The following is a 72,089-nucleotide window of genomic DNA, read 5'->3' as shown; positions in this document are numbered from 1 at the left end:
CAAGCAACTGCACTACCTGTCATTAAGATGACATTAATACAGCCTGTGTTGACAAATAGATAGACACTTAGATCGATGGAATAGAATAATGTGTCTACTAATACACTCAGAAGCACTGCCCATGATATCTGGCAAAGGCACAAAAGTTATTCAGTGGAGGAAGGATGGTCTTTTAATTAATGGTGTTGGAAAAATTGGACATTGATATGCAAAATAATGAACATTGACTTGAGTGTCACATACTATGCAAAGATAAACTCAAAATGGGTCATAAATCTAAATATGAAATGTAAAGCTTAATACTTTTAGAAGAAATCATAGGTGAAAATCTCTGACACCTATGATTAGGCAAAGAATTTTTAGACATGACACCAAAGGCATGAACCATAAAAGAGATATATGATCAATTGCACATCACAAAAATTTTAAAATTTTGCCGTAAGAAATATCCTGACAATAGAATGAAAAATCAAGCTTACAGAGTGGGAGAAAATATTTACACAACACATATCTGACAAAGGACTTATACCTAGAATATATGGATAACTCTCAAAACTTAATAGTTAAAAACAAAACAAAACTATCCAACTCAAAAATGGGTAAAAGACATAAACAGATATTTTACCCAAGAAATTTTAGCAGCTGGCAAACTAAGTACATGAAAAGATGTTTAATATTATTGACCATGAGAGAAATACAAATTAAAATCACAATAAGATATCAATGCACACTGATCAGAATACCTAAAATTAAAAAGCAGTGACAACATCAAATGCATATGAGGTTGCAGAGAAACTGGATAATTTATACATTGCTGGTGGGAATGTATAATGGTGTGCACACTGTGTTTGAAATCCATTTGATAGTTACTTTTAAAACTAAGCATGCAACTACCATATGACCCAGAAATCATACTCTTGGGCATTTATCACAGAAAAATTAAAACTTCCATTTACATGAAACCCATGCATGAATGTTTATAGCAGCTTTGTTCATAATAGCCCAAACATGAAAACAATCTGTATGTCCTTTAATGGGTGAATGTTTAAACTAATTATGGTACATACATACAATGAAATACTACTTAGCAATAAAAAGAAATGAGTTGTTGATACACACAACCTGAATGAATCTCAAGGGAATTATGATGAGTGAAAAAGCCAATTCCAAATGTTTACATACTGTATTATTCCATTAATATAACATTCTTCAAATGAAAAACTTATAGAGATAGAAGACAGATTTTTCATTGTCAGACTTTGGAAAGGGGAAAAGAAAGGAGGTGGCTGTGGTTATAAAAGAGAAGTAAGTGAGATCCTTGAGGTGTTGGAGCTGTTCTGTATCTTGACTGTGATTATGGTCACACAAATCTACACATTTGACAAAACTACATAGAACTAAATACACACACACACACACACACACACACACACACACAAGTGAATGTAAAAGTAGTGACATCTGAATAAGTTTGGTGGATTTTACCAATGCCAGTCTCCTGATTTTGATGATTTATTCAACATGTTACCATTGAGTGAAACTGAAGTTTACATAGAAACTCTGCTCTATATTTGCAACTTCCTGTGAATCTATAATTATTTTAAAACAAATAGTTAAGAAAGAAATAAGGGTCTTTAAAAAATCATAACTACAATACCATTATCATATCTAATACTTCCTTACTCTCATCAAATATCCAGTCAGTGTTCAAATTTCTATTTCTCCCCAAAATGTTTCCCTCTCTTTCTCACCACACACACACACACACACACACACACAATTCAGTTTATATTTTGAGTCATGATCAAAATTATGTAGATACAATGCAGTTGGTTTTATGTCTCTTTAATCCATTGGTTCTCTATTCATATTTTTGCCATTATACTTTATTTGCTGAAAAATATGCATCATGTATGTATTAGAATTTCCCATGGTGTGAATTTTGTTGATTGCATCCCTGTGGTGTTGTTTAATATGTTCCTCTGTCCTCTGTAGTTCCTATAAATTGGTAGTTGGGTCCAGAGGCTTAATAAGACTTAGATTATTTTTTTGGGTAGAAGGGTGGCAAGAATACACTATAGATTGTGTTGTTATCAGGAGGCATTGCTGTCTGGTTGGTTGTCTTTCTTTCTGTGATATTAGTACACATCAGCCAATGCCTAAGTCCATTAATACACTAGAAAATAAACAGAATTTGATATCAAGATTTGCAATTAACAACTGTGCATTATGAAACTATGTTTGCATATATAAACTCAATATTCATGACAGAATACATCCATTGCATGCCCAGTTAACTTCCAGATAATTACATGATTACCATAATTGTGTGCCTAATTACAATTACCTAATTATCTATAATAGGCTGTTTTAATGTGAAAAATTGTGAATGGAAAATTAGAGATCAATTCCTAAAAAGCTAAAACAATTTGTAATCATAATTAGCAATTAATAAACACACAGAAGTGCTCAGAATCTTGCCATGTTTTCCTAAGACTCTTTTTCATTGGTGAGATATTTTACATCTAATATGTGGGTAAAAATGGAAACAAAATTTAGGGCTATGTTTATTAAACTATTACACCGATGGTCAGTGACTAATCATTGAATTGAAAAACACTTTTTCTGTTTGTTCCTCAGGATGACACATTGGAGAAAGATGTTGTATAAAATTTCATTTAGAGACATGCTTGTTCTTATTTGTGCTATTATTTTTCTCCTATTATTCATAAATAAAAAGAAATTTGAGTTGTATTAAAATAATTTGAAATTGGTTGGTGGATATGAAATTACCAATATCTTGACTGACAAAAGACAACACTTTTGAACTGGACTTTTGGTTAATGTCCTGTAGCATGGTAGAAGAACAAAATAGTTTCCTTATTTGTATCCACTTAAGCTCAAAGGAATGAGAACAATGCAGTGACAATTCATAGGAAAAATAATTTAGTGATTCAATTTTTACATATTTCAAGCTACGTAGGATATCAGGAGAAAATCTTCATAGTCTGATGAATTCTCCAGCTTTGTCCTATGCTAGACTCCTATTCACCCTTTCCATTTTAGCAAATTTGAGCTCTTTGTTTTACCGTGAAGCACTCATACCCTCTCCTACCTTCACTGCCTTTTCACTTGGAAATCCCTAGGGTTGCAGTGCCCCACATTTTACCTCTTCTAGAAGAACAACCATTCTGTCTTCAAAATCCAAATCGTCAAAAAAATCTTTCTTTCCACCCCTTCCCCATCCCAGTTAATCACTTTTTTTTCTATTCTTGTACATACCTGAATTATCATATGAATCATAGTGTACTGTATTCGTTTTTTACTGGACTTTCTTCCCTTAAAGAGATCCTTGAGGGCAGTAACTCTTTCAATCATGTGTGTATCCAGTTTATAATATAGTGCCTGGCACATGAAGAAACTTAGTGGGATCTTGTTTAGTTGCTCTGAAGCTGAACTTACTAGGCATGGTAACAAAGTAGATCGTATTGAAGATATTAATGGGTAGAAGTAATATGAAATTTAAGAAAATAATTTTATATATGGCTTTGAAATTCAACATGATAACAAAACAGAGACAGGTAAATGATCATAAAGTATTTCATTATAATCTTTTTTTAAATAAACTTATTTTATTTATTTATTTTTGGCTGCATTGGGTCTTCATTGCTGTGCGCGGGCTTTCTCTAGTTGTGGCAAGCAGGGGCTACTCTTCGTTGCGTTGCACGGGCTTCTTATTGCAGCAGCTCCTCTTGTTGCCTACAGAGCACAGGCTGTAGGCACGTGAGCTTCAGTAGTTGTGGCTCGTGGGCTCTAGAGCACAGGCTCAGTAGTTGTGGCGTACGGGCTTAGTTGCTCTGCGGGATGTGGGGTCTTCCCAGACCAAGGCTCAAACCCGTGTCCCCTACATTGGCAGGTGGATTCTTAACCACTGTGCCACCAGGGAAGCCCCTTCATTATAATCTTGAACAGAGGAAACTTTTGTAAAAAGTTTTACTCTCTAGGAAATGTAGTGTTTCCTTTTATAACTTAATAATAAACACATGCCTGCTTTTCACACATTGCTCCCTTTTACTTATTCAACATTAAGTAGAATTTGAGGATTCTAACAACCTTTTAAAACAAACACAGCACTGACATTAAATTGACAGTTCTGTTAGATCTGTTATATCTGATTGTTGCTGGGGATCCAATTTTGACTAATCTAAATAAAATAGTTCAAATTAATTTCAAATTGGTGCTGTTATGTATTAGAGATGGACACAAATATGGCACTATACTTAGATAAATGCTATCTTAAACCATGAATTTTAAATGTATAATTTTCTTCTTATATAAACCCAAAGTAAATTATCCATTCTCCTTTGGGAAAGAAATATTAAGGAAGATCCTTAACTTTAAAACATATATAATAAACATTCCTTTTTAAATATAAACTAGAAAAACAGCTGTTAGAGATCAGCGGGAATAGTCAAAGAGGTAATCTCAAGGCTAATCACCTTCCTATCTCAGACAACTCCCATCTCATTCAGTCTTTTCATGATTATAAAATGAATGCTAAATATCTTCAATGAGTTTGCATGCAACTGTGTGGATAATTGTACAACTTGGGCCTAATTAACAGTTCATCATACTTCATGAGAGTTATGACATTGCAAATGTAGCTCTAAATCAATTAGCAGTGTTTCTTTTTTTCCAGGTTAGTCACTGAAATATTACTTCTCTTCTCAACTACTATCATTTTTCTTTTCTGATTTTCAAATTGCTTTGTAAACCCCTACTTTTCTTTTTTCCAGAAAAATGTGTGTTTAAAGGATCAATGATAATTACTAATGGAAACAGTCTTAGAAAAATTTCACAATTTAGATTAAATGTAATGAGCTTGAATTTAGTATTTTCATGTAGCAAAAAGAAATAGTTGATACTAATGATAGAAGGAAAAGAAGTATATAATAAATAGAATGGTATATTTAGATATTAATCACTAATAATTCTAGTTTCTGTTTATATAGCTGTATGAAAAGAACCACAACTCATTCCAATGATTGTGTTTAGTGAAATTTAGTACCTTATGACTTTCACAGAGCCCAGGGAATGAATGAAACTGAATAGTCTTATACACCAGGCTTTAGAAGCTCACACTGAAGTCTGTTCAACACTGTAGTCAATAAAGCGATCAACTTTACTATTTAATATGATATTTTATTTTATTATTTGATCTGATACCAGAATTAGAAAAAAATATTTTTTAATAGCTTAACTTTTTTGAAAAAATCTTCAGCCAAGAGATAGCACCAACATATTTTAATGATGAAGTCATTCTTAGATCAAAAAAAAAGAAAAAGCCCAATTGCTTTCTATTTACAAGAGTAACATGTTGTGAAACCTCAAGTGACTGATTTGTGACTATCATCACATGTAAATAGAATAAAATTCTATTTGGAAGAGAATAGCAGCATGGTACTAATTTATTTATAGTGGTTATTGAAAGTGCATCTGAGGAGGGGGTATTTAATTGAGACTTGAATGATGGGAAGGAAGCAGCAAAGCAAAAATATGGGGTAAAGTTTTTCCAAGAAGACTTGGTACTAAGTGTCTTGATATGAGATTCAGCTTGGAGTATTTAAGGAGAAGAAAAAGGCCAGTGAGGCTGAATACAATGACTGGTGGCAAGAATGGAAGGAGGTGAAGCAGGGGAACTATTCAGGGGCCTCATAGGTTATGATAAACTGATTAATATTCTGGATATTGTGGGGAGCCACTGGAGTTTAAGGGTCTGATACAATTTCATTTACCCTTAAGAATGTTTATTGCGCTTGTTGTGTGGAATAGGTTATGACTAGAATAAAGGCAGAGAGACAAGATACATTTGTTTTAGTAATCCAGAGAAGAAATGGTGGTTTGAATTAGGTAGTAGTGATGCTGGTCTGTTCCTTCTCTCTCAGTTTTGGAGAAATATGTTGTTTAAAAAATGTGTAATAGAAAGATACTCCCTTTTATCCCCTTCCTTATTCACAGAAATCCTTTATTAGAAGAACAAATTCTTATAATTCCTACTATTCAGCGATTCATGCTTTTATTTTCATTATCAGATGGAAAATGGCACTTTCTGAATTGTAGCAATTGTAATAAAAAATGGGTGAATTGATAGAGGCTTCTTTTTTTTTTTTTTTTTTTGAAATGAATGGACAGAGTACAAAGTCGGAGCAAAAAAAAAGCACACCAAAACAATGGAAGCAGACTAAGGGGCTAGTGTGAGTAGACTGAGATAATTAAAAGAGACTAAAGATCAACATTTTGAACTGCAGCTTATTTGAATAATGAAACAATTATAATAGGTGAATAGCATTGAGGAGACCTCTAGTAACGGCTGAATGAAGCAATATCAATTAAACATAAAAGTAAAATTAAAAGAAAAACCGCAGAAATAGTTCAAAGGGAAACATAATTCATAAAACAGAGATGGGAGAGTAAATTATTAAGAATGACATTGACAAGTACTATATTATGCACCTTTGTCGTGTTATAAAATATTCGCCTTGTTAACCCAATTTAATGAAATAACAGAAATTATTTTGATATCAACTCACCTTCTTGATTACAACAGGAAAAATATCTTTCTATTAAAATGTTTTTAATGAGAAAAAATAAGAGCAATTAGGCAAGAATTGGGGTTACTAAAATCCTAATTAATGGAATAGTGATGTCTTAATAATCATTGTGGTAGTAATAAAGTTACTTTAGCTCAAAAGGAAAAATGACTCATTATTTTAACTTTCTGGCATTCAACTTTACAGTTTATTTTAAGTGAACGACTAACTGAACTAACATGCAATTGTTTCGCAAATGCAAACTAATTCAAAATCTATTACAAAGATGTAAGAAGAAACAACGTGACCTACTATTTATATTTACCAGGTTAAAAGTATAAACACAAAATGTACATTATTATTTTTAAACTCTGGTTCTTAATTTCTTTGCCTATTTCCTTTAAATGCCCACCAATTTAACTGATTTTACACAATTTACAACATATGTCAGACACTCTATGGGCAGCCATTTGTGTATTCATGAATAGTGAAATATAGAAATACTGTATAAAATAAAAAGAGAGGGTAAGAATCTCTCTTAATGCTACCTACCCATGAAAATGAAGTAAGAATTGAAACAGTTAACTGGTTACTCTGTCAAAATAATTGAGAATGTTGGTTACTATACAATTAAATATCAGTTGTTCACTTGCTCATGGATAACAACTATAAAAACTAGGATAAAGATATTCATGAACAATTAGAATTAAACAAAATCATTAATGGGAAGCCTTTTTTCAGGTATTTTTATTTGGCGTTCAAGATGCTTTGCAATATACACTCAGACCCCGCTATCCATTTTTGAAAGCAACAATAGAAAAAATCTCTCTGTTTCATACAGCTTCTTAATCTGTTAATTGCTCCTGTAAATGGTCACCTCTTTGTTCTCAATATACCACTTTTACTATTGTTTTTGATGTTGGAAGATTATATGTTATACATGTCCACCATTTGTCAAAAAGTAATTATATTAGGCGATGCCATCAATTATTGCCTGATATGCCCAAATCTCCATCTTATGGAAATCTCACCATTTCAAGTCCCTGTTGCCTAGGAAGTAATTTCACATCACGTGACTCTGTTCTCTCAGCAGCAGCTAACTCTATCCAAGAATGTGTCATCTATGGGTTATCCAGCAAGCAATGACATATCTTGGCTCAAAGAGTTGCTCCCATATAGATATAATATTTATAAATGAACAAATACTCTCTCAGGATTAGAAGTACAAAAAATGTTGGCATTCTGGAGTGGGGCTGAAAGAAACAAACATACATAATTTCAGTAGTAATGATTTACCATTTACCATGCACTAAATCTACGATGAAAAGAATTTAGCAACATGAATAATCTCATTTAATCCTCACATCTCCACAAGGTAGTTATTACCATCCTCATTTTTAAAATGAAAAAAAAAAAAACTCTGAGTTTTTAAATAATTTGCCTAAAATTAAACTCCTAATGAGTGATGGAGCTTAGAGTTAGCTCTAAGCAATTTTGATCCTGAACCTTTATTTGCAACAACATTCCTATTTTAGAGGTCTTCTAAAAAGACTTAAGACCAGATGATCTTTCTTGAATTCTTGGATATACATGAGATTCTGTAAATATTTTTGCTCTACCAGCGCTTCACAATAAGCTTCTCTTTATCTAAACCAGTGTATGTCTCTTTCTTGCAATTTAATAAGAATCTCTCTAGAAAAGTGGCTGTGTGGATGTATATTAAATTGAATTAAAAGCAGTTTTCCTAGTTTTAGAATTCAAGCATCCAGGTCATAAAATCCTCAAGCTCTTGTTAGTTACCTTTTCTTTTACCTTCTGAGTGGACTAACCTTAGGATGGACAAAATAGTGTATTTTTCATGTGCACATAAGAATAGAGAGCTCAAAATTTCAATACTGTAAAAATTTGATTCAGTTGAGTAAGAAAGAAAATAAACAACAAAGCAACAAAATATACACAGATAACCAGATATTTGAAAAAGTAGAAGAAATCAGCCATATGATAAACAGAAAACGTAAGAAAAAAATAAATCTTTTTAGCCATTTGTGACATAAATAAATGGGGAAAATTATTTTTGATTTTGGGTTTTTCTGACAATATTAAATGGTCATGTTTAATCTGAAAATTTTATCCCTGAAAGCTGTTTCAGATCCAAATACAATTTCAGAGGAACACCTAATGTTTAATAGAAATAAGCAGTCATTAGACTATTTCTATCTTTTAATTAAACCAGGTCCATATGTTAGGCAGTTACTAGTTTGCAACAATTATTATTATTTCAATTCATTGTACTGCAAAAAAATTCAAGTTGGTAGATTTATAAGAACTGCTAATGTGATTGTAAACACTAGCCTAAAATAGATGTTGCAGGAGTATGTGAAAGAAAAGAAAACGTCCAAATTTCTAAAGTTATGAATGTTAATTAAGCATCAGAATGACCCTAATTTACCACCTGGCTAAACCAATCATTGCCAAGTCTGCCAAAATCTGACCACAAGTGCCTATATCACTACTCCATTTCCCAAGCTGATTGATTTTTCTATATATTTTCAAAAAAAATTATCATGTGGGTTTGAGAAGTATAAGCTGGGGTATAAAGGAAAAAAAAAATCAGTAAACACATTTACAACAGCACTTACGGGTAGAGAGATCCCTTCACTGCCGTTAATCATGATAAAACATGAGCATGAATTTTAACAAGCCAAAGCAGCTATGTGAAGTGCGTTAGCAGTAGCAAAAATGAAAGAAAAAGAACCTGTCACATAACTTAAGGGGAGATATCTCCAGAAAATCAGCATTGCATCTTGATAAAGTATTCAATATAGTGCCACATAATTAAAATTTCCATGTGAAAAATAACATGCACATGTTGTAATACATATCTATAGAGTTTTTATATACAAGCTTTTATATTTGAATAGAATTATATTGACCAAGTTTGCAGGCTATAGTCAGCATTTAAATACTCTTATTTTGATTATATATAAATAACAAGTAGAAATAATGTCAGGTGAAAATGAATGTTAACAAACAGAGCATAGTATCTTGGTATCATGATGACACTGGGTCACATGTTGGACTTAAGAAAATTAGCAGATCTAGAATAAATCTAATGGATTTTTTGGTTTTATCTTTTTTTTTTTTAGGAATAACTTTTCTTGAGGTAAAGTGTTCAGTTCCCTCTCTAGACAAAGTAAAATGCAGAAACAAGGTAATTATTTTAAAATTGAAACAAACAAAAATAGCTAGCTTTTTCTAAATAATCTGCTCATTGCAGGCATGTGTAGTTGTTTTTATTATGTGATTTGCTGAGAGGAGTGTATGAGGATTATGAAAAGAGTTACTTCAATTAGATTTGTGATTACCTCAATCAATCATTACTAAAGAAGATTTTTATCTGCTGGTTGTTTCAAAAGAGAACCAGAAATTTCGAACTAACACATTTTTTATTTAATATGACTTGCTTTCTATTTAGACACATATTTAACTATAAAATAAAAAGCACACATGCAATATCATAAGCCCAAATTTTAAATGTTTTGCATTATACTGTGCAACCTTTAATGAAAAGTAAAACTCTCTCTATATATTAATATGGACACACACTTATACAGCTTAGTAAGGTGGTTTTATTGCTCCTTACATAGATGTGTCAATTTGCACATTTTCTTTTAAATAAATTCTTTAGAGTAAGACACAAAATTTATTTGACTGGCTAAAGCATATCACTTAAGTTTATGGACTTCAAGTATTCTAATGTATTGATGTTTTTCTATACCATATTACAGTTATTTCATTTATAATGAGATAATTACAACATATTTTACTTTATTATATTTTCCAAATTAATCAAGTCAGAAATATACAATGTGAAATAGACAAATACTACTGTTGCTCCTACTCTGCTGCTTTTTATAATGATTCCTTATTGGTAATTCCAGACCATTTTAACTTGTAATTTCTATACTCAGTGTCACAAAAGTTTAATGTAATCTTCAAAGGTCATTTTAATATATAATATTTTTGTGTGTGTGATTCCAGCACAACTTTCAAATTATACAAAAATATGTCACAAAGGACTAAAGGCTTCACATTTTCATTTTGAGAAATAAAAATGTATCAAATTAATGGCATTAAAAAATGTAAATAAAAAAATCTAGTAGCACCAGTTGCCAGAATACCTTATTTTCATTCCTGTTTAAGAGTGGTGCCACATGCAATATGATCCCTGCTTCTCTTATGTGTGAATAAAATTGCTACCATATAAGCTAACATTTCTTTTCACAGTAATTCACACCCACAGCCTGGATATCATGTACACTCCTAGGCACATGAGTGTTTTTGTCCTTAACCATTAATCTGCCAAGCAGCCTGACTCTAAATGTTGTACATTGCAATTACTTATTTCTTTAAACATCAATGGTCATTTATGTAGTGCACCTTATTTTTATAAATATTAAAATATTGATGAATAACTATTTATATTTATATATATATACATAAGTGCATATATAAACTGAATAAAAGAATTACATGCACATTTGAAAATAAGTTTAGATTTACAGAAAAGTTACTCTTATTAACATCTTTCATCTCCTTTGTTTATTTGTCAAAACTAAATCCATACTTTATTCAAATTTTATGAGTTTTTCCACTAATGTAATTTTTCTGTTCTAGATCTAGAATCCCATCCAGGGATCTTCCCAGACCAGGGCCCGAACCCGTGTCTCCTGCATTGGCAGGCAGATTCTCAACCACTGCACCACCAGGGAAGCCCGACCTTGACAACTTTTAAGAATACTGATCAGGCTTGTAGAATGGTCCTCAATTGAAATTTAGCTGATGTCCTTTGAATGACTAGACTTAGTTTAAGGTTATTTAGGAGGAGGACCACTAAGATAAAAGTGTCATTCTCATCACATCATGTCAGGATTACTTGCTATCAACATGACATATGAAGGAGATCAGACATATGCCACACCCAAATATGCCATTCTGGCATATTATTTTGAGCTGAAGGCAATTGAGAATAAGCAGGTACAAGATGAACTCTCTGCCCTCCCTCTATCTACCTGAGGACAAGATCATATATTCCCTTGTGAGGGGTCCCTTCTCCTACTTCTGGAACCAGGAAGGGAATAATAACCTCATCACCGGAGATAAGATGACATTGAGAAAGAGTCTACACAAACTTTGTTAATAGCCTTCATCTACAATTAGTTTCCCATATATTTTCCTTCCTGCAATTTTTCACCCCTACAAGTTCAAAGTTCCTATTCTTTATCTTGTTACAACTCTTTAAATTTATCCTCTTTATTCAAATATAAAACCCTCCACACTTCATCATTTATTCGGGGATTCTTATCTTCTTTCTAAGAAGCCTCCACCTCACCTGTGCCATATAAAACTTCCAACAGCAAATAAATTCACATACCTTTTCTCCTGTTAATCTTTATTTTGTCAGTATAATTTACAGGGGCCCAGAGAACTTACAATACAGGAAGGGTTTTTCCTCCCTTATCCATATCACTGTTGATGTTAACCTTGGTAGGCTGAGGTATTGCTATGCTGTTTCTTCACTATAAAGTTATTCTTTTCCCACTTTTTTACACTGTACTCTTTTGATTTATTTATGTAAGTATAGATTATTAATTTTTTTTATACTTTGCATTAGTCTCCGATACTACTTTATTTTGTTTCTCAAATTGTTCCAGCTTTTTCATAATGCTATATTAATGGAATTATACAACGTGTAACCTTTTGGGTCTGGTTTATTTCACTTGGGAAAAAGCAATGCTATTGCTGGAATCAGTAGTTCATTCCTTTATATTTATTTATATTTATATTCCTTTTAAAGTTCAATCTGAGATTCCTTCTGAAAATTTCCAGCAAAGCCAATTTAAAAGTACCTATATGGTCAGTTACACTTAAGTAAAAATCAGGTCAAGTTTATTGAAACTGGACTTATTTTGCATAAAAATTGGTCTTAATTTGACTATACTTGGTAGAGATAAGAGTGGTTTTGAAGAGAAAAAATATGTTTCAATAACATACCATTGTGAATATGAAGTTCTAATGCTGTTAATTGTCTTTGAGTTTTGTATTTACTGTCTAAGATTCACTTCCTAGATGGGTCCTTGTTACTATGTTGCATTATTGTAAAGTTCAATTGAATTATTAAAAGAACATTCTAAACTTGTAAGTTTATCACAGTAACCTATTTTGGGATGAAAATCAGATGCCTCATGACATACAACCAGGAGATTATGCATACTGGAAAAAGCATCATTTAAAGGACTCTTCCAACCTGGATGCAAGGACCCTTTTCAGGTATTCTTGCTCATGAGCAGCAAAACTGAAGGGAATTCACTCTTGGATTAATATTTTCCACTTTAGAAGGATCCCTGAAATGGACTTGTACAAAGAGAGGACTGCTGACCTCAAACTCTCCTTAAAACCATGCTCAGACAGGGGAGAAATGACACCCACACAAGGATGGGAAGAAGACAACATCAGAAGTAGAGAGCTATCCGAAGATGTTGAACTTGATGACCTGTTGGACTATATGATTATTTATAGTGTTGTCTTGATTTATTGGACTTTTGCATATGAATCAAATGGTTTTTCCTGTCATGGGTACAGCCTTATGCAGAATTTAAAAATCAATCCAATTGTTAAGTTTGTGGTCACTTACCTACACCCATACTTCTGGGTTTCTCCTGTCCAAGACTCTGATCAGATGGCCCTTAGGAAATTTATTCTAGAAGAAAAAATCTATATTTCAGTTTGGGACACTATTGATATTACGAGATGGGATCCTCTCACTCAGCCAATCAATCATACTTGCTCTGACAATGACCATAAAAATGAATTTTCTTTAAAAGTTACTCAAACTCAGTCAGAGCAATGAGCTAAATTTCACTCAAAAGTTATAACCTCCCACTTATTAGGAGGGCCCTTCCCTCAGTTATGGGATGGACTTATATGAGTAATACAAGGTTATGCTCTTTTAAGTTTAAAGGCTTCCTTCTTTATGTTGGGAAAAATTAAATCATTCTAAGAATAATCTGCGTAATACACTAGGAAATAAGTCTGAGTGCCTTTAAACATTGTCAATATAGCATTACCCTTAAAGATAGTGATTGGTATGGAACAAACTGGGTCAGATGACCAGATATATACTGAACTGCACCTAATGAAAATTCTTGGCTTAAATTCTTACGTATAACTTTATTAATGCTACTAGCTATTACATATATTCTGCCTATTTTCCAAGATTGTTGTTTCTTGTATTACTCAATGTGTAACTGAGCCTCTGACAAAAATAATGACTAAATAACTTAAAACAGTGGACCAAATATATAGTTCTATATGAGAGTTTTTTAAAATTGAAGTATAGTTAATTTACAATGTTGTGCTATTTACAGGTGTACAACAAAGTGATTCATTTATGTATGTAGTATATATTATATGTATAAATTCTTTTTCAGTTTCTTTTCCTATAAAGGTTATTATAAAATATTGAGTATAGTTCCCTGTGTTATATGGTAGGTCTTGATGTTTGTCAATTTTATATATAGTAGAGTGTATATGTTAACCCTACCTTCCTAGTTTATCCTTTCCCCCCACTTTTCCCCTTTGGTAAGCATAAGTTTATTTTCTATGTCTGTGAGACTATTTCTATTTTGTATCATTTTTTTATTTTTATTTGTATCATTTTTTTTTAGATTCAACATATAAGTGATATCGTATGATACTTGTCTTTCTCTGACTTACTTCACTTAGTATAATTATCCTCTAGGTCCATCCATGTTCCTGCAAATGGCATTATTTCATTCTTTTCTATGGCCAAGTAGTATTCCATTGTATACGTGTGAAACATCTTTATCCATTCATCTCTCAATGGACATTTAGGTTGCTTCCATTTCTTGGCTATTATAAATAGTGTTGCATTGAACATTGAGGTGCATATATCTTTTCAAATTATGGTTTTCTCTGGATATATGCCCAGGAATGGAATTGCTGGATCATATGGTAGTTTTAGTTTTAGTTTTTAAAGGAACCTCCATACTGTTCTCCATAGTGGCTGTACCAATTCACATTCCCACCAACAGTGTAGGAGGGTTCCCTTTTCTCCACACCCTCTTCAGCATTTACTATCAGACTTCTTAATGATAGCCATTCTGACTAGTATGAAGTGATACCTCACTGTAGTTTTGATTTGTATTTCTCTAATGATTAGTGATGCTGAGCATGTTTTCATGTGCCTTTTGTAATTTGTATGTCTTCTTTGGAGAAATAGCTATTTAGATCTTCTGCTCATTTTTTTGTTGAGTTGTTTGTTTTTTTTTTTTTTTTTTGAGCTGTATGAGCTGTTTGTGTATTTTGGAGATTAATCCGTTGTCAGTTGCATTGTTTGCAAATATTTTCTCTCATTCTGTAGCTTGCTTTTCATTTTGTTTATGGTTTCCTTTGCTGTGCAAAAGCTATTAAGTTTAATGAGGTCCTGTTTGTTTATTTTTGTTTTTACTTCCATTATTCTAGGAGGCGTATCCAAAAAAATATTGCTTGTGATTTATGTCAAAGTGTGTGCCTATGTTTTTCTCTATGATTTTCATAGTATCCGGGCTTACATTTAGGTCTTTAATACATATTGAGTTTATTTTTGTGTATAGTGTTAGAGAATGTTCTAATTTCATTCTTCTACATGTGATTGTCCAGTTTTTCCAGCACCACTTATTGAAGAGACCGTCTTAGAGGAAATTATTTCAGCTTTTCACCACTGAGTATAATGTTAGCTGTGAGCTTATCACATATAGTCTTTATTATGTTGAGATATGTTCCCTTAATACCCACTTTGTTGAGTTTTTGTCATAAATGGTTGTTGAATTTTGTCACAGCTTTTTTGGCATCTATTGAGAGGATCATATGATTTTTATTCTTTAATTTGTTAATGTGGTGCTCCTGGGCATATATCAGGAGAAAATGATAATTTGAAAAGATACATGCACCCCAATGTTCAGTGCAGCACTATTTACAGTAGCCAAGACATGAAAGCAACCTAAATGCCCACTGACAGATGAATGGATAAAGAAGACATGGTATATATACAATGGAATACTACTCAGCCTTAAAAAAGAATGAAATAATGCCATGTGCAGCAACATGGATGGACCTAGAGATTATCATATTAAGTGAAGTAAGTCAGACAGAGAAAGACAAATATCATATGGTATCACTTATATGTGGAATCTAAAAAATGATACAAATGAACTTATTTACAAAACAGAAACAGGCTCACAGATTTAGAAAACAAACTTATGGTTATCAAAGGGTTAAGGTGGGGGAGAGATAAATTAGGAGGTTGGGATTAACATATACACATAACTATATATAAAATAGATAATCAACAAGGATCTACTGAATAGTACATATAACTACTCAATACTTTGTAATAATCTATATGGGAAAAGAATCTGAAAAAAGAATAGATATATGTATATGTATAACTAAATCACTTTGCTGTACACTTGAAACTAACACAACATTGTAAATTAACTATATTTCAATATAAAATGAAAGTTTAAAAATTTTTCTAAATTAAAAAAAATTAAATTAAAATTAAAAAAATAAAGAGGATCCAAAAATATTTGACTTACTGGGGTTCTTTTTTTACCATACTACTATAGAATTTTTTTTAATTGTGAAATTATATCAACTATTATTGAGCACTAGCTATGTAAAAGATAGTGGCAGTGAGTAGGATGTAAAAGTTGTTTAGTTATGGTTCATGCTTTCAAATAACTGAACAAAGTTTAATGGAATAAGGCATAATCACATGAATATATATTTTTTAAATGATTGCAATAACTAAACATTATCAAAAGAGAAACAAAGCTGTCTTTAAACAACTGACATGTTAATGCTGTAAACATTGGGTGCTATGAATTCGGAAGGCTGAGTAATTGCTGTGACCTAGAGGAAATGATATTATGAAACTTTATGGAAAGGAAGGATCTGAGCTTATCTTTAGTGGTAGGACTTAACCAGGAGGAACAAAGTGAAGATGGATGAAGGAACAGAAAAAAATGGAAGTGTAAAATCACAAGATCTATTAGATACCATGAGGACTGGTTTGTTGAACAAAGGATTTTTACAATAACATGGATATTTTTTATTATAAATCTCACCAAATAGTTGTTTACTTGCTATATGTTAAACTGTTCACATTCAGAAGAATTGGTGGTATATTTTAATGGTTTTTAAACTTTTATTTAGCATTTGATTCTTTTTCCTCTAAACAAATGTAACTTGGAACTTTGATATGGCACAATAATGCAATAGCAGCATTCTTTAAATAGATTGGTGGGAAATATGTTGTTACTTAATGAATCCTTGCAGTACCAACATGTAGACTTGGGGTTCCATTGAGCAAAATATGAAAACAACTCTTTTATAGAAATAGTTGGAGAGGCTGTTTATGATTTCTTTTACTACAGAAAACTTTGGGGTTATATAGCTTTACACAGTAGGAGATATGTATGAACAGTAAGTTAAGGCTTGGTAGTGGAGAATAGTAAACATATTCCTATAGATAATGTAAAACGGTTGAAGAGGTATAAAAGATCTGTGATTAAATCAATATTCTAGGAATATTAGGCATACTTTGAGCTTTACAATGTGGGGACACAATTGTCTGAACAGTAGTTTGGTAAAACAAGAATTGATTGTTTTCCTTCATACACTATTTCTATTATATCTATATAATACTTGTCAGAATGAATACTTGACTTCAACCTATATTCCCTTAGTAAAAAAAATCTGAAAGAGACTTCAGAATTGCAGAGGTCAATCCAATATAACAAATATTATATTTTCAAATAATTACATAAAACCAAATACTTGGTTCAATATTGCCTAATATTTAAAACAACATTTTAGGCCATATTCCAAGGCATATAATAACATTAGATGTTTTCCCCTAATTCCAAATTCAGTGTTTCTATGAAAATACTTCGCTAGTACATTATTATTTATGAGTTGTTGAACTTTTGCCAGCAAGTCAGATATTACAACAACCAAATCTTCTCATTATATAAAATATTATCTTACTTATATAGATGAGATACAGGGGTACAACAAAAGCATTTGCAAGAAACAGCAATTTCTTACTCAAAACTCATTATACCCTCAAGGTATTTTATACTCTTACTAGAGTTATCTTTGAAGATTTTATATTATACTTGTAGTGAGTAGTCAAGACATGAAATAATAAGACAAAGTAAATAGATATATTAGTTTTATTTTTACTTTAATCCACATTTCATAAGCCATTCCTTATTAAATGAAATTCATTCAATATGTAACAAATATTTATATATTATTACATAAGATTATAACAGCAATAGTTAATTAAAATATCATATTATGCAGAATAAATGAAAGGCAGCTTAGGACCTTTCTTTATACTGCAATACTGTCTTTGAAAAATGTAGACTTGTTCTCTGTATTCAAATAATTTAGACATTTTTCAGAAGATATTATTCAAATGTATTTTATAATACAGGCTAATGTACTCTTTCAGGTTGGTACTATCTTCTTTTCAAAATTAAGATTATTATTTTTGTTTTGTTATTCTTATTAAGAAAGAAACTAGAAATTCATCAAGATTTTAAAAATATTTTGTTTAAGATAAAAAAGTTCTGGCCCATGAATTAATGAAGAATTTTACAAACTAATCTTTATGCAGTCAGGAAATGGATGGGAGTCCAAAATAAAAGTATCTTGAGTTGTTTCAATTAGACCATTTTCTGTGTTTCTGCTCCTCTGTGGAGATAGATAGGCTGCTTTGTCTCAAAATCTCACTTTGACAGCCTTAAAAAAATCATGTTAGAAAATAGACTTAAAGAATATTTAGAGTGTTCTGCCTATGTTTTCCTCTAAGCGTTTAATAGTGTTTGGCCTTACATTTAGGTCTTTAATCCAGAACACTCCATGACATAAATCACAGCAAGATCCTTTTTGACCCACCTCCTAGAGAAATGGAAATAAAAACACAAATAAACAAATGGGACCTAATGAAATGTAAAAGCTTTTGCACAGCAAAGGAAATCATAAACAAGATGAAAAGACAACCCTCAGAATGGGAGAAAATATTTGCAAATGAAGCAACTGACAAAGGATTAATCTCCAAACTTTACAAGCAGCTCATGCAGCTCAATATCAAAAAAACAAAAAACCCAATCCAAAAATGGTCAGAAGACCTAAATAGAAATTTCTCCAAAGAAGATATACAGATTGCCAACAAACACATGAAAGAATGCTCAACATCATTAATCATTAGAGAAATGCAAATCAAAACTACAATGAGATATCACCTCACACCCGTCAGAATGCCCATCATCAAAAAATCTACAAACAATAAATGTTGGAGAGGGTGTGGAGAAAAGGGAACCCTCTTGCACTGTTGGTGGGAATGTAAATTGATACAGACACTATGGAGAACAGTATGGAGGTTCCTTAAAAACTACAAGTAGAACTACCATATGACCCAGCAATCACACTACTGGGCATATACCCTGAGAAAACCATAGGTCAAAAAGTGTCATGTACCACAATGTCCATTGCAGCTCTATTTACAATAGCCAGGACATGGAAGCAACCTAGGTGTCCATCAGCAGATGAATGGATAAAGAAGATGTGGCACATATATACAATGGAATATTACTCAGCCATAAAAAAGAATGAAACTGAGTTATTTGTAGTGAGGTGGATGGACCTAGAGTCTGTCATACAGAGTGAAGTAAGTCAGAAAGAGAAAAACAAATACCATATGCTAACACATATATATGGAGTCTAAAAAAAAAAAATGGTCATGAAGAACCTAGGGGCAAGATGGGAATAAAGGCGCAGACCTACTAGAGAATGGACTTAAGGATATGGGGAAGGGAAAGGGTAAGCTGGGACAAAGTGAGAGAGTGGCATGGACATATATACACTACCAAATGTAAAATAGATAGCTAGTGGGAAGCAACTGCATGGCACAGGGAGATCAGCTCTGTGCTTTGTGACCACCTAGAGGGGTGGGATAGGGAGGGTGGGAGGGAGGGAGACACAAGAAGGAAGAGATATGGGGATATATGTATATGTATAACTGATTCACTTTGTTATAAAGCAGAAAGCTAACACACCATTGTAAAGCAATTATACTCCAATAAAGATGTTAAAAAAATATTTAGAGAATTACAAGTAAGGATTAAAGGTCTGTGTCAGGATGCATTTTAAAAGATTCTTACCTTAGGGACTTCCCTGGTGGTGCAGTGGTTAAGAATCCGCCTGCCAATGCAGGGGACACTGGTTCGAGCCCTGGTCCGTGAAGGTCCCACATGCTGCGAAGCAACTAAGCCCGTGTGCCACAACTACTGAGCCTGCGCGCCTAGAGCCTGTGTTCCGCAGCAAGAGAAGCCACAGCAATGAGAAGCCCACGCACCGCAACAAAGAGTAGTCCCTGTTTGCAGCAACTAGAGAAAGTCTGTGCGCAAGGCCCAAAGCAGCCAAAATAAATTTTAAAAATAAATAAAATAAATTAAAATAAAAGACTCTTACTTTAAAACATTCTATCAATAACAATATTTTAGGTATACAAAAAGTTATAGAAATAATTTTAGTTTTAAAGGTTATCTTCTGTATTTTTAGCTATGAGGAAGGGGTCAGTTCCTATGATCAATAACACCAAAAACTTTTACATACATTATAGAAAATAAAAAATATATATATACTGTTGCCAGTTTTGCCTATAAATGCCCTTATTGAATCAATAGTGGAGTTCCTTAATTGGTACAAATCCCTTTATTGTCAGAGCAATGAAACATGGGAGACACTTTCATTTACAGGAGAATTTTTCAGCTACATTCTTACAACTAACTTTGACAAACGTACTCCACTATAAATCTGTAATTGCTTAATATTGTGCAATTCAGAGGATTTTGCGCCATTACTCTTGATATTGAAATGACCTGTCTTATTTTGTTCAACATGAGAAAAGAAAATGGGGTAAGTGTTTAGAACTGAACATCTTATTATACTTCACTAAGGAGACAACAATGTATTTATTACAACCTCAATACGGCTAATGGAAAAAAGATGTATAGGGACTTTGCTCTTACCTATTGGGCAACATGCAATGATATACGTATATATTCAATACAAATTTATAAATATATTAATCATATTTACATGTTCACAAACATTAGTACCTTAGTTCTGCTTCTGCCCTATTTAGCCGTTCACATTTAGTAATGCTGCTGATAATTTTGTGACCTCAATTTTTCCAACTATAAAATTAAGTTCCATTTCCTTTTTAAAATTCTATGATCTGTTGTAAACAATTACAGGTAAAAATTTAAATAAAACAAAATTTTGGATTTTTTTAACTTTCAAAACTTTGTCCCTAAGAAGTTGTTTGCCATCAATTTATAAAATTTTAATTTGCAAAAAAAGTCTTAGAAAAGCTAAGTATTTCCTGTTAAATATTTTTTTGCTGAATTTTAAGTTGTTGTCACAAAAAGCTGGCTGAATTTGTAATTTTCAGTGCTCATCATGGCTTTGTCTAGATAACGTAAGACATCTCAGGGATACCTAAGTTTAGCACAATAAGTAGTTCTATATAATTTTTTTATTAAAATCATTATTTACTAAAATATTACATTTTGAAATGCGGATTCAAACACAGGGAGAAAGAAGATAAAGGCCATATGTACTCCTTGAATAAAAGTTAACATTAAGGGGCTTCCTTGGTGGCGCAATGGTTGAGAATCTGCCTGCCAATGCAGGGAACACGGGTTCGAGCCCTGGTCTGGGAAGATCCCACATGCTGCGAAGCAACTAAGCCCGTGTGCCACAACTACTGAGCCTGCGCGTCTGGAGCCTGTGCTCCGCAACAAGAGAGGTCGCGTTAGTGAGAGGCTCTCGCACCGCGATGAGGAGTGGCCCCCACTTGCCGCAACTAGAGAAAGCCTTCGCACAGAAACGAAGACCCAACACAGCCATAAATAAATAAATAAATAAATAAAATTTTTTTTAAAAGTTAACATTAAATACATCTTAAGTGTTAATTGTTATAGTCTAATTATATCTGTGTTTCCCTGGAGATTGACTCATTCCAGTTATGGGGGGTAAAGGTTTTGTTATACCTATGTGACATCTTAATTCAGAATACAAAATTCTCTTTGTTTCTCTCGCTAACTGATCTCTAATTTTTTCCCTCATGAATCTTCAAAATTCATTGTGCTGAAAGTCACAGAACCTACATTGATTCCATACCTAAACAATTTAAAAATTTATTTTAGAAGAAAATTTCTCATTCTATTTTAGAGGTGCAAATTTGTGTTTATTGGTCTTTGCAAACAGGTACATTCATAAAAATAGTACAGTATCTTAATATTTACATATTTTGTCTTGTAAAAAGACCCTTAATCAAAGTCTTTAAGCTGAAATTTTAAGTTGAATAAAGCCAGAAGAAAACATAAAATATCTTTCTCCAAACTTCAAAGTAGGAGAAATAGTAACATTTCAAATCTGCCCAGAAAATCATAAGCATTTCTAAAATAAATTTAAATTTGAAATATTAGATGGCTAGAATTAACTTGTAATTATGAGATATAATAGGACAACTGAAAAATACATACTACAAAAAGAATGTTAAATAAAATTAAGAGTTCTGAATTTCAAATTAATGGAGAATAAACTTCGATGGAGGGACATATTCTTTACCTCTTTTTTTAAACATCTTTATTGAAGTATAATTGCTTTACAATGGTGTGTTAGTTTCTGCTTTATACCAAAGTGAATCAGCTATACATATGCATATATCCCCATATCTTCTCTCTCTTGCGTCTCCCTCCCACCCTCCCTATCCCACCCCTCTAGGTGGTCACAAAGCACTGAGCTGATCTCCCTGTGCTATGTGTCTGCTTCCCACTAGCTATTTTACATTTGGTAGTGTATATATGTCCATGCTACTCTCTCACTTCGTCCCAGCTTACCCTTCCCCCTCCTCGTGTCCTCAAGTCCATTCTCTACGTCTGCATCTTTATTCCTGTCCTGAAAAAAAAGTTTTCAGAACTTTTTTTTTTTTTTTTTTTAGATTCCATATATATGTGTTAGCGTATGGTATTTGTTTTGCTCTTTCTGGCTTACTTCACTCTATATGACAGACTCTAGATCCATTATTTACCTCTTTTTAAAAAATCAAGTTCTACAGTTTAAAATCACAGAGATAGAGCACTCTGGGTATTTCCTAAGAAATAGCAGTTTAAATTTAAAACAGTAAAGTTGCTGCTCACTTTTAGTTGATAAAAACATTTTGTTGTTCTTGCTGTGAGGGCAAATTTCAGCTCTAATGCTCTCTTGTAATTAGAAGAACTTTCATAGTGAATTTGGAATTTTTTTCTTATGTTTGAACCCTTTAAAATTTGGTCGTCAAATTGTCAGGGCAGCACAGACTCTTCCTAGCATCCACATGGGACTTCTGGTATTGGTGTGAAGATTGCAGTCAGTTGTCTGAATGGCAGGTAACCAGTAATGATCTATGTTTTTCTTATGCATAATTGTGGACTGTTATCAAAAGAAAGGAAGCACTTTGAATCATGAAAGTGTGAGCTTGCCATTCCAAACACTGTCTTGAATATATGTAAATTTAAATCAGAAGTCTTTTATTAGTGATGAGAATAAAATTGAACAATTTATTGGATCTTTTACATTTCATTATGTTTTCAATGTATTTCAATTTTTTCAACATTTTAATGACATCTACCTCATGAAATATTTAATCTGAAATTTAGAGTGATATAGCCTTTTCCTTTTAAGAAATATAATATGCTATTTTAGTTCCAAATTTGAATTGGTGGTGTATGCTGCTATTGATCTGCATATTAAAGCATCATTGATGTGATAGTACAAAAGAAGTTTTATACTGCACTGCTCTTAACACTCAAACTGCATGGAAAGGCTGATCTTATAACATCTCAAATTACTCATTTTGATCTCAAGGAAAAAGTTACAACAATCCTATTAACATTGATCTCACTCAAAGGAACTTGAAACATAATACAATATTAACTTGCTTTTTTTTTTAATGAAACTATTTTTAAAGTAAGAAGAGTTATTTTTTAAAAATCTGCATGCAAAGAATAATCACAGGTCAGATTATATCTACGGAACAGAGTAATTCCAGTTAGACTCTAAGTACCAAAAGTAGTTGACAATGTATAAATGTATCACTTAAAATGGTTATAGGTACAAATTTATAACAGGTGACTAGAGAAGGAAATAATTGTTTGCCAGTGCATCTTCTATATCATTGTAATTGGTTTCTTATCATTAAATCACTTATAGTGTTAATAATACATCAATTGAACTCTACCATGCAATCTTTACTACATTGAGAAGGTCATATTCTGTTCCATTTATCATAATCAGGTTACACATTAAGAAAAGTCTTACAAACATGTAAATTTACACACCTTTTTAAGTAGGTCAGTTTTTATGAAGCCTTCTTTTCAAAAAAAATAATTCATTTTCTTTCGGTTAAAACTACCCCTCTCTGCCCCATTCCAGCAGATTGTATATAATTCTATCCTTAAAATTTTGACACAATATTTCGGGACTATTTCTGTAGCATAATGTGAGTTATACCTCTATCCAGAAAATAATTTGACTACTATATGCTGGAGGTATTCATGGAGGTCAAATCATTTTGCCAGCTATAAATAACTTTAGCAATACCACATTTGATATAGGTGAATTAATTACTAAAGTATATATAAAGGTGTAATATTCAACATATAGTAGTAATAGTATTGGATGTGGAGTCAAGAAGACCTAAGTTTGAGACCCCATATAACCATTTATAAGCAGTGTGAAACTACAAGTGAGCTTACCTTTCTCTCATCTTCAGTTAAATCATATCAAAAATACTCTGCCTGAATTAGAAGATGGTTGACAGTTTTAAAGTTGGTGAAGGATGTGAAACTGCCTAGCACAGATTCTGTCACATAGTAGCAACTCAGCCACTTAAAAAATCTGAATGTAAATAAGTCTTATAAAGATTTCAAGATACAATTTAATGATACCAAATCTATGAAGTTTGGTCACACTGTAGGACAGTTTCCAAAATGCTAATATTGAACAAATATTAGCAGAAAATAATAAGTAATTTATTTTTATTAAAAACATACTACAGCATATGTTTGCTAATATAACTTGTGACATGTATGGTGTTATTTTCTGTTTACATTACCAATAAGTAATTTAGATCTGTAGAGTCAAGATGTTACAAAATTCTTCATCAAATATAACGTACTCTTTAATTCTCTTTGATATAGGAAGATATTAGACATATAATTAGGACTTGAATTTGAGAAGTTTTTTACAGCTACACAAGTGATCATTTGAAGTTATACACTTGGAAATGTGAGAATTCATGGAAGAGTCATTGATTCTTGTGGTATACTTAGTTATAAATATTTAGTGTATACATTATAGACTAAAATAAATGATTTGACAGTCATGTTTCTGGAAAATCTTCCCCAGTCATAAGTTCTCTGAAGGCAGGAATCATGTCTTATTTATGTGTGTATCCTCAGCACAAAGCACAGTTCCTGACACAAACTTGGATTCACTAAGTTCCTATTGATCGACTGAAATAATAGAACATTTCATCATTAATTACTTAGGCATAAGTGATGCTAACCTAGTTTTCCCAGATGTAGTTATCAGAAACAACACAGTACTACTGTTAGGATGAATTTCCCAAAAGAATGACTGTGGAGAGATAGGGAGGTTGGTGATGAACGTGTGTGTGTGTGTATGTGTTTATGTGTGTATTCTGTGTGTGTAATAAGAAGATTGGAAAAGGAAAGGAGGGATACATAGAGTTGTGTATTAGAAGACAATACAGAAGAGATTTTGAGAATGGAATTTTTCACTAGTTACAACCTGTTTTACAAGATAATGGGTATAATAAACATCTGCTTTTTTTGGCTTGGAGACCGCTTCTGAACTGCTAAAATGCATATACATGGTATGCCATTTAGCAGGAAAGGAATTTTCTTTCAGTTATTATGTAGCATTGTCTGAGTTGGTGATACTGAAATACATAAGCTTAATTAATTGATTCAATTAAAGAATATGAAAATTAATTATATTGAAGATGCATAAAGGCTTCTTCACAGGATTTCTTTCACAGTACTTTTTAAAATATATTTCTTTTTTCTTTTTCTTTTTAAAAATATTGAAGTATAGCTGACATACAATATTATAATAGTTTCACGTATACAACATATTGATTTAACATTTATAAAAGTTATGAATTGATCACCATGATAAATCTAGTAACCATTTGCCAACACATAAAGTTATCACACTATTATTGACTATATTTCCTATACTGTACATCACATCCCTGTGACTTGCTAGTTTTATAAATGTAAGTTTGTATCTCTTAATTGGCTTCAACTATTACACCGAACACTCGACCTCCTTCCCCTCTGCTGACCACCAGTTGATTTTCTGTATCTATGAAGTCTGTTTCTATTTTGTTGTATTTATTTGTTTGTTTTGGTTTTTTAGATTTGACATATAAGTGAAATAATAAGGTATTTGTCTTTCTCTGTGTTATTTCACCTAGCATAATACCATCTAGATCCATCCATATTGTCACAAATGTCACGAAAGCATTCTTTTTAAAGGTTTAATAATATACCATTGTATACATATGTACCATAGCTTCTTTATCCATACATCTATTGATGGAACTTTAGGTTGCTTCCAAATCTTGGCTATTGTAAATAATGCTGCAGTGAATATGGGAGTGCATGTATCTTTTCAAATTAGTGTTCTTGCTTTCTTTGGATAAATACCTAGAAGTAGAATTGCTGGATCATATGTTTACCCTATATTTAATTGTTTGAGGAACTTCTATACACGTTTTCCATAGTGGCTGCACAAATTTATCTTTCCACCAAAGCTACACAATGGTTTTCTTTTCTCCACATCCTCTCCAACAACTGTTTTCTGTTATCTTTTTGATAATAGCCATTCTGACAGGTGTGAGGTAATACCTCATTATGGTTTTGATTTGCATTTCCCTCATGATTTGTGTATTAAGCACTTTTTCTTGTGTCTGTTGGCCATCTATATGTCTTCATTGGAAAAATATCTATTCAGGTCCTCTGCACATTTTATAATCAAATTGTTTGTTTTCTTTGAGAGTCAGTTTATTAGTTCTTCATATATTTTGGATATTAACCTTTTATTGGGTATATCATTAGCAAATATCTTCTCCTATTCAGTAAGTTTCCTTTTCATTTTGTTGTTGGTTTCTTTCATTGTGCAGAAGCTTTTTAGTTTAATTAGGTTCCATTTGTTTATTTTTGCTTTTGTTGCCTTAGGAGACATATCCAAAAAATATTGCTAAGACTGATGTCAAAGAGCATACTACCTATATTTTCTTCCAGGAGTCTTATGGTCTCAGGTCTCACACTTAAGTTTTTAATTCATTTTGAGTTTATTTTTTATACAGTGTAAGGAAGTGATCCACTATCATTGTTTTGCATGTAGATATCCAGTTTTCACAACACCATTTATTGAAGAGACTGTGTTTTCCCCACTGTATATTCATGTCTCCTTTTTTGTAAATTAATTGACCACATAAGCATGGGTTTATTTATGGGCTCTCAATTCTATTCCATTGATTTATGTGTCTGTATTTGAGCCAATACCTTATAATTTTGATTACTATAACTTTGTAGTATAATTTGAAGTTAGGGCACTTGCTATCTCTGGCTTTGTTCTTCTTTCTTAAGATTATTTTAGCTATTCAAGGTCCTTTGCGGTTCTATACAAATTTGGGTACTATTTATTCCAGTTCTGTGAAAAATATTGGTATTTTGATAGGGATTACATTGAATCTGTAGATTGCTCTGGGTAGTACGGACGTTTTAAAAATATTAATTTTTTCCAAACCATGAGCAGGTTATATCTTTTCATTTATTTGTGCCATCTTCAATATCAATATCTCACAGTTTTCAAAATACAGGTATTTCACCTCCTTGGTTAAATTTATTACTAGAAATTTTATTCTTTTTGATGCAATTGTAAATGAGATTGTTTCCTTAATTTCTCTTTCTAATATTTTGTTATTAGTGTATATAAAAGCAACAGATTTCTATATATTAATTTTGTATCTTACAACTTTAGTGAATTCATTTATTAGTTTTAATTTTTTTTGGTGGATTCTTCAGGGTTTTCTTTAAATAGTATCATGTTATCTGCAAATAGTGATGGTTTTATTTCTTCTTTTTCTAATTTGGACAATGTTTATTTCTTTTTCTTTTTTGATTGCTTTGGCTAGGACTTCCAATATTGTGAAGAATAAGTGGTGAGTGGATATCCTTGCCTAGTCCCTAATCCTAGAAAAAATGTTTTCAGCTTTTCACTATTGAATATGATGTTAGCTGTGGACTTCTCATATATGGCTTTTATTATGTTGAGGTATGTTCCCTCTATACCCACTTTGTTGAGATATTTTTTATCATAAATGAATGTTGAATTTTATTAAATGCTTTTCCCGCATTTAATTAGATTACCATATTATTTTCATCCTTTGTTTTGTTAAAATGGTATAGCTTTGGCTTCTTTGGGAAACTCTTCATGTCTCCTTCAATTCTGAATGATAATCTTGCCAGGTAATATATTCATGGTTGTATTTTTTTTCCTTTCAGTACTTTGAATATATATTGTGCCAGTTCTTTCTGTCCAGTAAAGTTTCTGCTGAAATATCATCTTATAGTTTTATGAGGGTTCCCTTGGGCATAATTAGTTGTTTTTCTCTTGCTGATTTTTGTGTCTTGGTGTGGGTTTCTGGGTTCATCTTGTTTGGGACTCTCTCTTCTTCCTGGACTTAGATGCCTCTTTTCTTTGCCAGGTCGGGGAATTTTTCAGACATTATTTCTTCAAACAGATTTTCTATACCTTTCTCTTTCTATTCTCCTTCTGGGACTCTTACAATGTGAATGTTAGTATGCTTGATATTGACCCAGAGATCTCTTAAACTATCCTTATTTTTTAAAATCATTTTTCTTTCTGCTCTTTCAATTGGATGATTTCCAGTAACCTGTTTTTCTGATGCATTTGCCTTCATCTTCTAATCTGCTGTTGATTCCCTCTAGTGTATTTATTTTTAAATTTCAGTTATTGTATTCTTCAGTCCTGATTGGTTCTTTTCTATATTTTCTATTTCTTTGTTGAAGTTCTCACTGAGTTCATCCATTCTTCTTCCAAGATTGGTCAGTATCTTTATGGTTATTTCTTTGAACTCTTTATTTGGTAAATTGCTTATCTCTGTTTCTTTTAGTTCTTTTTCTTAGGTTTTCTCTTGTTCTTTCATTTGGAACATATTTCTTCTTCTTCTTATTTTGCTTAACTCTCTGTGTTTGTTTCTATATATTAGGTTTATCAGCTAAACACCCCTGTCTTGGATAAGTGGCTTTATGTAGAAAGTGTCCTATGGGGCCCAATGGGGCAATTCTCTTTAGTGACCAAAGCCAGATGCTCCAGGGGTATCCCCTATATGGGTTGCATGTATCCTCCTGTTGTGGTTGGGTCATGATTGCTGTGAACATGATGGTGATTTGCTTTGGCCCCCAGTCTATCTGGCTGCATGGCTCAGCTGCAAATTCTGCATATTCCCTGGTGGGTGGGGCTGGTACTCAACTCAGCTGTCTATGAGACCTGGATGTCACTGCTTACTGGCACATTGGTGAGCAAGGCCACAGTTCTAGCTGTCTAAGAGGACTGGCTGTGACTGCTGAAGGTGCACTGGTGTGCAGGGTTGGGTCCTTGAAGTGGGAGACACTTTTAAGTGTGCGGATGCTCACTGAGGCCACCCACCAAGTGGGGTGTGGTAGGCCCACTTTGAAGGGGAACTGGTGCCAGCCAGGGCTGTCTGCAAGGTGGAGTGGGGCAAAACCCACTTTTCAGTGGTTGGTTGGAGTGCACAGCTTGGGTGGGGCTTCCCCTCAGGGAACATGGGAGTTGGGTATATTGTGTTAGCTAGGTTGATGGAAGGTGGAAGAAATGGTGCCTGCCAGCACTAAGCCAACTAGGTGTAAAGAGAGTAAAAAAAAAAAAAAAATTGGCACCCACCAGTGTTTCTGTCCCTGGAGATAGTTCCACCAATTCCCTGCTTCTCTGGCACACACATTAAAATTGGTCAATCAATCTCCTTCTCATATGACCGAGGAGTTTTTCCAGCTGCTGCTTCTGCACTGGGACTCATAGTGACTTAGTTTTTACATGAGCACTTCAAGAGCGGAGTCTGTTTCCCACAGCCCTCAGGCTTTTCTGGCTGTAAGCCCCACTGGCTTCAAAGCCAGAAATTATAGGGATTGGCCTTCCCAGTACAGGACCCCTGGGCTGGGAGCCTGAACTGGGGCTTGGACCCCTCACTCCTTAGGGGATCTCCATGGTTGTGATATCACCCCCACTTCTGTGCCACTACACTAATGGTGTGGCTTCTGACTGGACTGTATCTCTGTCCTCCTACCCATCTCAATGTAGCCTTTTCTTTATATCCTTAGTTGCAGAAAATCTGCTCTACTAGTTTTCATGTTGTTCTCAGAGATAGTTTTTCAATATGTAGTTATAGTTTTGGTGTGTTTGTGGGAGATGGTGAGCCCTAGATCTTTTACTTCACCATCTTGATCTGGACCTTCTCTTTCACATTTTAATTAGAAGTTTCAAAGATAAAAATCTGAATTTGAAATTTTGCATGATAAAATGTAGGAAATTATGAAATAATTTTTTCAATTGTTTTTGACAATAGTGATGAGAATGAGGAAAATATTTCAGCCATACATAGAATTTGAGAGGGTAATTTAGCAATTTCAACCTTATCCATAAGTTATATAATTCATTGCTTTTACTAATAAAAATAAACTATATTCAATTTTAATGTTCTTGAATTTCCTATTCTCCCTCAATTATGCCATACAGTCATTTTCCTCAATAAGTCTCTTTTATGATATACTTTTTGAGACCAAAAAAATGTAACTTACTGGCTTTCTGTTCCCTTAATATCACATTTGCCAACAGGATAGACTTTAAAGTGCCTGAAAATACTTTCCATGAATGTATCAAACTACTTTGAAAAATAATCAGCATATGAAACAAAGAAAGATAATCATGAGAAAAGCTCCTTGAAATAGCTGACAGTTAATATAACATGAGGTTTATAAGCAGAAGTTTTGCAATCAGACTGCCTGGGCTCAAATTGCAGCTCTGTTACAAACTAACTCTGTGACCTGAGGCAATTTTAAGTCTCATTTCTTCATCTGCAAATTCAGGTATAATAATAAGAGTATCTCCTAGGGTTGCTGTGGTAAATAAATGAGTAAACTACCTAAAGTTTATTAAGCACTTTTTGTTAGCTATTATTAGTAGTAGTACTAGTGTTAGTATTAGTATTAGTATTTCTTACAAGGTCCATACTAATGGCCTAAGTTTCCATAAGATTAATTCTGTTAACTAATACCACACAAAACTCATAAGTTAATTAATTACTAATACTTTAGTTACCTTTTTAAGGTAAAAAATAAATTATTATTTTAGATTATTTTGGATATTTGGAGATCAAACTTATAGAACTCTGTTCCCTTTGAGTTCCTCTCAATTTTAAATAAATTCAGCTCTATTAATGTGATAATTAGAATTTATCCTACCACTTTATAAAGGGATAACTCTACCACGCTCATTTGTCTGTCCCGCTAAAATATATCAGCCCTATTATTCTGGGACTTTAATCAAAATATTAATCTGTTTCGAAGGTCTTATTTCTAGCATCTAGAACAGCTATTTCACTGAATTCTTCTCCTACCCATTCAAGATATATCATACCCTCAAAAATTATGACAAAAATGGAGTCTTAAGAGAACTTGACTAATTTAACAACATTTTTCAGAACGTGAAGAAGAATAATTGAGACCTTACTTCTTTATAGGTAATTAGGAAAATGTAAATCAGAGTAAAATATTTGGTAATGCTAATTGTTGGCAAGAATATGAGGGAAGCAAGAATTTTATACTGTTTCGATGGAACTATAAATATGTCACAACCACTTTGGATTATAATTTGACATTATCATTTCTAAATGTATATTGTAAAAATAATCTTTTATGTGTGTAAGGAGAGATGAACAGGGATTGTCATTGTATAATTTTTATAATAGTGAAAACTGGGAAATAATCTAAATGAACAACAATATATATTTTAAAATGTAAATATATTTATAAAATTTAATAAAATTAAGAAATAACAAATGAAATAAATATATATGTATCAGTGTAGATAGTCTAAAAAACATTGAAAAGAAAAAGAGTTGCTTAAAAATTTATATAAAACATACAATCCACAAACAAGAGTCCATATTAATTTCTAGTTTTAGTCACTCTGTGGACTTTGAGTGGACTTTTGTAGGAGATGTTCTATGCGTCCCAGCAGCACACTTCCCTATTGTCACCAGAGTTATATGTTCTAGGGTTGACCCCTATGTGGACTGTGTGGGTCCTTTTGTTGTGGCAAGTTGATGCTTGTGGGTGGTCTGGTAGACTTGGTTGGCCCCCAGTCCAGTTGGGTCATGAGGCAACTGGCTGTGGAACCCTGAGAGTCTCTGGAGCTAGTGCTGGCACACAGTTGGGCAGAGTCAGTGTCTAAGAGACCCTGAGGCTGATGCCTGCCCACTGATTAGTAAAGCCAGGACCTAGGGATAATGCTGACCCACTGGTGAGCAGAGTCAGGTCTTGGGGTGTGGTTGCTAGGCCTAGGGGTCCCAGAACTGGTTTCAGATTACTTGTGGATGGGCTTGGTTAATGACACAGTTGGCTGTTGGGTTTGGGGTGTCCTGAAGCTTGTGCTGGTCTGCTAGTGGGTGTGGGGCCAGGGATCAGGAGCTCCCAAGGCAGGTGCTGACCTGCTGGTTGGTGGGCTGTGTCCACAGGGTATAAGGCTGCAGCTGTTCTGTGGCTGTTGTCTACCCTCTGTTGTCTACCTGTTATTGTGTGAGGTTGGTCCCAAGGACAGAGCAAGCTTGCTAGTGGACAGAGCCCAGGGGATTCTGAGGTTGGTGCCTGCTCACTGGTGGGTGAAGCTGGGTCCTGGGGCCTCTGGCTGTAGGTCCCTAAGGATCCCAAGTCTAGTCTCTGTGCAGTGGTGTGTGGAGCCGTGTTCTCGACACTCTGGTGGGCAGGGCCATCTCCAGGGTTGGTTGCAGTCTCTGGGGGTCTGTCTGCTAGTGGATGGAGATGTGTACCTGCCCTGTTAGTTGTTTAGCCTGAGGTATCTCAATACAGCTGCCTACATGCTGTTGGGCCAGGGCAAGTCTGAGTCCTAAGGCTAACAAGCTAGAGGGAGGATTCCAAAATAGCACTTGCCAACACCATTGTCCACATGGTAAGATGAGCTCCCAAAAATGGCTGCCGCCAGTGTCTATGTCCCCAGGGTGAGCTGCAGTTGCTGGATGCCTCTCTGGGAGACTCACCGAGATCAACAGGTAGATCTGAACCAGGTTCCTTTCAAATTACTGCTTCTTCCCTGGGTCTTAGATCTTGTGAGATTTTCTGTGTGCCCTTTAAGAATGTAGTCTCTATTTCCACCAACCCTCTGGGACTCCTAAAAGTAAGCACCACTGGCCTTTAGAGCCAAAACTTCTGGGGGAGGGGCTCATCTTCCCAGCATAGGACACCCTGTCTGGGGACCCTGAGTTGGGGTTCAGACCCTTCACTCCTTAGGGGAACCTCTGCAATTATAACTATTCTATTTGTGGGTTGCCTACCCAGGGGTATGGGACTTGACTATATTGCAAGTCCGCCCCTCCTAACCATCTTGCTGTTGTTCCTTCTTTGTATCTTTAGTTGTAGAAAATCTTTTCTGGTAGGTTATGGTCTTTTTCATCATGGTTGTCATGCAAATAGTTGTAATTTTGGTATGCCCATGAGAGGAGATGAACTCAGGGTCTTTCTACTCTGCCATCTTAGCTGATCTAGACCTCAGGCATTTTCAAAGTGTTGCCTACTCCAGTTTCATGTAATGAAGACTGCTTTTCTTGTCAGTGCATTCTGGGAACCAAATTGGTTGTTGCTAATGTTATGGTGGTCTACTAAGTTTAGATATTACTAATTAGTATCTAAAAAGCCTATTAGTGCTTTCTTCTAGTGGCTTTTAAGGTATGGCATCATCATTATACAGCATGTAATAAAAGATTAGAGAAAGGTCCTGCCATGATAAGGTTAATGAGAAATTTTAGCAGAGAAGAATGAGGGAGTTCAGAAGGAGTAGAGATAAAATAACATAAATAGGGATCAAACTACTATACTCAACTTCAGGTCTGTGATGAATTGGGATGATAGTTGCAACCCTGGATACTCAAGGGAATCTCCTAATAAGAGTCGTGGAGAGAGGAAAATGGCAAACTATATTAAAGCAATGGGATGCTGGTACCAATCAGCTGGTCAAGGTCCTTGGATCTTACATTCAAGTTGATGATGGAGAATATCAAAGCGATTCTACTTAACCAAGAAAAAAATGTAGAAGGTGACCAACTAGTTTATCTGGCCTTCCCATGGAATATGTAGAGGTGTATTCAGTATAGTCAGAGAAGTGCTTGTAATCTGCATCCGTTACAGACCTGTAAAAAGATGATTTATAATCATTAATAATATTCAGGAGAGGACTATTGATTCACAGAATTTCTTTTTTCATTGGTTTCAGAAAATGAATGTGGCAATATACAAATAACTGTATAATCATTAAGAATAAGACTACAGAAGGAAATGATTTTGTGATAAATTCAACCTTTTCTATGCTTCTTTGAAAAGTTATATTTTCTAAATATTTCTTTGATTTGGGGCACCAATGAAATGTCTTCCAGTTTAAAAATAGTTTTGACACTCCTTACAAAGCCTATAATATAATATAAAATATGTTGTTTCATAGAGTGTGATACTGTGTGTATGTATTTCAAGTTAAGCCAACACTCAGAAAGCATACTAGAAGACTAGTCAGCTAATATACTAATGAAGCATGTATAATCGCGGGGTGCTCCACAAGTATTACATGAAGAAGAGATGTACCCTATAAATGACTACTGGCATATTTCTGATATTGATGTTTCCATATATTTCAATAAATAACAATTGAGTATTCGCACAGTGTCAGATGGATTTTTGGTGAAAAATAGTAAATAGTAGCATGTGATAGTGGCATGATCATTGTTAGTTATATTTTCTCATTAGTGAAATTAAAGTTATTCATGATAAGAAGTTCAGCTAAAATATTTGAAGACATTCCCTATCCTTGTATGAAACAGAACATAAAATCTGTAAGAATCATACACTTAGGTATGATGCTCCAGTCTAAGTTGTTAAGTGTTTCTGTGGCCAGCTGTGAACTCTGGATTTTTTTTGCTTGTTGCCAGCTATATGGAGGATAGAATGTAGTCTTGGAAATCTTAGTGTTTGCCTCAAGGTACCTTCTTACAAAAGGTGGTAGTAGGAGTACTGAAAATCCAGAGACTTGGAGATAATTAAAGCATAAAAATAGGTTGTTAAACTCTTTATTTTAAGACAATTAAAAGTAATTAGTTAATCAGTTAATAAGTGTCCGTGTTTGTAAGAATTTGATCTGAGACTTGTTAGCATTATAACTCACTTTTACTCAAATATTTAGTAGCTACTTTTAACTACCAGAAAGAATCTGAGTTGTACACAACCATATAGATTAGGTTGGTTTACAAATGCTTAGTCCACACCTACCCCCCAAAATCCATTATTTTGAAGGCAATAACTCAGTGTCACATGGTGTGCGTGCACTGCATGCAAAAATAATTTTTAGATATGCTGCCCAATTTTAGTCAATGTGTATACCTGAGAATGCATACTATTATTTAAATGTCAGAATATTGAGCTGAATGATTGAGTGGGTCTTATTGTAGAACACAACAAATTAGACTTTCTGCAAGTGAAAGGTAAGAGGCTTAGTTTGTCATCAAGTCTCCAGTAAAAATGACTGGAAGAATACAACATATGTGAGGATCTTGGCTCTTGAGTATATAAGAGAATGTGGTCAGGGCTGTTAACATTTCCACTCAGATTATCACACAGTGTTATGTGACTCTCAGATTTATACAATTTACTGGTGATGCAATGCTGTTCTTTAAGTATGCTACCAGAATAATATAGATTTTTAAAATATTCCAAAAATTCAGACATATAGAGAACAATGGGATTTACTGTACTGAAATTTCCTTTGTACTTCCACTCAAGAATTTTCAAATTACAAATTGTTCATAAGTTTTGTAATAAGTTACATTTTAGTGGGAATTTATTTGCCTTCCTTATGTATATGTGTAGGCTACAGGGGCAACATTTTTTAAACAAAAGAACAATATAATAGAGGTCAGAATGCCTTTGATTAAGTCCTAGTTCTGTCACTAACTAGCTGTGTGAGCTTAATTAGGTCATTTTTTTGTGAAAGAAGGAAAATAATATTTATTCTACCTCCAACAAAACAGTTTGTGTCAGTTAATAGTGAAATCCCTTGAAAGTGCTTCAAATGTTAATTTTTAAGATTGTCACAAGTAGTCTCAATCTTGAGGTGTTTTGGAATTTTCACGATAACTGAGAAATGCCACCAGTATTTAGTGTGCAGATGATGCTAAATATGGCATGATGTCAGTCCTGTTCAATGAAAACTTGTTCAAACCAAAGTGTCAATAGTTTTCCAGTTGAGAAACACTTTACTAGAGTGTTTCACCCCTAGCCCTTTAAGCCAAATTATCCCATCCATGACACAATTAGCTCAGATTTTAGGGAAAAAAACCACAAATAACAAAACTAGGTTCGTTTGGACTCTCCTGACTATGAGAACTCTTAACCCGTCCACCACCAACACTATGAACTATTATCACACTTGTTCTTACACTTATCTCAGTGAACAAAGACTCCTTTTTTGGAAGCCCAGTTTTGATGCCCATTTATAATTACCATTGGTTTTGTAATACCCAGATTCTCATATTACAGTATCCTTGGGCATTTTTAAAGTTTTGGTTACTCATTTGCTATCAAGATTGCCCATTTTGTTGTTTTGGGTAATGACTTCCAATTTCAGGATCTAGCCTCAAGGAACACCATTCACTCTTTAACCTCTCTCTCCCTCCCATCCTCAGATATTCTAACTCTTATCATATAAGCAAGACAGAGTAAAATTTAAATAATGAAGCCAGTCTAGAGTTACACATTTTTGTACCTGTAGAATTTCAGAATCAAAAAACATCATAATGTCTCCAATCCAGCTTCAAATGTAATGCAGAGCTCATCTGTATTATAGTCTTAAATAAAGAAAAAGAGTTGGTTTGAACATTTTCAATCATGGAAATGTAAGTAGGTTATTCAGTGCCACTTTTGAGTAGTTCTTATTGTTAGGAACTTTTTCATATACTAAAAGGAAAACCTTCTCGTAACATACATCAATTTGTCCTGATTTTGCCCTTTAAATCTATAAATAATATCTGATCTTTTTCTGCAAATATTTTATATACTTTAAGATATATATCATGTCTATAGTCTACTCTCTATAATGTCATTTTATAAATTAAATTTAATAATATTTCAAAAGGTTTGAATCTTTAAAAGTTAGTCTATTGTTTTACATTTTTGTTAAATGTGTCTTTTATATATTCATCCAAGTTATCTATAAAAGTTCTAGGCAGGAAAGAACAAAGCAATAAACCCTGTAAATTACCTATAAAAAATCTTCTCTGAAGTTTGGCAGTGCTGTATTATTCATTTAACTAATCAATCACTTATCTGTCCTGACATCCAATCCATATTTTCGCACATATTACATAAAGTTTTTATGACTGCTTAGAGATTTTTCTTTATCTAATTACCTAGTAATCTGTAAGAAGATACAGTTAGACTAGCTTGACAAACACAATAGCAACTAATATTTGTTTTGGACAGATGTGCAGCTTGGCCTCAGCCAACCCAGGTACTTAGATGAGATCAAATTTTCTCCCTCTATTTGCCCTATGCTTCTCTCTGTGTGTGGATACTTTCAGCTCTTTCTGAAACATATCATTAAAAAAAAATTGAAAATATTGTTGCCCTAATTTATATATATTAACATTGTATAGTTTCAGCCACCTGGGGAAAGATTATGTGACTCTCCTGTTCTTGAGTCCAAATTCCCAGGTAAAGAACTCATTTTGTCAGATTGATTTGTGTTTATTCTTAATGAAGCAATTATGAACAGAAACAATCTAATACTTGTACTTACCATGGCAGCTTCTGGGATAAACTGTAAATGAAGGAAATATCAGCATCTATAAAAATAAACTATAGTGCTGGGCATGCAATTCCAAACATATTCCTTATCTTGGTGTTTGTCAAAACAATGAGACGGGTTAGTCTTAACTAATTCTTAGTTAACCTACAGTGGTTTTCAATGTAAAATGGTTGACTAAAAGTTGGATTGCCCTTTAAGGTTTTAAAAAATTATCTATTTAATAATCTCTTTTAGATATTTCCCAGAAATTAATGTTAAACTCACTGTATTGTAGTTTCTGAAATCCAATTTTATCCTCTTTGAAAATTAGAACAACTCTACTATTTAATCTCCTTGTACCTCTCTAATTTTTAGGGTTCCTTGAAGATTAATGCAAAGATTTGCCAAACAATTTTCATGAAGAGGTAAAAAGGAAGAAGGAAACTTTGGGTTTGCTTTCTGTGTGTCATTCGCTAAAGCTTACAACATCTTGCCCATCCTTTCTTTCTTTTTTTAATGGCCATGAATATATAAAAGTACTAGCTAACATTTACTAAGTGCCAGAGGCTGTTCTAGGCCTTTATGTAGGTTATTTCATTTAATATCTCCCAGAAACAACCTGAGATACTTACTATACTTATTCAAATGTCACAAATGAAAAATCTGAGACAGAGAAGCTGAGTAATTGCTCAAGATACCATAATTAATAAGTGTAGGAGCCAAAATTTGTATTCAGACAGTTCACCTCTTAAGTACTAGGTAGGCTACCTCTTAAGAAACTTAATTTTCCCCTTAATATTTTTTCCATAGATATCAATATAATAATCTTTCTATTGTTATAGGTGTTATTCCCAGAATACTTAACTATATTCCAACTGGAGAAAGGGTGGGGTGTCATCATATAATACCTGGCATATCATTGCTACACAGCTGATAATTTCCTGAAAAAAATAATCCTTTTCATTATTTGAAAGACCAACTTTCAATCCAATTTTTGTCTTATCAGAATATAAAATTTTTGCCAAGGGGACTTATATTCATAAACTTTCATTTAATGCATTAACTAAGAGTGTGGTTTATTATTACTGATTTTTTACTTTTTGTGGTGAGATACCTTGTCGATTCACAGACTCTTTAGATAATTTAAAATATTTTAAGCAATTCTAAGATGAATCATACTCATAATCCCAGTCTTCAGTCATAGGAATCTGTACATATGACATTCCTCAGTAATCACATAGTTTCAGTTGAATTAGCCTTCTGCAATGGTCCAATCTTTTAAGTTAACTGAAATCTCAGACATATTCAATTCCTCCAACCATCACTACCCAACTAACAATTGCTTATAAATTTAGAAGCAAAAAAATCTCAATTTTCTAACCAGTGTGTTGTTCAACTGTTACCAAACATAGTGATTTTTTGTTTGTTTGTTTTTTAAGAAAAACTCAATATTAACCTTCTAAATCAAAGATTAATTGATATGCAATCAAACACTGGGAGATTCTTGTTTTTCAGAATAGGTACAGAGTTAAAATTAAAAAAAAATGTGAGTTTGAATTCTACTTAAAATATGATTGGAAATATTTTATTCTCTCTCTTTGCAACCTAACAGATTTATTGTATTATTGATAAAATACCTGGGAGATTGATGCCAATGTCAATTTTCCTGCCTGTGTAAATAACTCTATGTACCTATGTTGTATACACTTGTCATCTGACTGCTGAAGAGGCTTAACTAAGGATTTGCAGTAACTAAGGATTTGCAGGGTTCCAGTGGGACACTGGAATCATATTTGTTAGGAAAGTTTTGATCTACATTCTCATTCTTGCCTCTCTTTTAGTTGTGAGGATAATATAAAGAACTGAGGAGATTTCATTCTTATCAGTTTTGGGGCTCTACAGACTTTGCCTTGATCAATGGTAAAAACTAATTTTACTTTCTCAGATATGTCAAAGCCATATCTGACCAGGGACTAATTCTTTCTACTGCACTGAAAACTATAGCCATTGTTTAACACACTGATAATATCCATTTATCTTTGAAAGGCATTTATTAAAAACCTACCCACAAATTATTTTGCTACCAGCTTGAGAATGTAATCCTCATATTCAGTTACTGAAATAACTATAGTATAATATTGTGTCTAAAATATTGTTTATGTGCTTTATGATATATGGCAGTGCCTTGTAGTGGAAAAAATATGTACCTTGTTTTCAGACATACCTGGCTGAGATTCCTAATAATTCCATCATTTTTAGTGGTGTAATCATAGGACAATTTACTTATGCTCTACATTTTTGTCAAGAATTGTGAAGATTCTGATATTTTGTCTTCTTTACAAGTTAACAAGTTAGCCACCAGAATTCCATAGTAGCTGACAGAAGACATGAGACTCCAGAGTCAGATACAAATAACTTTATTACTCACAACAGAACAAGCCTCATGAATATGATCATATGAGTGTCAGGTTTTGTTGTCTCCAAGTGTCATGGATTTGATGTGACATGATTCAGATGGATGCCATGCATTCAATGATTTTGAATCACAGCTGAAATACACTGAACTCAGGGTACCCATACATTTTATAATGGGCAGTAAGTATGCCTGATGTTTTATTAAACTGGAGAAAAAGTATGTATTCTGATTGTTACATAGGAAGACACCATCTCTATGTTTCAAGGCTATTTTCTACACATGTGTCCTTGAAAAGATAGTCTGGAACGAAGGACAGTTGTTTCTTTCTCTATCAACAGAACCATGAGAGGCTCATGGAGAATTGTCTCCTGACAATTTTTCAGCTCTAAAAAGGGCAAAATGTTTTCTATTCTAAAGAGGTTTTTTATAAAATTAAACACACTATCCTTTATAAGGGCCCTAACCCAGTAACTGACACAGTGAATGGTCTCAAAAAATTATATCTTCTTATTCCCTCCCTCTCCACTTTTATTAAAACTTATACAATCAACATGAACATTGAAATACCTAATTATTATTAAGTCTACCAAGCCCTATCATGTATTTTAGGTCATCAGAATATGAGCTACATGGTAACTCTGCTGTTGTAGTTGCAATTGTCCTGGGAGATAAAGTTACTTACTCTAAAGAAGTGAATTTTGAGCAGCTTATATAGGTTATACCAGTTGCTACCAAAACTGGGATAATTCTCTGTGTTTTAACACCTTACAGCAGTGCTGACACACACTGATGCTCAACAAATATTTATTCAATGCAATGATTGATTAATAACAGGTGTGCAATCTTTGGTCAATGTAGAATGAACTGTGAACTCAGTATTTTGTTTGAATTTGAAAAATATTATATTTATGAACAATCCATGGCAAATAAATGTGTTGTAAAAGGCATTTATGATAGTTTACAAGTATATACACAATTTTAGATACACAAATGTCACGAATAACATTTTTTTAAAACTTTATTAAGAAAAAGTTAAAGCATAGCAAATATATGTCCACACAAGTGTTAACAAAGATGATTCCAATAGTCTCAAAAATGAAATGACTATTTGAGACAAGGAAAGAAGCTTTTTTACATTAGATAATACTTGGATCTAAAATCGAATCTGGAAATTTTTCAGAGTTAATGTATGAGGAACTTATTCACTGCTATGAGATATTTTAGTATCTACAGAGACGACCTGTGAAAACTATGATCAAAGTTAATTTAGCAAGAATGGAATTTGGATTAACTGGGTCACTTAAGTGGCATATCTTTTCATAAAAGTATGGTGTGATATTTTGTCAAAATTGGTAATTTGGTCTTTCAGGATATATCCAACATTTTACATGTTATTTTGAAGCATTTTAATGGAAACACCAATAACAGGAAAATACAGAACTAATTTTAAAGAGTTGGAAAGTGCTAAAAGTGATCTTTCTTGAATATAACACACACAAACATTAGCTAGTAGACAGCATTCAGAGTATAAAAGGCTATAGAATTGATAATATTCATGATAATTTTAGGAATCTATAATTTACTTGCATTTACGTCCTTGAATACCATTAGTTACTTAGTATAAATCTGATATCTTTTATAAAACGACCTCATTGGTAAAGTTAGAGAAAAGGAATACATGCCAACTGGTAAAAGTGTATTTTTATAAAATTACATTTTTGTAGTAAGTTTATCAATATAGGAAAAAAGTGGACTTTGATACATTTTTTTTTTTCAGGAGTTGTTCCCTTAAGCTTTATTACTGAACCAGAGTAGTGTTTAGGAAAAGGGACTTGGGTATTAAAATGTAATAGCCTTGTGTTCTGGTATCTTTATAGTGATAAGCCCACCACAGCCTATTTCACTCACTGTGTACAAGTAAAAATTCTTAACAAAATACAAAAGCAACTACCTGAGGACTCTTAAAAATAATAAAAAAAGCAGGAACATTTTGGATCAGAATCAAATCATGGAGACGTGGCCTGCCTGGGAGATGAACTTCCTATTTTGTTCTTCTCTTCTCTTTCAACTTTGTCCAGGGCTGGTGTTGGGGAAGCTAGTAAAGTAGTCTTGTACAGGCTTCAGAGGTGGCACTAGGCCTCTCTCTGAACCGACAATGACGCTAAAGCTGGCTGCATGCCAAACTCCTGAGCTACACCCAGACCAGCAGGGGTGGCACCCGCACATATTGTAAACCACTAGATAAACAGAGAGTAAGTCATGGGACTTCTTGCACCTTGAGGGTCTAGCCAGCCTCCAGGGATCAAGACCATTCCAAGACTTACGAGTTAAAACTAAGGCATTTAGGACAATAACCAGAGTTGCAAATCTGCACGCAGACTGATTGTTATCAGCCTGCGGCCTGGTGCTAAAAGCTAGGCTCCTTCCAGTGGCAAACTGAAGTCTCAGCCTTGAGGTGGATGTACCACCCGGGACCTTTCCAACTGGGACTCCAGATTGCTGTTCAAAGGGACTTCCCAGCGCTGCTTGGGTCTGGATGTAGGTGCTTCCCCAATTTGGTGATGTATAAACCTCTATCTTTACTATTCTTTCTTAGTTAGTTATACTATTCTTTTCTTAATTAGCATACTGTAATATTTGCTAATTCAATAAACTCTCTCTAAATTCTTGTTTAACTGAGTATAGAGTGATTATTTTGCCAGCGAATCCTATGAACCTTGAAACTGAAAGTCAGGCTTTCAACAAGAGTTGGTGCAGTCACAGAACCATGAGACAGAGAAGAAAGATAGATGACTAAATGTCTAACTCAATCCTCACCTTTCTGTCCAGAACTTAGAAAAAGGACTGAAGGGTGGAGGGAAACACCAAAAAGAAGAAAGCAGAAAAATAAGAACCACTAATTCTATAAGTCTGGAGGTCACCTCTTAGTTGTGTATGCTCAGTAAAGACAAAAATCAGCATAGCAAAGACTTTTAAAACTGAACTGAAATTGGCACCGCTGCCCACAGAAGATAAAACAGAATTAATAGTCTGAACCTAAATGTTTGAATTGTATGCTAAAACAAGTAAAGCAACATTCTTCCTCTAGCGGAAAATAACAGGACTCAGAATTTATACATAATATTATAAAAGTCCAGAACAAAATTTAAAATTACTTTACATAGAAAGAAATGTGACAATTCTCACAGGAAAATACTGTCAAACATTGACAACCACAAGATACCCAAGTGTTGAAATTATCAGAAAAAAACATTAAATTAGCAATTATAACCATTCTCCATGAGCTAAAAGTAAATACACTTAACATAAGTGGAAGGTAGATCTCACCAGTATATTTATATCTATGTTTATGTTATATATATATATATATATGTATGTATGTGTGTATATATATATATATATATATATATATATATATATATATATATATATATATATAAAATAAAAAAATAATTGGGTAATTTAGAACTGAAACTACTATATCTGAAATAAAACAGTTCAAAGGGTGGGCTCAGTAGCAGAATGGAGAAAACAGAGAAAAGTTTGAGTGAATTTGAAGATAGACCATTAGTAATTATCAAATCTGGAAAACAGAGAAAACAAATGAAAAGAAAAATAAACTTAACATCAGGAACTAATGGTAAAATATCAAAAATTCAAACATATGAGTCATTGTAGTCCCAGAAGTAGAAAATTTCTAAACTGTATTCTTGGGATGGGTAACCCGAGTAAAATCCAATAGTTTCCTTGTGTTCCTTGTGCTGCAATTCTGGGGAGGACAAACTAGCTGGCATTCATACTGTAGAGAATCTATGCAAACAGAGAACTTCAGAGATCTACAGAGGCTCTCCCTCTAGTATTCAACTGAGTAGTGATAAATGCAATTATGTGAGGAAATTATCAGAGTCTAAGGAAAGATTCATCCAAAAGAGTTAGAGGAATCAATCCTAAGAGCTCATATATAGTTAGGAAGAATGTCTGTTTCCAACAATAGAAAACTTTATAATTCATGGGCATCAGATAGAGTACTGAGTAGTGTCTTACATATGTGGTGGAGAAATGTAGTTCTAAAATAAATTTTTTGAGTCTCTTCTAACAAATCTTAACAAGACCAAAGATATCAAATGATTTCTAAGTAACCAAACTGTGACCCATAACAAAGCTCAAAAAAGTTTATAGGAAAACAAAATATCCAACACTCACAATTTAAAATTCACAATGTCTGGTAAGCAATTAAAATTAACAAAGCATACAAAGAGAAAGAAAAATATCAATTAACATTGAGGAGAAATTGATTAATCAAAACAGATCCAGAAATAAAACTGGTATTATTTTTAGTAGACCTGATATTAAAAGTTACTATAACTGTATTTCATATGTTTAAAAAGCTTGACAAAATATTAAACATGTTAGGTAGAGAATTGGAAGGTATAAAAAACAACTCAGATTAAACTTCTAGAAATGAAAACAAGAATGCCTGAGATGAAATATTTACTGGATTGGATAATTGGCAGCTTAGATGCTGCACAAGAAAAGAGTTCTAAATTCAAAGACAGAGCAATTAAAAAGCATGTAAAATGAATCACAGGAAAAGGTAAGTCCAAGATAATAAACAGAGCATCAATGAGTGGTGAGACAACTTTAAATTGCCTAATGTACCTAAAAGGCCTTGAAAGAGATGAAAGAGAGGGACAGAAAAATATTTAGAGCTATAATGATTGAAAATGTTCCAAACTTGAGGAAAACTAATAAACTCACAGCTCAAAGAATCCCAAACACAATAGTCATGAAGAAAAGAAACACTAAGGTGTGTAATATTAAAAATTTTCAAATCCAGAGGTAAAGAGAAATTTTTCGATCAGCAAAAGATAAGACAGTTTAAGTATAAACCATCATTTGAAAGCTCATAACTTTGCAATACAGTATTATTCACTTTAGTTACCATTTATCAGTTATGTATTATATTACTCAGTGTTCTCCAGAGAAACAGAAAATATAAAAGAGATTTATTATAAGAATTGGTCCACACAACTATGGAGGCCAAAAACCAAAGAGCCAAAAAGTCACAGTCTGCTCTTTGCAAGCTGGAGAACCAAGAAAGTCACTTGTATAATTCAGTCTGAGTCCAAAGACTTTGAAACCAGAGGAGTAGATGGTGTAAATTTGCTAATCTCTTCCAAAAACACCCTCACAGACACACACAGAAATAATGTTTTACAATCCCTTAGCTTAGTTAAGTTGACATATAAAATTAAGCATCACATGCATTCACAATGAAACTTACAAAATTTGCTAATGATAGTAAAAATAAAGTTGAATATTATAGAGCAGTGCTTTGCAGACTTTAGTGTGTATTAGAATTTTCCAGTATTATGGTTATTATTGCACATTCTAAGGCCTTAAACCTAGAAATCCAGTTTTGTTAAGTTTATAGTAAGATCTACAAATATTTTAATAAATTATTATTAAAATTGTCATAATTTTTTATTGAGGTAAAATTAACATGTAAGAAAATATAAAATTCTAAGTGTTCAGTTTGATGTACTTTGACAATTGTACACACATGTCTATCAACCAAAACAAGATATAGAAACTAGATATAATCTGGCTTCTTTCATTCAACTTAATAGGTTTTAGACTCTTCCCTGATGTTTTGTGTATCAGTATATATATTTTTCTTTTTATTACTGAGTAGTATTCCACTGTATAATATACTACAAATTACTTATCCATTCATCTGCTGGTGGGCATCTGGATTGTTTCCAACTGTTTGCATATTATGAATAAAGGTGCTATGTACACTCCAATTAATATCTTCAAGTAGACAAATGATTTCATTCTTTGGGGGAGGTGGTAATTACATAGGAATGGAGTTGGTGTGTCATAGGCTAGGTGCATATTTAACTTTTAAAGAACTACTAAACACTTGAAAGCACTTCACTTTCCCACCAGCAATGTATATGAGTTCCAGTTGCCAAAATTTATTAGTATCTGTCCCTTTCATTTTCATCATTTTAATGTGTAGTGATATCTCATTGTTGTTTTAATTTGAATTTCCTAATGTCTAATTATGTTGAGGATATTTCAGATGTATATTGGCCATTTGTGTACCTCATCTTTTGCTCAAATCTGTTCAAATTTTTTGACTAATGTTTTATTGGATTTTTTTGTTCATTATTCATTTATAGTACCTGTTTATACATCTTGGTAAAAGTCTTATGTCAGATATATGCACTGCAAATATATTTCACAGATTGAGGTTTACACATTCATCTTCTTGATTGTGTGTTTTGATAAACAGAAGTATAAAAATTGTATTAAGTCCTGTTATTATTTTTTGCCATTATGGTTAGTACTTGTTGTGACCTGACTGAAAAGTCTTTGCATAATGCAATGTGAAGATTTTCTTCTATATCCAATATTTTTTTTCTAACGCTTTTGTGGATCTAGCCTTTAAGGTTTGGTCTGTGATCCACCTTGAATTATTTTCATTTAGGGAGTGAAGTAGGGGCATAAGTCTCAGGGGCCTTTCCTCTCTTAGCTCTGTTCCTCTGCCTCCAAACTATAGCACATTAACCCATAGATTCTTTGAAGTCCTGTAAGAAAGTGTTGAAGGAAATTGCTCAGTTACTGGGGTTCTTCTGGATTCCTGTCCACCAAAATAGCTTGTACATGGCCATTAAAAGTTTTAAATGTTTGAGTGGTTTCTACTTATCTTGTCTATAATGGATTTCTTTTTCCAACACTCTACATGGGAAGAAATGAATCATGAGTCTCCTCTCTCCTATAAAGGGCTTGACACTTTCTGTATTTTAGTTAGTTTGAATTTCCTTACATCCTCAGATCTCTGGTGTAAGAGAAACAAAACAAAACAAAACAAAAAAACAACAACAAAAAAAACAACTCTGCCTTTGTAGGTTATCTGGCTTATTCTTGGTGTTAGGGAGAGCATGATCATGATCATTCTACATCCTAAGTGAAATGAGAAGTCCTTAGAACTTACTCCAATGCATGTGGTTCTAGGTTCTTCCTTTGAGAAACACTACTATGTAGGAATGACAGAATTTCAGCACAGTTTCATTCCAAATGCCCTGATCCCTACACTGATGTATAACAGGAATTTGTCAACCAAAAAAATTGAGATAATATTCCAGTTGAGCTACCATTCTGGCTGATTTGTGGAAGATTTTTCTATTCACAAAACCACTTTATTGTTTTCTCTGTTTTATAGATAAGTCTACAATGTATAGGAAATTATTTTGCCTAAATTTACAAAACAAGTAGCATAACTCATATATGGATCTTTTTCCTTTGTGAAAACAAAAGATATATAGAAGAGAGGCAATAAACACTAATGCCCATATAATATAATCTGACAAATGTGAAGATTTAGTTTTCCAATCTGTGTTTTTTTCAAATAATCCTATAATTTTCATATCTGTATTTTCTAATGCAGAGTATCTGATGTATCTCAAAAGCTTACCTAGAATAAATCAACAGACTACATGTTCCTTACTTTTTTCTTTTTTTAGTGGAAGTAATGTTCGGTATTGGACTCTCTAGAATTTTTGAAGAACTGACTCCAGTTAGGCACTGTTTCACACATATGTATAAATATATATATATATATATATATATATATATATATATATATATTTCCTTTACATAATGAAGCATTTCTTCAACATAGGGCAGGCAAATTTGTAATACGTTAGGGGCTTTGAATGTTTCAAGGTAGGCACTTTTCCATAAAAACTTTCTCTAAAAGGAAAACTAATTTTTGTAGAGTCAGAAAAAACAGCTTGGGATTGAATGCATAATTTGAGTATCCATCATGCTCTTTTTACTCACTTGAAACAAAGAGGATTCAAATAAAATTATAATAAATAATTCATGATTAAGTTTAATGAATGAATACTGCCCTTAGCATTATTAAACTTTAGCTCGGTTTCCTTAGTTTGTGTATTCTATGTATAGAAATCCTCAAAAGGGTGTTGGTGTTTTGGCAGTGGTGGATAAATAGTGAATAATCTATTTACCAACTAAGGAATCAACTAAAGTTTTCAAGCATGAATAACAAATATATAAAAATCATTAGAAGCTTAAATTGAGAGCTCATGTCAATTATAACGTTCAGCTATGTGTGAGTGGATCCTATATCACTGCCTTATGTATACTTATTCAGAAGATAGAGCCCTATTATCATGTATAAAAGTAGCTTCTGAAATAACCAAATTCATGGCAATGCAGTCTTCAACGTTCTTTTTTGTTTTATTGATGCTTGAGCTGTTAGAGATATAACAAAGGGGAAATTTCAGTGTTGCAGATGATTAATAGATGTTATCAGTTTGTTGAATATCTCACAATACGGCCAATCTTTATAGGATATTTCTTAATATTATTGGACTTTACGTTTGATAATAGATAATGAAGGGTACAGAATATGCCACCCTAAAATATGCCACAACTTTATCTCTGCCACGTGGTAGAAATATAACCTTGGATGAATCACTTAATCTATTCCTCAGTTGTTCCATCTGTAAAATGAACATATTGATAGCACTTGCTTGATGAAGGTGTGAAGGATAACTCAATAATATAATATTGACATGATTAGCACATTGCAATGCAAACATTAAATGCTAACTATTATTTTCTGTATATTTTTTAACCTACAAGTTTGAGAATGACTTGCATACTGGGAAATATAATACACACACACATACAACATACATGTGTATGTGTGTATAACCACATACAGTAAAACAGAACTTGGATCTGTGTCTTAATTTATCACTGTGAAAAGAAAGATAATTGAAGTATTAACTTATGATTTATGCTTACTATATTTTACTTCCTTTCATTCCAAGGAGATGTCTAGCTATAACCTTTGGGTTCCCTTGTCTCTCTGAATATTCCCAGATAAGCTTTCTTCCTTCCTTTTCATTTTTAACAACTTTATTAAGGTATAACTTATATATCATAAAACTCAATTATCTAAAGCATACAATTTAATGTTTTTCTTATATGTTCAAAGAACTGTGCAACTATCACTGCAATTTAATTTTAGAATATTTCATAACTTCAAAAAATAATTCCATTAGAAGTCGCTCCTCATTTATCCCCCTTCTCACTTCAGCCCTCAGAATATTATGTTTTAAAGCCGTTTTCAAGGTCCAATAATTATAGGATAACTTCAGCTGGACTCAAGATAACAAATGCTACTCATGTTTAAATTTTATTTTCTTCAGAAGGGAAGAGAGAGTTATTCTATGGGAAAATATTTTTTTATTTTTTGAAATTGAAATATAGTTGATTTACAGTGTTGTGTTAATTACTGCTGTACAGCAGTGATTCAATTATACATATACATACATTCACTTTTTTATATTCTTTTCCACTATGGTTTATCATAGGATATTGAATATAGTTCTCTGTGCTATACAGTAGAGCCTTGTTTTTTATCCATTATATATATATATATACATATATATATATATATATACACATATATATACATATATATGTATATATATATGTATATATATATATATATATGTATATATATATATATAAAAGCTTAGCTCTGTCAACACTAACCTCCCACTTATGGGAAAATATTTTTGATGTGATTAAAAATAAGATTATTTTTGTATAACCAGGTACATTGACATCTGAAAACTGTAAAGAAGAATTTTTTGCATTAATATATTTTCTATTATCCAAAATTGAAAAAATGTTAATTCATTATAGGCAGGAAAAGTGAACCGCAATCATCTAAAGCATATGACTCATTTTTACTATTGATACACATTTGTTATCTTTAATACCCAGTAGTGTGAGTTTTTTCCCCTTTAAAATAATCTTCTGTGTTAAGTTTTGTAATTTACCCAATAATCATTTATACTGCTGAATTATCTTTACAATTATTAACACATAAAATGCATTATTTGGGTATATATGTTCTTAGATATACATATATATCGCAGTGGAATAAAAAATCTTGATTCAATAAATAATTATGAGTGTATAATGTATATGCTGTAGTAGCTCCTCTTTACTTAATATTATTTTGTATGTGTGTCATATTAATGAGCTATTTTAGATGTGCTGGAATTCTCAAAATTGAATAATCTAATTCTCAATGGTATATGCAGAGTAAACCTGAACTTTGAATGATATGCCTATATAAGTCAAATATTTGTGTGTTTCTTTCGAAGTCATTAAAAGTAAATGTGAATAAATTGTAAAATATTTTGTCCAAGCCACCACAAGTAAGTAAAAATTTTATGGAAAAGAGAATCAATGAAGAATACAGGATTGTAATTTTAAACAGGCAGGATATTTTCTTGTAAACACACTTTTGAAAATAATTTTCACAATACTATTCACTTTTGGTCAAGTAATTCAGATGAATAAATAAACAACCAGCTGTTGAGTCACTTCACCTCTGTTGTGAAAAGGAGGCTTGCCAGAATGCTAGAATAATACTTCTTTATTGGCCCTGAGAAGGAAGCTTGTGCTAGAAGAGTTTCCAAGCTATGGCATATTGTTAGGTCCAGAATATTTTCCCTCATCTATATCCACAGTCATTCCCTAAGCCAGAGTAGGAAAAGGTGTTGAAATTAAGCCATCTGTGGGAATTTAACCCAGTGGCAGCCAATTAGAAGTGTTTTGTTTGAGATGTCATGAATGTAACAAAAACAAATTTTGAAAACAAAGTTTATTTTTAAAGGTTTCAACCAGTTCCCACATTAATGCACGTATAAGTATACACACACACACACACACACACACACACACAAACACACATCTCCTTTTGAAAAAAAAGTATACGGCCAAATAGCCAGTAAATATCTCTTTGCAAATAGATTGTTTTCAAAATGAAGCAATATTTGAATTGTACTTTTTCTGTCTCAATTTTTATGAGAGTAAGTTCATATGTGTAAACTATTAATAATTTTCAAGCTCTGTCTAAAACAGATTTACTTGAAACGACAGAAGCTGGCATTTGTTTCCTGTTTTATGGAGTAAACCCAAACTATTAGCAAAAACATTAGCTGTGCTAATTGTTATTCAAAACTATTTGTTAAAATTCCTAAAATATACTGTGAAACAAAGCTAACTTATATAAAAATAAATTCTTATGCAAATATAAGAATAAGCTTATAAACTAATATTTCAGTTTTGTATTCATACTTTTATTTTGACATTAGTGAAATTTTCAACTAATAAAGTACTACATAAGGCTATAAAGAATAAGTTCACCTGTATTTAAATATTCAAATATAAATTATTAGATGAAAAACTGCTCTTTTAATAGGTAATAGAAATCACCTTTGGATATAATTGAAAGGCAAAACACTTACATACAAAATTCTGGATAAAAATCTTAAGGCTAACACATCTCTCAGTCTACGGTTATGAATATATAGCTGTCCAAATTGGCTATCAGAAAAGCAGAGGCTTAAAAGTCCTAGGTCATTCTATTGTCTAAATGACTCACATTGTTCAACAAACTTATGTTTAGGGCAGCTTCTTGTTGTGGGATTTTTGTAGCTCTTACTAATCAGTCTCACCAACAAATATTAATAGTGAAATGCTTCTACAACCATAAAATTTCCACCATAAATGTGTATTGGAAACCTGTGCTTGAACTGTTTTAAAGCACTATATAATCAAGGAGGAGATGTTCTGTGTTGTAACAGCACCATTCTAATACACTATAACGTCAATAGTGGGTGAATTTACCTTTCAATCTACTGGTACATCATGATTGTTTTTATTCAATGACAACAATGTATAAGCATCATAAATTTTATTTTTTATTTTTTTAGTAGTAGGAAAGATGATTTTTAATGCAAAATGTTGGCATCTGGTTTCCCTGCTTTAGAAGATTGCCAGTTTTTGTACAACAAAAGAGAACCAGAGAAAGATACAAGATCATTTTCATAAAAAATGAACATATAGAGCCCTAAAAATGTCATAGAACTAGTTCATTGCCATAGCCATTTTCAAGCACAAGACTGAAATTGGCTATCTAGGTAAACCAATGCCAATGGCTAAATTAAAAAGAGAAACTTGTAGAAAGCCTATTTCTTAAAATGTCTTTAACATACACATTTTCAAAAGAGAAGGCATACTTATTGTAAAAAATTATTGCCTTTGAGTCTATATAAAGGGGAAAATGTTTGCATACTCAGAATAATACAGACCTTTTTAAGAAATTGTGTCAGTGGAAAGTTTGTAGTTTCTATTTAATTGCCCACTGAACCATAATATGCAATCTGATTTTACATAAAAAACAATCAGAGAGATATATTTCCAAGGCAAAAGGACACATGATAAGATAGGTATAGATCAATATTTAGAAATATAATAATCGAGTAATATAATGGAGAAAAAATAATGTAATAGATACAAAATTTGATGATTATACTTGTAATATATGGCAATGTAGTGATGATGACATATATAATGTGTCTACCTAACTGAAATTTTATGGAAAATAGGAACATAGAACTACTAATTTCTCTGAATTGCCAAGTTTACTGCAGCATAAATGAGTGTCTGAAGTTATCAAGTTGTACTGATATTAATCATGTAAGCACTGTCACATCACAATGCAGGTATATCTCATTTTATTGAATTTCACTTTAATGTGCTTTGCAAATATTACATTTTTTATAAATTGAAGTTTTGCAGCAATCTTGCATGGAGCAGTCTATTGGCACCATTTTTCTAAATGTTTGTGGCAGCCCAGCACCAAGCAATCTATCAGCACATTTTTCCAACAGCATTTGTTCACTTCATGTCCCTGTGTCACATTTTGGTAATTCTTGCAATATTTCAAACTTTTCCATTATTATTATATTTGTTATGTGGATCTCTGATCAGTGATCTTCGATGTTACCATTGTAATTGTTTTAGCAATAAAGTATTCTTTAATTAATGTATATTGCACACTTAATAGAGTATAGTATAGTGTAAATGTGACATTTACATGCACTGGAAACCAAAAAGTTTATGCGACTCACTTTATTGTGGCAGTCTAGAACTGAACCTACAATATCTCTGAGGTATGTTTGTATATAACAGTTCAGTTACTCCAAAAGCTATTCTGTAATCAACCATTTCTCTCTGCCCCCCACACCAAGCCACTGGTAACAACTGATTTGTTTTCTGTCCCTACAGTTTTGCCTTTTCCAGAATGTCATATAAATAAATATGCAACATTTTGAATCTTGCTTCTGTCACTTAGCACAGTGCATTTGAGAATCATGCATGTTATTGTGTGTATCACTAAATAATTCCTTTTTATTGCCTATTACAATTCAATTGTATGGATGTACAAATGTTTATCCATTTATCAGTTGAGGGACATTTGATTTGTATCCAATTTTTGTAGATACCAAAAAAGTAGCTATAAACATTTGTGTATAGGTATTTATATGAAATATTTTCTTATTTCACTTGAGAAATACTTAAGAGTGTAATTTCTGTGTATTATAAGTATATATTAAAGTATAAATATATATTAACATTTACAAAATATAGCCAGAATATTTTCCCAATTAGATGTATACTTTTGTATTCCCAACAGTAATATAACATATGTGAGTTACAGTTGCTCAGCATCCTCAGATTTTTTGTTTTGTTTTGTTTTAGTCATTCTCATTGTGGTTTTAAAATGCATTTTCCTTAAAATGCTGTACACTTGAAACTTATATAATAAAATAATAAAAATGCATTTTCCTAATGACTAATGATATAAAGGAGTTTTCATGTGCTTACTTGCCAGCCATACTTCCTTTGTGTTGAAGTTTTCACATTTTTTGTCCATTTTAATTTGCAGTTTTTGATTTTTTTATTAAATCTTTTGAGAGTTCTTCTTATGTTTTGGATAGAAGACCATTATCAATTACATAATTTGCAAATATTTCCCCCCAGTCTGTGGCTTGTCTTTTTACTCTCTTAAGAGTGTCTCTCAAAGAGTGTAATTTTTTTTTTTTTTTTGATGAAGTTCAGCTCATTTTATCAACTGTGTTTTTAGTATTGCATCTTGGAAATCTTTGCCTAGCTCAAAATCACAAGAATTTTCTCCTACAAATTTTATATTGTTTTACATTTAGATTTGAGTTAATTTTTATAAAGTGAGAATAGTATGGATATAAGTTATTATTATTGCTATTATCTTTGTATGGGGATATCAAATTGATCCAACATGATTTGTTGAAATGATAATCCTTTCTTCATTACAATGCTTTTGTGCCTTTATAAAAAATACATTGTCCACATATTAGTGGATCCACTTCTGTTCTCCTTATTCAGTTCTATTGATTGAGTTGGCTCTCTTTTCCTAAAATTACACTGTTTTGATTAATGTATCTTTATAAATGTTTGAAATTAATTAGTAAGAGCCTTCCAGGATGTCATCAAGATGGCAGACCAAAAAATTCAAGACCGTCATGCCCCCATGGAAGCATCAAGTTAATAACTACATTCTGACTAATATAATTTTATTGGAGCTGCGTAAGACAGTCAAGGATCTGTAGTAACCAAGCAATAGCTCAAATCATGAAAAATAAAACTCAGAACAGTAGGAAATATGTCCTTTATGCTTGCCCTTGTCCCACCACCTCCCTAGCATGGCACATGTGGGAGGAAGTGATTCCATTTCTGCTTCCCTCTCTCAAGGAAATTGTTTTTAATCTTCTGACATTTTTATGGCCTATTCTAGGCACTGGATTTTGTGTTGCTTGACTCAGAGCTCAGATGGAAAGGCAGCTTGTTTTACGTCTCATGTTTGTAGTCACAGAAGGTAATATCGAATGCTGTGGCAAGTGAAAACTGTAAGGAAATGCAGAGGCATGGGTGACTGAGGGCAAGAGATTACAGGCAGAGGAGTACAATCTAACATCTAAGGTTCTGAGAAGATATAGGGATGAGAATACTAGGGAAATTAAAACATGTAAAAGCAACTGTGTATACAGGGGAAATTGTTAAAAAGCACATATAGAAGACCAGGGAAGTACATGCTCAGAAAAGCTGTGAAAAGACCTTAAGTCCTAACATTGTGCTGATTAGTGAAGGTCTTTCCCAACATGGATTAAGTCTTCAGAGACTGGGAAAGGTGGCTGTGTTTTCAAATGCCCGATTTTCATCAGATATTGCAAGACAAAGAAACGGTAAAAATGGTCCATCCAAAGGAACAAAGCAAATCTCCAGAAACTGGCCCTAAAGAAACTCCAGTTTTGAGCTTATTTGACAAAGTATTTAAAACAACTATCTTCAATATGATCACAAAGATAAAGGAAAACACGGACAAGTAACTAAAGGAAATCAGAAAAAAATAATACATGAACAAAATGAGAATATCAACAAAAAGGTAGAAATTATAAAAGACTAAAGGGATTTATGGTACATCAATAGGCTGACCAATATATACATTAAGGAAATTCCAGAATATGAAGAGAGAGAGAAAATGGCAGTGAGTCTGTTTAAAGAAATAATAATTAAATACTCACCAAATTTGAAGAAATTTTGGATAACAAGGATATCAAAATACAAGAAGCTCAATAAGGCTAAGTAGGATAAATTCAGAAGACTGACAACAAGACACAAGATATAATCAAACTGTCAAAAGCCAAAGACAATACAGAATCTTGAAAATAGTGAGAGAAGTGACTCTAATACAAGGGATCATCAATAAAGTTATAAGCTGATTTGTGAGCAGAAACCTCACAGACTAGAATGCAGTAGGATAATATATTCAAAGTGCTTAAAGAAAAAAAAATGTTACCCAAGAATTATATATAGGGAAAAAATGTCCTTCATAAATAAGGAAGAAATTAAGACATTTTCAGATAAACAAAAGCTGAGGGAGTTCATTATCACTAGATCTGTACTACTACAAGTGTGAAAGGAAATCTTTCAATTTGAAATGAAAAGACACATTGATAGTAAGTTGAAGCCATACAAAAATAGAAAATTTCTGATAAAGGTAAATACATGAAAAAATGAAAACAAACATTATTTAATTATTGTTTGTAACTGTGTTTCAGTCTTCTATAGGATTTAGAAGACAAAAGTATGGAAAGTAATTTTAAGTCTACATTAATAGGTACAAATACATAAAGATGTAATTTATGACATCAATGACATAAAGGAGGGGGTGGAGCTGTAAGGGAGAAGAGTTTTTTTGTGTGATTAAAAGTTAAGTTAGTATCACTTCAAAATAGATTGTTATAAATGTAGGATATTGTATGCAATCCCCATGGTAACCACAAAGAAAATATCTATAGAATAGATGAAAAAAGAAATGAGAAATAAACAAAAATGTGTCTATATAAAAAATCAAACCACAAAGGAAGGCATTAAGGGAGAAAATAAGAGACCAAAGAGCTATAAGACATATAGAAAACAAATAACAACATGGCAATAGTAAGTCCTTCCTTATCAATAGTCACTTTAAATATAAGTGCATAAAATTCCCTAATCAAAAGTTATATATCTGCAGAATGAATCTAAAATTTAAAAAAAAAAACAGGTTTCAACTGTATGTTCTCTTCAAGAGACTCACTTTAGACCTACAAACTGGCATAGCTTGAAAGTGAAAGGATAAAACAAGGTATTCCATGAAAATTGTAATCAAAAAAGAGCAGGGATAGCTCTACCAGTATCAGAAAAAATAGACTTTAAGTCATAAGCTGTTACAAGATACAAAGAAGGATATTAAATAAAGGGTCAATTCACTTTACAATGAAGCTATAACAATTATAAGCATACATGCACCAAACATCAGAACTCTTAAACAAATAAAGCAAACACTGACAGAATTGAGGGCAAAAATAAAATCTCTATAGTAATGGTAGATGGATGGAAAACCAAAAGGTCAATAAGGGCATAGAGGATTTGAACAACACTATAGACCAATTGCACCTAACAGATATAAACAGAACAGTCCACCAAGCAATAGAATACTCATTTTTCTAAAATGCACAAGGTATATTCTCCATGATAGATTATGTTAGGCCACAAAATAAGTCTTAATAAATTTTAAAAGTCTTTAAATCTAACAAAGTACCTTTTCCTATCACAGTGGGGTAAAAACTGGAAAAATCCTCAAATTTGTGGAAATTAAACAATAAAAGCTCCCCCCAACACACACCCTGTGTGTGTCTACTTTGATATGGGCTGTCTCCTAGTTCCCCAGTTTGTCTACTCTGACCTTATATATTTTCCTTATTCTCAGGTGTGTCCACATTGACCTGGGAAGTCTCTCTAATTTTGTCGTGTTTCTTCACTAAACTAGAAAATCTCCATTATTTTCCTGGTGTGTCTAAGCTGATATGAGGTTTCTCCTTAATTCCCCAGGTGTGTCTATTCTGACCTAGGGTGTCCTCTTAGTTTCCCAGATGTATCAACCCTGACCAGTGTTGTTTCCTTAATAATCCTGTTGTGTGTACCCTGACTTGGTGTGTCTCCCTAATACCCCAGATGTGTCTACTTTGGCTTGGAATGTCTCCCTATTCCCCAATTGTGTCTACACTGACCTGGGATGTCTTTCTAATTTCCCAGGTGTGACTACACTGACCTGTGGCTACCCCCTTAAAATTCCTCACATGAGTTTACTTTGTCCAGGGATGTCCCCATAATTCCATGGTGTGTACCCTGACTAATATGACTTACTAGTACCCCAGCTTTATTTACCTTGATCTGAGATGCCTCCTTAATTCTGTAGATGAATCTATCCTGACCTAAGATGTTTCCATAATTTACCAAGCATATCTTCCTTGACCTGGGTGGTTTCTCTAATTTCATAAATATGTCTACCCTTATTTTGGATTTCTACTAAATTTTCTAGGTGTGTAACCATGAACTACGATGTCTCTAAGTGTGTCTACACTGGCCTGAGATTTCTCATTAGTTCCCCAAGTATATCTTATGTGGGATTTCTTCCTACTTTTCCAGGATTGACTATTCTGGCCACTAACGTATCCTTAATTTCTCATGTCTTACTACTCTTACCAAGGTTTTTCCTGACTGGTGAGCTTTGACGTCTTTGCCTTGTTTTCAATCTTATGAGGTACATATTCCAGCTTTTACCTTTAAGAAAACGTCAGTTGTAAGACTTTGGTGAATGTCCTTGTTGGGTAGAAGAAGTTTCCTTTATTCCAAGTTTTCTGGGAGCTCTTACTAAAAATGGCTGCTGAATTTAATCAAATGATTTTTGCAATTCTTCTGAGATGATCTAAAGATTGTTATTTTTTAGTATGCAAATATGATGAATTACATTGACTAAATTTTCAACATTGAACCAATATTTCATTCTCTGGTGAAACTTTACTTGTTCGTGATTCATAACAACACATCGCTGCCAACACTTAATATAATCTAACTTTGATTATTGCCATTGTAATACATGTGAAGCGGTATCTCATTTTTGTTTAATTTTAATTTCCTGGATGACTAATGATGTTTAAAGTTTTTATATGTGTATTAGATAATTGTATACCTTCTTTGATAAAACGTTGATTCAAATTTTTTGCCTATAGTTTAATTAGATTATTTTAACAGCTTCATTTGAGTATAATTGCTTTATGATGGTGTGTCAGTTTCCGCTGTATAACAAAATGAATCAGCTATATGTATACATATATCCCCATACACGCTCCCTTTTATATCTCCCTCCCACCTTCCCTATCCCACCCCTATAGGTGGTCACAAAGCACGGATCTGATCTCCCTTTGCTATGCAGCTGCTTCCCACTAGCTATCTATTTTACATTTGGTAGTGTATATATGTACATGCCACTTTCTCACTTTGTCCCAGCATACCCTCCCCCACCCCATGTCCATTCTATACGTCTGCGTCTTGATTCCTGTGCTGCCCCTAGTTTCTTCAGAACCTGTTTTTTGTTTTGTTTTGTTTTGTTTTGTTTTGTTTAATTCCATATATATGTGGTAGCATACGGTATTTGTTTTTCTCTTTCTGACTTACTTCACTCTGTATGACAGACACTAAGTCATCCACCTCACTACAAGTAAATCAATTTTGATTCCTTTTATGGCTGAGTAATATTCCATTGTATATATGTGCCACATTTTCTTCATCTGTTGATGGGCACTTAGGTTGCTTCCATGTCCTGGCTATTGTAAATAGTGCTGCAATAAACATTGGGGTAAATGACTCTTTTTGAATTATGGTTTTCTCAGGGTACATGCCCAGTAGTGGGATTGCTGGGTCATATGGTACTTCCATTTTTAGTTTTTTAAGGAACCTCCATATTGTTCTCCATAGTGGCTGTATCAATTTACATTCCCACCAACAGTGCAAGAGGGTTCCCTTTTCTGCACACCCTCTACAGCATTTATTGTTTGTAGATTTTTTGATGATGGCCATTCTGACCAGTGTGAGGTGATACCTCAATGTAGTTTCGATTTGCATTTCTCTAATGATTAGTAATGATGAGCAACCCTTCATGTGTTTGTTGGCAATCTGTATAATTTCTTTGGAAAAATGTTAATTTAGGCCCTCTGCCCATTTTTGATTGGGTTGTTTGTTTTTATGATATTGAGCTACATGAGCTGCTTGCATATTTTGGAGATTAATCCTTTGTCAGTTGCTTCATTTGCAATGTTTTCTCCCATTCTGAGGGTTGGCTTTTGGTCTTGTTTATGGTTTACTTTGCTGTGCAAAAGCTTTTAAGTTTGATTAGGTCCCATTTGTTTATTTTTGTTTTTATTTCCATTTCTCTAGGAGGTGGGTCAAAAATAATCTTGTTGTGATTTATGTCATAGAGTGTTCTGCCTATGTTTACCTCTAAGAGTTTTACAGTGTCTGGCCTTACATTTAGGTCTTTAATCCATTTTGAGTTTATCTTTGTGTATGACATTAAAGTGTGTTCTAATTTCATTCTTTCACATGTAGCTGTCCAGTTTTCCCAGAACGACTTATTGAAGAGACTGACTTTTCTCTATTGTATACTCTTGCCTCCTTTATCAAAGATAAGGTGACCATATGTGCGTGGGTTTATCTCTGGGCTTTCTATCCTGTTCTATTGATCTATATTTCTGTTTTTGTGCCAGTACCATAATGTCTTGATGACTGTAGCTTTGTAGTATAATCTGAAGTCCAGGAGCCTGATTCCTCCAGCTCCGTTTTCTTTCTCAAGATTGCTTTGGCTATTTGAGGTCTTTTGTGTTTCCATACAAATTGTGAAATTTTCTGTTCTGGTTCTTTGAAAAATGCCATTGGTAGTTTGATAGGGATTGCATTGAATCTGTAGATTGCTTTGGGTAGTAGAGTCAATTTCACAACGTTGATTCTTCCAATGCAAGAACATGTTATATCTCTCCATCTGTTTGTATCATCTTTAATTTCTTTCATCAGTGTCTTATAGTTTTCTACATACAGGTCTTTTGGCTCCTTATGTAGGTTTATTTTTAGGTGTTTTATTCTTTTTGTTACAGTGGTAAATGGGAGTGTTTCCTTAATTTCTCTTTCAGATTTTTCATCTTTAGTGTATAAGAATGCAAGAGATTTCTGTCCATTTATTTTGTGTCCTGCTACTTTACAAAATTAATTGATTAGTTCTAGTAGTTTTCTGGTAGCCTCTTTAGGATTCTCTATGTATAGTATCATGTCATTTGCAAATAGTGACAGTTTTATTTCTTCTTTCCCAGGTTGGATTCCATTTATTTGTTTTTCTTCTCTGATTGCTGTAGCAAAAACTTCCACAAATATGTTGAAGAATAGTGGTAAGAGTGGGCAACCTTGTCTTGTTCCTGATCCTAGTGGAAATGGTTTCAATTTTTCACCATTGAGAATGACGTTGGCTGTGGGTTTGTCATATATGGCCTTTATTATGTTTAGGTAAGTTTCTTCTCTGCCTACTTTCTGGAGAGTTTTTATTATAAATGGGTGTTGAAATTTTTCAAAAGCTTTTTCTGCATCTGTTGTGATTATCCTTAGTTTTTTTATCCTTCAATTGGTTAATATGGTGTATCACATTGATTGATTTGCGTATATTGATGAATACTTGCATTCCTGGGATAAACCCCACTTGATTATGGTGTATGATCCTTATAATGTGCTGTTGGATTCTGTCTGCTAGTATTTTGTTGAGAATTTTTACATCTATGCTCATCAGTGATATTGGCCTGTAGATATTTTTTTGTGTGATATATTTGTCTGGTTTTGCTGTCAGGGTGATGGTGGCCTCATAGAATGAGTTTGGGAGTGTTCCTCCCTCTGCTGTATTTTGGAAGAATTTGAGAAGGATAGGTGTTAGCTCTTCAGTAAATGTTTGATAGAATTTGTCTGTGAAGCCAACTGGTCCTAGCCTTTGGTTTGTTGGAAAATTTTACACCACAGTTGCAATTTTAGTGCTTGTGATTGGTCTGTTTATATTTTCTATTTCTTCCTGGTTCAGTCTTGGAAGGTTGTCTTTTCTAAGAATTTGTCCATTTCTTCCAGGTTGTACATTTTATGGGCATATAGTTGCTTGTAGTAATCTCTCATGATCCTTTGTATTTCTGCAGTGTCAGTTTTTACTTCTACTTTTTCATTTCTAATTCTGTTGATCTGAGTCTCTTTCTTTTTTTTTCTTGATGAGTCTAGCTAGTTTTTTTAATCAATTTTCTTTATCTTCTCAAAGAACCAGATTTTAGTTTTATTGATGTTTGCTATCATTTCCTTCATTTATTTTTCATTTATTTGTGACCTGATCTTTTTGATTTCTTTCCTTCTGCTAACTTTGGGGTTTTTTTGTGCTTCTTTCTCTAATTGCTTTAGGTGTAAGGTTACATGTTTTATTTGAGATTTTTCTTGTTTCTTGTGGTATGATTGTGTTGCTATAAACTTCCCTCTTAGAAATGCTTTGCTGCATCCCAGAGGTTTTCAGCCAACGTGTTTTCATTGTCCTTTGTTTCTAGGTATTTTTTTAATTTCCATTTTGATTTCTTCATTGGTCTCTTGGTTATTTAGTAGTGTATTTTTTAACCTCCATGTGTTTGCATTTTTTTCATTTTTTTCCCAGTAACTGATAATTAGTCTCATAGCATTGTGGTCGGAAGAGATACTTGATATGATTTCAATTTTCTTAAATTTACCAAGGCTTGTTTTGTGACCCAAGATATGGTTTATCCTGGAGAATGTTCTATGAACACTTGAGAGGAAATTGTATTCTGATATTTTGGGATGGAATATCCTATAAATATCAATGAAGTCCTTCTTCTTTAATGTGTTATTTAAAGTTAGTGTTTCCTTATTTATTTCTATTTTGGATGATCTGCCCATTGGTGAAAGTGGGCTGCTAAAGTCCCCTAATATTATTGGGTTACTCTTGATTTCCCCTTTAATGGCTGTTAGCATTTGCCTTATGTGTTGAGGAGTTCCTATGTTGGGTGCATAAATATTTACAATTATTATATCTTCTTCTTGGTTTGATATCTTGACCATCATGCAGTATCCTCCTTTGTCTCTTTAGTAGTCTTTATTTTAAAGTCTATTTTATCTGGTATGATAATTGCTACTCCACCATTCTTTTGTTTTCCATTTGCATGGAATAGTTTTTTCCATCCCCTCACTTTCAGTCTGTAGGTGTCCCTAGGTCTGAAGTGGGTCTGTTTTAGATAGCATATATATGGGTCTTGTTTCTGTACCCATTCAGGCAGTCTATGACTTTTGGTTGGAGCATTTAATCCATTTGCATTTAAGGTAATTATCAACATGTATGTTCCTATTACCATTTTCTTAATTGTTTTGGGTTTGTTTTTATAAGTCTTTTCCTTCTCTTGTGTTTCCTGCTTAGAGAAGTTTTTAGCATTGTTGTAAAACTGGTTTGGTGGTGGTGAATTCTCTTAGTTTTGCTTGTCTTTAAAAGTTTTAATTTCTCCTTCGAATCTGAATGAGATCCTCGCTGGGTAGAGTAATCTTTGTTGTAGGTTTTTCCCTTTCATCACTTTAAATATGTCCTGCCACTCCTTTCTGACTTGCAGAATTTCTGTTGAAAGGTCAGCCTTTAACCTTATGTGGATTCCTTTGCATATTATTTGTTGCTTTTCCCTTGCTGCTTTTGATATTTTTTCTTTTTATTTAATTTTTGATAGTTTGATTAATATGTTTCTTGGCATGTTTGTCCTTGGATTTATCCTGTATGAGACTCTCTGTTCTTTCTGGAGTTGATTGACTCTTTCCTTTTTCTTATTAGGGAAGTTTTCAACTATAATCTCTTCAAATATTTTCTCAGTCCCTTTCTTTTTTTCTTCTTCTTCTGGGACCCCTATAATTCAAATGTTGATGTGTTTAATGTTGTCCAAAGGTCTCTGAAACTGTCCTCAAATCTTTTCTTTCTTTTTCTTTATTCTGCTCTGCAGTAGTTATTTCCACTTTTTTTATCTTGTAGGTCACTTATCCGTTCTTCTTTCTCAGCTCTTCTGCTACTGATTCCTTCTAGAGAACTTTTAGTTTCACTTATTGTGTTGTTCATCATTGCTTGCTTGCCCTTTAGTTCTTCTAGGTCCTTGTTAAATGTTTCTTGTATTTTCTCCATTCTATTTCCAAGATTTTGGATCATCTTTACTATCATTACTCTGAATTCTTTTTCAGGTAGACTGCTTATTTCCTCTCCTTTTGTTTGGTCTGGTGGGTTTTTACCTTGCTCTTTCATTTGCTGCATATTTCTCTGTCTTCCCATTTTGCTTAACTTGCTGTGTTGGGGTCTACTCTTTGTAGGCTGCAGGTTCGTATTTCCTGTTGTTTTTGGTGTCTGCCCCCAGTGGCAAGGTTGTTTCAGTGGCTTGTGTAGGCTCCCTGGTTGAGGGGACTGGTGCCTGTGTTCTGGTGGTTGGGACTGGATCTTTTCCTTCTGTTGGGCATGACCATGTCTGGTGGTGTGTTTTGGGGTGTCTGTGAACTTAGTATGATTTTAGGCAGCCTCTCTGCTAATGGGTGTGTTTGTGTTCCTGTCTTGCTAGTTGTTTGGCATGGGGCGTCCAGCACTGAGGCTTGCTGGCCGTTGAGTGGAACTGCATCTTAGCCTTGAGACGGAGATATCTGGAAGAGCTCTCATCAATTGATATTACGTGAGGCTGGGAGGTCTCTGGTGGTCCAATATCCTGAACTCGGCTCTCCCACATCAGAAACTCAGGCTTGACACCCAGCTGGAGCACCAAGACCCTGTCAGCCACACGGCTTACATCTAAATGGGTTAAATTATCCAATCCAAAGGCACAGGGTAGCCGGCTTTCTGTACTCCACTCAGTCCTCCAGCCGGGCATTTTCTTCTGGCCCTGGTCGATATGGAGAGCCTGCTTTGGATCCAGGTCCAGCTGCATTCCCTAGCGTCTAGAAGAAGCAGCTGTCGTCCCCATCCTCCCCTATTCCCACCGCAACCTGTCATGATCCTGTAGCACCCGAGGTTCTGCCCCTCATGCTCAGTTTAATTAGATTGCTCTTATTCTCATTGAGGTTGTAAGAGTTATCTGTATATTCAGCCTACAGGTTATTTATCAGATTGGCAAATATTTTCCCTCAGTCACCATGATTTGTCTTTTCATTTTGTAAATGATATATTTTGAAGCACAATATTTTGAATTTTAATGATGTACAATTCATGAATCTTTTTTTTCATTATGCTTTTGGTGTTACATTTTAAAAGTCATATACTAACACAATATTTCTCAACAATGGCACTATTGACATTTTTGACCATAAGTTCTTTGTTTTGTGAGGATATCCTGTACATTATAGGATGTTTAGCACCTTCCCTGGCTTCTGCCCACTAGATACTAACAGCACTTCCCTGGTTTTAACAACTGAAAATGTCTTTATACATTACCAAATATGCATGATGGGAGCAAAATCTCTCCTAGTGGAGAACCACTTGCGTAAACAAAGGTATTTTGTATTTTCGTCTATGTTTTCTTCTTAATTATATATAGCTTCAGCTCTGACATTTATGTCTCTGAACAATTTTAATGTTGATTGAACCATGTGAGGAATGTGATAAAAGAAATTTTTTGCTTGAAATTATCCAATTGTCCTACCATTATTTTTGAAAATATTTGCCTTTCCTCTTAGAATTGTCTTGGTATATATATATTAAAATTAACTGACCATTAATATAAAACTTTATTTCTGGACTCCCAATTTTGTTCCCTATATCTAGATGTCTATTCATATGCATTTAACACACTGTCTTGTTAAGTATAGCTTTACAGTAAGTTTTGAGTTTGGGAAGTGAAAGCTTGCTAACTTTGTTCTTTTTCAAGAGTATTTTAGCTTTTCTGGGTCTTTTGCATTAATCTATAAATTTTAAGATTAGTTTGTAAATTTCTTCAAAGAAAGGCTGCCAGAATTTTGTACAGATATATTGAATTGCAGATGAATTTGGGGAGAATCACCATCTTAAAAGTATTCAGAAGACTATACTTTCAGGGAAGTTTTCTATAGTTCGTTAAAAGTATTCAGTCTTCCAATCCCTGAACATGGAACATCTCAACATTTATTTAGATCTTAATTCCTTTCAGCAATATTTCTCAAATTATAGAATACAAATTTACCCTTTCTTTTGTGAGCATATTATTCTCTTTGATACTATATTATACAAGTATCACTTTATTCTATTAAGTGAAGTAAGCCAGAGAGAGAAAGACAAATATCATATGATAACACTTATGTATGGAATTAAACAAAAATGATACAAGTGAACTTATTTACAAAACAGAAATAGACTCACAGACATAGAAAAAAAACTTATGATTGTCAAAGGGGATAGTGGTAGGGGGGAGAAAATTAAGAGTTGGGAAATTAACATATACACACTATTATATGTAAAATAGGTAAACAACAAGACCTACTGTATAGCACAGGAAACTATATTCAGTATCTTGTAATAACCTATAATGGAAACAAATCTGAAAAAGAATATATATAAATATATGTGTGTGTATGTATGTATGTATAAAGGAATCAATTTGCTGTACACTTGAAACTAATACATTGTAAATTAACCATATATATGTATATATACATGTATAACCATATATATATACATACATAAAATATAAAGAACACCAAAAAAAATAGTATATCGCTTACCCTGACTCCTTTGCAATACCTCAGGTCACTGTAGTGGTAAAATTCTTGCTGGAAATTATCTTCAAGTAATGCCCCCTGGTTAAAAGACATTTTACACTGGGTGAGCTCTGCATCAGTTCAAATACAGACAGTCTTACAAGTGGGGTCTTTGAGGGAATTCCTATAGAGGTAAAATGATGACAAGTCATTGAGAATGAGGAAATGAATAGACTTCAGCTCTGTTCTTCTCCTTCCTATCTCTTTCAGGCTGCTAGAGGAATATAGGTGTTAATTTCCAAGGCTGGAGAATAAAATGGGACTAGGGTAAGTTAAAATGCTGCATAACTCACTGTTCTTACTGAGATTCAACCATTTTTTCACAAATTCATTCTCCTTGGCTTTCTTTGAGCATTTGGCTAGTTTTCAGAATAGTACTGAGAAAGTTGTTTCTGACCATTTTTGCTAGGGTGGGCTTTTTTGGGGGTTGCTTTTATAGAAAAGATAATAATTTTCATATATTCTCACTTTCCCAGTTTTACTGACAGTATCCTGATCATTGGTTCTTGCTCTAGCTTTAATCATATAAGCTCTATGGTCTCCTGGTGTTTTTAGACCTTTCACATTTAATGTGGTTAATTATACGATTGTATTTAAATTTACCATCTTGCTAATTATTTCCTACTTGTTACATCTGGTCATTGTTTTTCTTTTACTTATGTGATTTAAGTATGTTTATGTTTCCTTTTTTTCATCTATTGTATCTTTTATTTTTCCCCATTTTTTTTAAGTTTTATTTCTGGTTGTCTTAAGATTTTCAATACACCATTGTTAAATAACTGAAATTTACTATCAAATAATGTTTCACAATATCTGGTATAGTGTAAAGACATTAAAACAGTATGCTCATAATGCCTCTCCACCATTCTTTGTGTTATTATTGTCACAATTTTTTCTTTCACATGTAGTTTAAACACACAGTATATTTGTTCTCACTTTGCTGTATAAAATGAGTTCTATTTTATATTAATTAAAAGCAAGAAAAATAATTTTATATTTATCTTAATTTTTGCCATTTCCAGTGCTCTTTTGTGTGTGTGTGTGTTTGTACATATGTGTGTGTGTGTCTGTGTTGATCCCAATTTTTGCTTGATATAATGCTATTTTTTGCTTACTAAATTTCCTTTAACATTTATGGTAGTGTTGATCTCCTGGTAATACCTTTTCTTTCTTTTTTTTTTTGAAATCTGCCTTTATTTCTCCTTATTTTGGAGCATATTTCATTATATACAGGATACTTGTTTGATAACTTAAAAAAAATTTTAAGCTCCTGCTCTTTAAAATTGTCATTCCATTGTCTTCTTATTTGTCTGCTTTCTGATGAAAAATCTTCTGTAATTCGTAGCCTTTTTCCTCAGTATATAATGTATCTTTTTTCTGGTTGTCTTTCCAAGTTTCTTTTTGTCTTTGGGATTCAGTAGTTTAAATATAATCCTTCTAGTTATAGTTTTACTGGTGAGAAGACATCCTACTTTGTGTTCTCTGAGCTTCTTGCATCTGTAGTTTATTGTTGGTTATCAATTTTTGGAAATCCTCAATCATTGTTTATTTACATGTTTATTCTGCTCTATTCTTTCATTCTCTTTCAGATATTCCAATAACACATATATTAAACTGCTTAATATTGTACCATGGCTCTTGAATACACTGTTAATTATTTTATTATATTATTTTTCTTATTTTCCAGTTTAGCTAATTTCTATTTATTTATCTTCAAGTTCAATGATTCTTTCTTTAGACATGTTGATTCTACTGAAGAACCCATTATAGGCATATTTTATTTTATAATCATAATTTTCATTTCTAGCAATTCCTTTTGATTCTTTATTGCTTACATTTATTTATCAGAAGTACCCATGTGATTTTTGCATATTGTTTATCTTTCCAAGTAATACCATTAACATGTTAGTCACACTTATTTAAAATGTCCTTCTTGATTATTTCAACAGTATGTCATACTGTTACTGAATTAAGTCCTATGGACTCTACTCAGGCCCTAGGGTAATGAAAAAAGAGGTAAAATCGCCACTTTTGTTTTCACCCTTCCTCTCCTTTTTATTCTGTTTATCCTTTTATAGCTAGTTCCACACTTTACCAAATCACTGTATTTTTTTTTTCATTCAAGATAATGTCCAAACCTCTACAACTTCACTTATCACCACTTTTCCATCTCTAGCTCTTTTATACTGTATCAATTCAATGGATACCATTATTCTCACTCTTGTATTTTTTTTTTGGTCTGAATTTTCCTAAGTATTGTTAAAAGATAAACTGAGGCATATTAAAAATGTTTTAAGTTTATGTGAGCACAAATTAATTCAAATTAGACAGCATGCAATCTAGCAGATAGAAAGGAGCTCCAAGGAGCTGTAAAAAATAAAAGATTTTAAGGGCAGAAGGGAGCAGAGTAAGGAAGTTATACTAGGGAAAAAAGTGGATTTGTTACTGCAATTTTGATTTCCTTTAGGTGATAGCAGGGGTCTATCAGGCAGATTGCTTAACTAGTGCTGGTCAGGCAATTCCTGATTGACTGGCTTAAGATACCATTTCTGGGAGAGCTGAAAATGTACTTATGAAGCTTAGCATAAGTAACTCCATTTGGGGCCTGTTTTCTTGATTTTAACACTGCATTTCTGGCTTATCTTTACTTATTCTTTAGGTTTTAATTTAAATATCATCTCGTATAGAAAGTTTTCTTCCTTACTGAGTATATATGTCACAAATTAGGTACTTGTTAAGCATTTCTTGAATAATTGAAAAAATACAGAACAAAATTTTAGATATCATATGTGAAAAACCCAAGTACATATGCATTTTCTCATTGCAGAGAAAATGGCAATGTCTTATGAATGATTAAGCAAAATTATTGTGTTTTTCCCCTTTAATGTGGGTTGCTTGTTGAAAGCTTTTGTGAGGTTCTACATAGAAAAGCATATTCACACCAAAAAAACAAAAACAAACAAAAAAAAAAAGAACCAAACCCTATTCAGTTCCAGCAACAGGATCCCTTCAATTTAGTTATGAAAAGCCTATCACCCAGTAAGTGTAATTCTTCTGAGCTCCTGTGGTTAAGGAGTAAAGAAAAGTTATTGATTTTTTAAGACTTGTGTAGTTAGGTCCTCTGCTAATCCATTATGCAAATGCAAAGCACCCTAGGGCTAGAGAGACTCCTGCTTGTTGCATTTTCTACTAAATCACTCTATTTTCTCACCTTGGTAGCTACATTTGCCTACTTAGCAGCATGAATGGTCACTTGTTATTCATGTACCAAAGTGCAAACGACTGAATGCAGCTCTATGTGAATACTCATTAATGCACAGCTCTTTTGTGTCTGCCACCCTTTAACTCATTTTGCCACACTCCATGCACACAAAAAGCTGAGTTGAACAGCATTCTGAAATACACTTAACAGTGACTAAATGTAATTTTCTCATTCATTCACAAATGTAAAATATAAAAAAAGTTTATGAAATTAAGATATTTTCCTAAATAAATCATTTTGGTTAACTCTATACAGGTGTATGAAGTACATTATTTGCATGGTAAGACATGCATGTTACAAACTTGCTTTGAATTTCTAAGTACTTCTATTACCATAACTGCCCCAGAGCTGCAGGTGCACAGGATATTTACACCAAAAGCAAGAATAATGTATTAATTATTCCCTCTTCTAGCTACTTCCCCTCCTTACTTCACAGCCTGATAGTAAATAGGACTATGTTTAAAAAAGAGGGACAAGAAAGAAACTTTACAAATTGTGCCGAATGATTTTAATCCATCTAAGAAGGGCATAAATTAATCCTCTCACCACCCTTCCACCTCTGAGCATGAAGCTAGACACAGTATTTGTGCCTTGGGTCTTTAGGTGCTCTTATTCTTAAATAAATTGAATGACCTTCACCGATTTCAACCACTAACTGGTTCAATTCATTAACAACATATTTTTATGGTTCTCCTTCCTTTTGAATGTAGACTTAATGAAATATCCTTGTTTATGTGTTGCTTTCCCACAAAAGTGGAAGCTTGATCAGAATTCTCTGTGCATTAAACAAAAGGAAACAGATGAATAAGACCTAGGCATATTTCAAAAAGCTTCATGATTTGTTAATAATACAAATTGCTATTGAGTTACTGACACAAGGAAGAGAAACTCTTTCTATCAGTTGTGTGTTTACATGATGACCTGTTTGCATTTTCAAATATAAAGTTTGATTTCCTGGCAATAACTTTGAATTGGTTTGAGTAATTTTGTAAAGAAGAATATTCAAGTATCCATTCTGTATAAGTTCTTGTTTTATTTAGGTATGGGTGAGGAGAGAAAGTAAAGAATATTCTTGTCTTTGTATTGTACTAAATAATTTGAGATTTGTTGGACAAGATTACATTCAAATACTGAGAGAAAAAAATATGCTGCTTATTTTCTTCTGGTTTCACCAAATGAAATTATAAATCTCTTTGTAAAGATTAGTTTATTTTAGATTCTCATGTAAAATTATCAAATATACACAAGCCAGTGTAGGGCTTCAGAACAGGCCTCCCCAAGATGTGATGGAATCAAGGTAAAAAGCTTATAGGAAAATTGATATATTTGAACAGGCTTCATATAAAAAGACTGCATCTCTTTTACCTGATTGTATTCTGGGGATGGACATTGTATCTCACTACGGAACATTTCCCCTACCTAGTAATATAAAACAGAAAGCATGTAAACCCACTCTTCAAGTACTATTAATTGGACATGCTAAAGGGAATCAACAAAATTGCATGAGCAGAAGAAAAAATCTTTTGATTTACATCTTAGAAATCTCATTGTTATAAAGGAACAAATTGAGGGTAATATAGTTGAATGAGTGGATTAACCTATGATGTCATTTAAGTTACATCTTACAAATCTTTGCAAAACTGTAAATGCAGCTCTAGAGGCAGTTCAAATTCTACCTGTTCCTTTTCATCAATTGCCTATTTATGTCAAAAGACTTGTAACGTCTCCAGGAACTCTTACCTAGAAGACCATCTGCAGTTCCTAAGACTGAAGGAAAAAATAGGGAAAGGGGGCTTTTTATAAACACAAACTTCTATAGAAATACCCTTGCCCAAAAATCTGGTTCAAGAAAAACTTTAAAGCAAAAACTATAAGGTCTCCAATATTTATCTGTATGTCTGTGTATGTATGTTATAGATATGGTATTTTTCTACCTTTAGATGATATTACCAAAATTTAATATAAAAATGCTCTATTTAATTAGTCTGAAAACAAACAAGCACTATATAAATTGAGTATACTCTCAAAAATATAGTAAAAACTAACCCAAATGATTTTTTTGATTTTACATAATCTAAGGAAATTTTCTGTAAATAAAAGCTAGTTCAAGTTTGTTGGTTTAATTAGTACTGACATGTCTTTAGAGTTATTAACATTAAGTATAATACTTTTCTCCTACCTAGGTTTATTTAAAATAAGCTCATGTTATCTCCGTACAAAATTTTTCAGCACAAAAGAAGAAAAATTACTTAAGATGATGGCTAACTGCTTTAATGTCTCCTAAAATCTTCATGAGTAATCT

The sequence above is a fragment of the Balaenoptera musculus genome, chromosome X (genome assembly GCF_009873245.2).
Source record: "Balaenoptera musculus isolate JJ_BM4_2016_0621 chromosome X, mBalMus1.pri.v3, whole genome shotgun sequence".
Taxonomy (NCBI): Eukaryota; Metazoa; Chordata; class Mammalia; order Artiodactyla; family Balaenopteridae; genus Balaenoptera; species Balaenoptera musculus.
The sequence above is the reverse complement of the archived record's forward strand: the minus strand, read 5'-3'. Positions refer to the sequence as shown.